Consider the following 72,089-nt stretch of genomic DNA (forward strand, 5'->3'; position numbering starts at 1 on the left):
TTGTTAAATGAGACTCCTGAATGCATGCAATGTCTGTGTCTAATCTAGCCAAGTGTGACAAAACCCTCTGGGCCAGATGTAGGAAATCTAATACCGGTCGGTAACGGACGAAAATTAACAAATTTCCGCCGTTACCAACCGGTATTAGGCTTTTCAACTGTAGGAGGCCACATTTCAGGATTTGGTAATTTACCAAATCGGTAATTTAAGAAATTGGTAAATTATAGAATTCTTAAAATACTGATTCGGTAAATTACCGAAACTGTAATGTAGGGAGCACTCAAGTGAGTGCTTCTTACATTTAAGGTTTCGTTATTTACCACCAATTATTAGTTGTTGGTAAATAACGAATTCCTTTTAAAAAGCAATTTTTTGCTTTTTATTCAGTGGCATGTGGCAGACATACATCCTTGTTAGTGTTGGTTTTGTTATTAATAGTCACTTTGAACAAGCAGGGGTGGAAATGACCATATCTTGCACCTATCGAGCGTATTTGCGGTCTCAAGGACAAGAACTCTTTACGCCGATCAGCAGTCGATTTAGCGTAGTCCTGAAGAACAAAGAGTTGCCTGACCATGTAATACGAGTCATTGCCCTAGCCGCTGACAGGATCTTTAATAAGTCGGTATATTCAAGGAAATACAAGATTACTTCCCTTGGTTTATGTGTCGATGAAGAGGTGGTTAGACGTGATGGTGGCCAGAGTCGATGTGCTCTTTGAATGTTCGAAGTAATGCCCTCAGGTAACTTAAGCAGATTTGGAAGAAATATTTTGAAGAAGATAGGTGGATCTGATCCTTCCGTTCCTTCAGGAAGACCATAAATACGAAGGTTATTTCTTCTATTTCTATTTTCCAAATTCTCAATCTGCTTGTGAAGTATGGAAACTTGTGAAGAAATAGATTCCACTTTGGAGGCTGAAAAGGAGAGGGAGTCAAAGTTCTGCTCTAGCACTGAAACTCGGTCTATGTGTGACCATTTGTCAGAAAGCATCTGAAGTGTGGACTTAGTTTCCTCCATAAATGGCCATAAGGCTCTAATCTCTTCAAGTAATAAGTCCATCGTTACGGAAGTAGATTGCTTAGGTGGAGAAGGAGGGTCCTTTTTCAGTCTCTTCGTGGTGACCGCAGAGCTGTATGTACTGTGAGATGCTGAGACATCTTTAGGTGCGGAAGTGTCTGAGTTCTCCATGTCTAAACAGTTATAGCGGGAGCTAGTATGTATCAGAAATCTGCAGTGCATAGGCTGAGGCAATGAGGAATCTTTAGATAGTCTTCCCAAAAACCTGAAATAGGTACCTCTTCAATGTATAATAGCAAAAATTACACAGCAAAAATTGATAAATCAGAGGAAGAAAAAAAACTACGAAATTTCACATCAAAGGCATAGAGAAACAGTGAGCCTAAGCATGTGAATAAAACACTACATTAGAAGGAGCAAGGACTCAGTGAGACAACAGCATGAGAATTTCATAAGAACCATGTCACGAGCAGCATATGCATATGTGAAAAGATTACGAAAATTAGTGAAATTCTCTACCTTAAACAAAGAGAGCACCATAACAAGGCATGAATAAAACAAGAGAAATGTATTTAGCTAAGTATCATATCCCTAGATCATAATATAATGTGAGAAAAATCCAGAGAGACCTAGGTTAACAATTTAAATGTTGAGGATATCAGCGTCAATTTTAAACTGGTACAACACAGTGACAAAAAGTTTCAGAAAAAAGAAGAAGGTCACCAGGTGATGTTGTCCAACAAAGGAAGTATGACTAAGTCTGAGTTCATGAAATATATGGGAGAGGTTGGAGATAAAAAGTTGAAGTCACCATGAAAATGAAAGACTTGTGGTGAGAGAGTCTCAAAATGGTGGACATAGTATGAGGGGAATCACACTAGAATGCAGGCATGACGAGAAGAAGACCGGCCAATAATAGAGCCTCATAAAGATACCTGCAGTAATGTTGAAGTGTCCACTGAGGGCTTTATTTGGTAAAGAGCAAGATGTGGCAGAAGAACGTCACTAGGAGAGCAACTCCGTTCGCGACTCGGAAGCAAACAAAATGGCAGCCGCAACTCGACGGAGCTGCACCACGATTATTAATGCCACAAACTTCTTGTTCCGGAAAGGAAAAGTCACCAAAGAGGCATCCAACGAGGCTACATGTCTTCCCACAGCGTGTCCATCCATTCAGGGATCATGTGCATTCAAATGAGCGGCTCTCGTTCCGTTCAGGTCCCCGCCACCGCCGGAGAGTCACGGAGGAGCAGCCATTGCCGTCGGGCGCAAACCACGCCCCCTGCATTTCATCCTTTGTTTCTGTGCTGGTATGTCAGCAGGAAGGAGTTTATTCTGTGGAATACGACTGCATGCAGAACCTCTGTGATCATCGGATAAAGACGCAGAGTGCTGAGACGTGCATGTTCCGATATTAAGGTGAAGCTACACTGGTGCTGTTGGGATGGCCTTGGTGTGCAGTCGCTCTCCTGACTTTTGGACAGTTAATGTTTTTCAGCCAATTTAGGTGAATACACTCATGGAAGGGATCCATGCATACCGTGTACAGGATGAGGGCATACAGATTTTTCTTAGTGGTATTTGAGTCAGAGGTTTTGAATTCATACATATTTCTTGTTGACAATCACGCATTTTGTCTTGAAGCCATTGTTGTATTTACTGTTTGCCATACTTATTGGCTGTGGTTTATGTTTGAATTGTTGCATGTGATTCTTTATTTGGATGTGTGCACAGTTTGCGTGTGTCTTATAAAGTATGGGGTGCATGTAGTTTCCTACGTGTGGGAGTCTCTAGGGTTGGAACCGATGTGAAACTCTTTTAATTAATTTACAGAGGGTGCAGTATTCAGTAATTGTGAAGTTATTTGATAGTCCTCTTTGTTTGTCTTTCTTGGGCATTTTTACGTGAGTCTTTGGTGACATTGAGTTTTATGTATCTTTCGTAATGAAGTGAGTGCACTGTGTAGTTTGTTTCCAGCATAGAGTGATCTGCACTCCGTACAGTGATGCGGTGTGCTGTAGTGGTTCTGCAGTGCAGCAGTGGTGAGGTGTGGAGGTTGCATCCTGCCTGAAACATATATGTTCCTTTGCTCAGCGAGATGTGGTGTGCTGTAGGGTTCTGCAGTGCGTACAGTGGTGGGGTGTGGATGTTGTATCCTGCCTTGAACATGTACGTTCCTTTGCTTTGCGATATGTGGTGTGCTGTAGGGTTCTGTAGTGCGTACAGTGGTGTGGTGTGGAGGATGCATCCTGCCTGGAACATGTGCTTTCCTTTGCTTAACGAGATGTGGTGTACCGTAGTGGCTCCTCAGTGCATACAGTTGGGGTGTGGAGGTTGCATCCTGCCTGGAGTATGTGTGTTCCTTTTCTTAATAAGATTGGGTGTGCTCTAGTGGTCTGCAGTGCGTACAGTGGTGGGGTGTGGAGGTTGCATCGTGCCTGGAAAACATGCATTCAAATCAAATCAAATCAAACAAACTTGTAGAGCGCGCTACTCACCCATTAGGGTCTCAAGGTGCTGGGAGGGGGGGGGGGTTAGTCGCTACTGCTTGAACAGCCAGGTCTTGAGTTGTTTCCTGAAGGAGAGATGGTCCTGGGTCAGCCGTAGGTGGGTGGGGAGGGAGTTCCATGTCTTGGCCGCCAGGTAGGAGAATGATCTTCCTCCGGCGGTGGCTTTGCAAATTCGTCGGACGGTGGCGAGGGCAAGGCTGGCGGATCGGAGCTGGCGGGTGGGTGTGTCGAATGTGAGGTGGCTGTTGAGGTATTTGGGGCCCATGTCGTGGAGAGCCTTGTGTGCATGGGTGAGGAGTCTGAACCTGATCCTCATGCTGACACGGAGCCAGTGCAGGTCTTTCAGATGGACGGAGATGTGGCTGTGACGGGGGATATCCAGTGTGAGTCCTGCCAAGGCGTTTTGTATGCGTTGGAGTCTTTTCTGGAGTTTGGCTGTGGTTCCAGCATAGAGGGTGTTCCCGTAGTCCAGACGGCTGGTGATGAGGGCCTGGGTGACCGTTTTCCTTGTTTCGGTGGGGATCCACCGGAAGATCTTACGGAGCATGCGCAGGGGGTTGAAACAGGATGACGAGATGGCGTTGACTTGCTTGGTCATCGTGAGGGAGGATTCCAGGATGAAGCCCAGGTTGCGTGCATGGTCCGTTGTCTTGGGTGCGTTGCCCAGGGCAGGGGGCCACCAGGAGTCGTCCCAGGCAGAAGGGGATGGTCGTAGGATGAGGACTTCCGTCTTGTCTGAGTTCAGTTCCAGACGGCTGAGCTTCTGGCGGTGGCGGGGTCGTTGGTGAGGGAGAGGATCAGCTGGGTGTCGTCGGCGTAGGAGATGATGTTAAGGTTGTGTTGGCGTGCGATGGCTGCGAGGGGGCTCATGTAGATGTTGAAGAGGGTGGGGCTGAGCGAGGATCCTTGCAGGACGCCTCAGATGACTTCGGTGGCCATGGATCGGAACGGTGGGAGGCGGACTCTCTGGGTTCTCCTGACGAGGAACAAGATGATCTACTCCAAGGCGGTTCCTTGGATACCGGTATTGCTGAGGCGCTGTATCAGGGTGCGGTATTTAACAACAAGGGGTGGTGATGGACAGAGTTTCTGAATTAAGCAGAATACTCTCACCCAGTCAAGAGATCAGGGCTAGATCCAACACCGTTTTTTAGCTCACTGCACCATCCCAGTTCAGAACCTGGCTATATGCAAATTAGTCTGTTCCTGTCCCAGTGCATGATGGGAACAGGGCAAACCAAACTACCAAGCCAATTCTTACACTGGGAAGGAAACAAGCTTCCGGGGACCAGTTTCTGGCATTTCAGCCGTCGTCGGCCCGGCTTGCTTGAATCCTGATGGTGCAATGAGCAAGGGACTCACATCTGAGTATACCCTTCCACGCTTAGGGTGGAAAAAATATTTAACAACAAGGGGTGGTGATGGACAGAGTTTCTGAATTAAGCAGAATACTCTCACCCAGTCAAGAGATCAGGGCTGGATCCGACACCGTTTTTTAGCTCACTGCACCATCCCAGTTCAGAACCTGGCTATATGCAAATTAGTCTGTTCCTGTCCCAGTGCATGATGGGAACAGGGCAAACCAAACTACCAAGCCAATTCTTACACTGGGAAGGAAACAAGCTTCCGGGGACCGGTTTCTGGCATTTCAGCCGTCGTCGGCCCGGCTTGCTTGAATCCTGATGGTGCAATGAGCAAGGGACTCACATCTGAGTATACCCTTCCACGGTTATGGTGGACAAAATATTTAACAACAAGGGGTGGTGATGGACAGAGTTTCTGAATTAAGCAGAATACTCTCACCCAGTCAAGAGATCAGGGCTAGATCCAACACAGTTTTTTAGCTCACTGCACCATCCCAGTTCAGAACCTGGCTATATGCAAATTAGTCTGTTCCTGTCCCAGTGCATGATGGGAACAGGGCAAACCAAACTACCAAGCCAATTCTTACACTGGGAAGGAAACAAGCTTCCGGGGACCGGTTTCTGGCATTTCAGCCGTCGTCGGCCCGGCTTGCTTGAATCCTGATGGTGCAATGAGCAAGGGACTCACATCTGAGTATACCCTTCCACGCTTATGGTGGACATCAGGGTGCGGTGGCATACGGTGTCAAAGGCTGCTGAGAGGTCCAGGAGGATGAGGGCAGCTGTTTCCCCATTGTCGAGGAGGGACCTGATGTCGTCGGTTGCTGCGATGAGGGCGGTCTTAGTGCTGTGGTTTGCTCGGAAACCGGACTGCGAGGGGTCGAGGGAGCCGTTTGTTTCGAGGAAGGCGGAGAGTTGTTTGTTGATGGTCTTCTCGATGACTTTGGCCGGAAAAGGGAGGAGGGAGATGGGGCGGAAGTTCTTGAGGTCCGTGGGGTCCACGGTGGGTTTCTTCAGGAGGGCGCTGAGCTCGGCATGTTTCCAGCTCTCCGGGAAAGTGGCAGATGCGAAGGAGCTGTTGATGATATCCCGGAGTTGGGGTGCGATGATGGAGTCGACTTTGTTAAAGATGTGGTGTGGGCATGGGACGGTAGGGGAGCCGGAGTGGATGGTGTTCATCGTGCGGGTGGTGTCTTCGGTGCTGACCGAGGTCCAGGTGCAGAGGGTAGTGGTTGGGTGTGCTGGTTCGGCGGTTGGGTGCGTGGTCTGTGCACTGAAGCTGTTGTGTATGTCGGCGATCTTGCGGTGAAAGAACGAGGCGAGTGAGTCGCAGAGGTCTTGTGAGGGTGTGATGTCGTTGTTGCAGGCGTTGGGGTTGGTGAGCTCTTTAACGATGCTGAAGAGTTCCTTGCTATTATGGGTGTTGTTGTCCAGTTGTTCTTTGAATGTTGTTCTTTTGGTGGTGCGGATCAGCTGGTGTTGGGCGCGGGTGGCGTTCTTGACGGCTGTCATGTTTTCTGTTGTTTGGTCGTGGCGCCAGACTTTCTCGAGGGTGCGTCAGGTTAAGCATTCCTTTGCCTAATGAGATGTGTTGTACTGTAGTTGTTCAGCCGTGCATGCAGTTGTGGGGTGTGGAGGTTGCATCCTGCTATATATGTATATCTGGTGTACTCTTGCAAGATTTATAGTATGTAATATTTATAGTGATCTATCTTTCCATTGATATTCCTTTACTAACTCCAGGAATGTAATGATGATTGCAGAGTGGGGTAATCTTATGCCAACTTTCCTGACAATTCTAGGAATGTAGTGACTTATGCAAAATGGTCTTATGTGATCTTATCCTCCAAGTGAAGGATTGTAATTATTCTCATATGTGATCAATGTGATTTTATCTTTCTAATAATCTAGGAGTAGAATTATTTATGTAATGTAATGTGATCTTTTCTTGTGATTTACGATTGGTTGCTTACATGTACAGGAGGAGTGAATGTGTATTTACCCTCACCTTGCTTACTGTCATTTTTAGGTCTCGTCCAACGCAACGCCCATGCATTGCATAGGAGGGGAAATAATGGCATCAGCAGAGGTTTTTCAGCACACGTTGCATTGCTTGCAATGCAACGTGTGCACATCTTGGCGATTTCCTTTTGGGAGTGCGCAGCGCCATATGGTGGCGCCATATGGTTGCACGCTCCCGAAAGGAAATCGCCCATGCCCCCTCCCCCTGCTGCCACATCCACTGACTCGCGGCTTTACTGCCGCGCAGCCAATGCTTGTTTTCATTGCCTCTCTCACGTCTCATTAGCCCCTTACTCACATTCCGTCCAATAGATTCCTACTGATTGGAGATTTTAAACATCATTTAGAGCTTACTTAAAATCCAGATTCTGCCAGCCTAGTGGCAGCAATGGAATCACTTGAACAATCACTAAAAGTCTTCAGCCCCACTGATAACGCAGGCCACACATTAGATGCAATCTTCTCCAAAATAGCGGAAATAACAGTTGATCCCCCTGAAATATTGAGTTGGACGGATCATATGGCACTCCGCTTTGCGCTGCGGCCAGTAATCTCAGTAGCCCGGCCACAAGGCAGGAAGGACTTCCGCAGACCATGGGCGAGAGTAACAGCTTCAGCCTTTGGCCAGGTTTATCAAGCCCCCTCGTTCAATTTGGACAAGGACTCCAACTCTGCCTGGGCCAGAATGGAAGGAGCGATCCAGGTAGTCCTGGATGTTATAGCTCCTCCTAAAAGGGTAACTGTCCAGGAAAGGACAGCCCCTGCCCCTTGATATTCAGACATCCTCAGAAAGTAGAAGGCCACATGTAGGGGCCTCGAGAGAAAGTGGAGGAAATCAAAAGTAGAACTAGATGAACATCTCTACCGAAGGGCACATAGAGCCTACCTGAACAGCTGCAACACAGCAAGAAGGAGCCATCTGGGTGGATGCATTGTAGAGGCTAAGAACTCCTCTTAGGAACTTTTTAAGATCTTGAAGGAATTCACAAACCCTAAGGTTAATTATGCATCACAACCCCCCACCCAGGAGTTATGCGACAATCTTGCCAAGTTCTTCACCCAGAAGAATGATGTTATCTATCAATCCTTTGACTTGGGAGGTTAAGATCGGGTGGAAGGACACTTCCCTAGAGACCCCCTCTATGAAAGGGCTTCCTCCCTGGGGTTGGATTCCTTCATGCATGTAACAGATGAGCAAGTGGTTTCCCTATTATGCCGTGTAAAATCTGGCTCCCCAGCAGATCCTGCACCACCGTCGGTCATGTCAACACTCAGTACTCTCCTAGCAGGTGCGCTCTCTAAGGTGTATAATATATCATTGGACACGGCCACATTTCCAAACAAGTGGAAGAACGCACAGGTTAAACCACTCTTAAAAAACCGCTAGCGGATGTGACTGAGTTGCAGAATTACAGACCGATCCCACTTCTCCCCTGCTGTTCCAAAGTTCTGGAGACACTGGTAAATCAACAGCTATCCCTCTACCTAGAACAGCACAACCTTCTGGACCCTTCCAAGTCCGGCTTCCGTGCATCTCATAGCACGGAGGTGGCACTGTTGGAGTTTACAGACACCATAAGGTTGACACTGGATTGAGGAACTCCAGTGATCCTAGTCCTCCTTGATCTGTCAGCTGCGTTCGATACCATCTCGCATAAGATCCTGCTTGACAGATTGAGGGGGATTGGGGTCAAAGGTAGGGCCATCAAGTGGATCCAAAGTTATATGTCAGAGCGCACCCAGAACATTCAGTTGGACTCCTTTGCATCACAGACCATAGTGGTGGACAGGGGTGTTCCTCAAGGATCAGTCCTGAGTCCCACCTTGTTTAACGTATACGTGACTCCCTTGGCAGATATTATCAGTGATCCAGGTAGTCTTGGATATTATAGCTCCTCCTAAAAGGGTAACTATCCAGGAAAGAACAGCGCCTGCCCCTTGGTATTCAGACACCATCAGAAAGGAGAAGGCCACATGTAGGGTCCTCGAGAGAAAGTGGAGGAAATCAAAAGTAGAACTAGATGAACAGCTCTACTGAAGGGCACATAGAGTCTACCTGAACAGCTGCAACACAGCAAGAAGGAGACATCTGGGTGGACGCATTGTAGAGGCTAAGAACTCCTCTAAGGAACTTTTTAAGATCTTGAAGGAATTCACAAACCCTAAGGTTAATAATGCGTCACAACTCCCCTGCCAGGAATTATGCGACAATCTTGCCAAGTTCTTCACCCAGAAGATTGATGTTATCTATCAATCCTTTGACTTGGGGGATGAAGATCGGGTGGAAGGACACTTCCCTAGAGACCCCCCTATGAAAGGGCTTCCTCCCTGGGGTTGGATTCCTTCATGCATGTAACAGATGAGCAAGTGGTTTCCCTATTAAGCCGTGTAAAATCTGGCTCCCCAGCAGACCCTGCACCACCGTCGGTAATGTCAACACTCAGTACTCTCCTAGCAGGTGCGCTCTCTAAGGTGTATAATATATCATTGGACACGGCCACATTTCCAAACAAGTGGAAGAACGCACAGGTTAAACCACTCTTAAAAGAAACGCTAGCGGATATGACTGAGTTGCAGAATTACAGACCGATCTTACTCCTCCCCTGCTGTTCCAAAGTTCTGGAGACACTGGTAAATCAACAGCTATCCCTCTACCTAGAACAGCACAACCTTCTGGACCCTTCCCAGTCCGGCTTCCGTGCATCTCATAGCACTGAGGCGGCACTGTTGGAGGTTACAGACACCATAAGGCTGACACTGGATAGAGGAACTCCAGTGATCCTAGTCCTCCTTGATCTGTCAGCTGCGTTCGATACCATCTCGCATAAGATCCTGCTTGGCAGATTGAGGGGGATTGGTGTCAAAGGTAGGGCCATCAAGTGGATCCAAAGTTATCTGTCAGAGCGCACCCAGAACATTCAGTTGGACTCCTTTGCATCACAGACCATAGAGGTGGATAGGGGAGTTCCTCAAGGATCAGTCGTGAGTCCCACCTTGTTTAACATATACGTGACTCCCTTGGCAGATATTATCAAACACCATGGCTTTGAGACCATCTCATATGCTAACGACACGCAGCTAATTGTCCCCTTCGATCAGGACATTATCTCAACTCGTTTAAAATTTCAAAGCTGCATGTCTAGCATTGCGAGTTGGATGAGGAGGAGCTTTCTACAACTGAACTCCTCAAAAACAGAAATCCTGCTGTTTTGGAAGGCTGAAGCAATTTGGTCTCCTGAGTGGTGGCCTGCCGAGCTGGAGGAAGCCCCAGCGCCCAAAAGCTGGGCTAAAAACTTAGGCATCAGGATAGATGATAAACTATCGATGGAGGAGCAGGTGAAGTCATTGGCTGGCACCTGCTTTGGTACGTTGAGGATGCTTAGGAAGATCTTTCCCTGGATCCCCCTTTCAGCGAGAAAAACCCTCATCCAGTCGCTCCTGGTGAGCAGACTGGAGTATGGTAACTCATTGCTGGTGGGAGTAAGGGAGGACCTCCTATCAAGGCTTCAGGTGGTACAGAACACAGCAGCCCATCTGGCCCTCAACAAGCCGGCTTGGACCCCTTCCGCCCCTCTATTGAACCAGCTTCACTGGCTACCAGTCAGAAAACGAGCTATTTTCAAGATGCTCTGTTTGGTCTTCAGAAGACTTCAGGGGAAAGGCCCCTCCTATCTTAGAAACAAACTCATATGGTATCAACCAGCCCGACAACTGGGATCAAGCAATGGTAACCTGTTGTGCACTCAGAGAATACACAAGACAAGGATGAGTGGGAGAGCTTTCTCTTATCTGGCTGCTACCCACTGGAATAACCTGCCACAGAACATTAGGGCATGTGGTGTACTATCCAGTTTTAAGAAACTTTTAAAGACATGGCTATTTTAGAGGTGCACACTCACCAGTACCTGCTGTCTCAAAGCGCCGAGAGATCCCCCTGGGGATGATTCGCCTGGCTCTTTAAATTAATAATAATAATAATAATTGCCCTGGCCCCCACCTTTAGCCCCACTCCTCTCATTCCACCTATTGCCCCCTCCACTCTGCAGCAGCTGCTCAGCCGGACTCCGCCTCACATTATCCCTTCAGTCGGTGACTGGACTCAGCATGAGAAACCCCTGAAAGCGTCAGATCCATCCATTCAAGCGCAGACTCAGATATTTCACGTACTTCCGATGAATGTACACAAATACACTGGGACTGCACAGAAGGCAGACATTTTACTTATAGGTTTTCAATTGAAAATAGAGTTACAACAGCACTAATATTTGAACAAGCATTTGCAATGAAATAGGTTTCGCTTATATGTAAGTTTAAGCTATTGTCATTGTAAATTACAATGCCTTTTATTTATGTTTTAATAACTAAAACAAAAATAAAAGGCATTGTTATTTGCAACGTTAATAGCTCAAAGTCGCTATTCTATCCTTTCACATGTAGCCTTCCCTATGTCCTTATCTGATGCTGCTGTGAATGATTCCATTGAAAATCGTTTTGGGCTCTTGGTCAAAAGTTGTCCTGGGACTCCTGGTGTTCGTTTCCCCCATTTTCTTTATTTTATTGATGAGACATAGTTACAGCTCACAGTGTCCTGACAACTTTGAAACAAGCATTTTTTGATTCATAGTTACCAAAATTCTCGGGTGCAGAAGTAACATTAGGCACCATATTACTCCTATCATCACGTAATTATAACATTGCCACCTTGCCTTTGCTTTAATCCATCACACAAAACCACACACATAACCACAGACACAACCACACACACAACCACACACACAACCACGCATTCAACCACACACACACACACACAACTACACACACACACAACCACAACCACTCATACAACCACACACACAACCACACACACAACCACAAGCACACATACAACCACACATACAACCACACACACAACCACACACACAACCACACACACACAACCACACACACAACCACACCGTCAGTGCACAATTTCACCAGGCACAGACACCATCAGTCGTCAGTGCACGCTTTCACCGGGCACAAATATCACCAGCCGTCAGTGCATGCTACCATAAGGCACACACCACCAGATGTCAGTGCACGCTTTCACCAGGTACACACACACCACCAGCCGTCAGTGCATGCTTTCACCAGGCACACACACACACACACCACCAGCCGTCAGTGCACGCTTTCACCAGGCACACACCAACAGCCGTCAGTGCATGCTTTTGCCAGGCACACACACCATCAGCCGTCATTGAACGCTTCCACCAGGCATACACTCCACCAGCCGGCAGTGCACACTTCCACCTGGCACACACCTCCAGCCATAAGTGCACACATCAATTGTTAACGCATCCACAATTAACTATTGTAGCAATCGCAGTATGGCGCACTTTACTTTTAAACATATTCATCTAAAGCACATCATGCCACCATTGCTAAGAAAATAAATACACATTTTTTTGGCCTACAATTTATAGACTTTTGTTGCAATTGGTTTTGCAATTTAGCAATGTCAATAGCTCAAACTTAATTAATGCGAGACCTATTGCATTGCAAATGCTTGTTATTGTTTCCTAATGGAAGGAGATGTGTTATATCCTGTGTCTCCTAGTTCCTTGCTGCTCAGCCTGTGTAAGTGTCATGTAATAGAATGTTCATGAATGCATGGTTTGGACGAGTGGTCAGTTGGAATGAGTGGGGCTAAGCAGCAGGATGCTGCTGCCTGTGGGGCCTTTACCATTTTACTTGTAACTGAATAAACTACATAATCTACACTACTGGCTACTGGAATAATTACCTACAAGGACCCTACTTCATTTACAAAAATTGTCTCTTTAGATAAGCCTGACTGCTCTGTGCCAAGCTATCAGAGGGTGAGCACAGGCTATCTTTTAGAGTATATCTAGCTTACCCTGACTAGAGTGGTGGTTCCTGTCTGGCCTGGGTACATACCGCAGCCAACCAGGAATCCCATTTCTAACACATACACCCTCAGGCTTACACTAAAATTTGTCGGGAGCCCTACACTCAATGTATCAGGAATCTGTGTCCATAAGTGTGTAGTGCCCTCAATCCTGCCGTTCAGTGACTCTTGATCAACTACATAGCTACCTCAGGATGATCAAAAATATGTCTCTTCCCCTGTAAGTCCACTTGCAGATGTGCCAGTGTCTGAAGTGCATAGGCCAGTTCACAATCCTTGAGTTTCCTCTTCACCTCCATGAACAACCTCCATCTATTTTGGGTTGCCACAGCGAAGTCCAGTTAAAAAGAGATCTGGTTCCCATTGAACTCCACATTGACCTGCTGTCACACCACTGCCAATTAGTCCATCTTATCTTTATATCATAACATCCAGCATATGCAGTGGTGTGCCAGGCTTGGATTAGCTACCCAGAGGTCCGTGGGCCCAATCCACAGGTAGATGCCCCTCAGCTTCCAAACCAGGCAGCACAGTGGTCAATCATAATCCAAGGAAATGTTCCACTGTGGTAGTCTCTATGCCCTCTGGAAGGCCTAGTATGTGCACATTATTGCGTTTAGATCTATTTTCCATGTCTGCCAGCTTGGCCTCCTGCGTGCGCAAACGCCTCTCTTGATCTGCCAGGTGACTTGTGTTTGTCCCACTTATCTCATCTGCCCCATCTGCTCTAGTGCCTAAGTCTTTCACGTGCTCACTCCATTCTCTATGTCTTGCCATAGCAATGCCACTGGAATGGCCACCCCATCAATCTTTTCTGTGATAGCCTTATTTACTTCCAGTGTCAGATTTTAAAGTGACGGTTTGATGGGGGTGCCGTCTCCTCTATAGTAGGTTCATCACTGAGTTGCACCCCGAGCCATCCTGACCAGCTCCTCCTCGATTGGGTGACATGCCTTAGATGCCGTGCCTGGGCCCCCTTTTGGGTTAGGTGAAATCCGTGGCAGGAGGCTTTGTACTATTAGTTCCTGGGGTTGGAGCAAGTCAAACTAGTTCCCTCAGCTCGTACTTACAGCAGATTGGCACAATGCATGGCACGCGGGAAGAACAGGCAGGTGGACCCCCAGACCGTCATATCAAATGCCTCCAGATCAGACACCAATGATACAAGGTGGACTCACCCCCATGCCCCTTCTGTGGTGAGCAGCTGAGGAGGTGAATGGGTCTCCAACAGGGGGCCATGTACACGCACCACCCCCAAATCCTCTGAATATTGTCCCCACAGGCAAAGTTCAATGTCAGCCCCCGTACTTGTGTGGGAATATCAGAATTAGAAAGCATTGTGGGGTGCATCGGTTCCTCCCCCCAAAGACATATGTATCCAGGCCTCACCACACAGGGCTCCTCCAGTAGCAAAGGTGGAGCCCCCACCTAGTGTACTGCGCCGTAGGGTGAGATTCTGGTAGGGATGGGGCGTCATTCAGTTACTGGGCTATTACCCTGGTGTCACTAGGCCACAATTTGAATCATCAATCAGCAGCGCGGTCCTCTCCTCGACCTAGGTTCAGCACTGCTTTCACTATCTACTCCAGCAGGAAAGGCCAGCCTGATTGGCACTCTGTTCCTTGCACCACAGTTGGGATTGTAGCACTGTGTAACAGGATGAAGGGCCATTGTTACTTCCTCCTCCCTCTGACCGTTGCCAAGCCTTTGGTCATCAGGTCCCATATGCGCCGGTGTCTCCAGTCTGCTGCGGTCTCCATGCTACGTCCATCACCTTTAGCAGTTCACAGGGCCGCTTCCGGGCCCCAGGTCAGCTTTGCTCCTCCACTCGATCTCACTGGCTAGGCCCACCGTCCCCCAGCAAGCTCGCCAATCGGCCCAAGACCAACTGGACTTGCTACAGTCCCTCTCCTGGGCCTTCCAGCCTTGGGTGCTAATTCTGGCTGTCGCGTATGCGCTCAGCGTAGGGACACTCCTGTGCAGTTCCTACCAGTGAGGAGACACAGCGCTGCTTCAATTCTTCTCCAGGGTAGAGGGTCGCACCCCCAGGCTCCAATTGCCCATGTAAGGTTGTGGATGGATCCGAGGGCATTTCAATCCTGTTTTTTAGTGGAGCAATTGAGAGGGCCATCAACTCAGGCTACATGGATCCTTCCCCTAGATGCGACAAATTGAAGTACCCTCAGATCTCAATGCCATAGGATGCTACTGATATGCACTTAGCTTTATACAATTTTTTTTTTTTAAACAGATTTTATTAGTTGCATGGTAGAAATACATCAAGTAATTCTCTGACCTCCAGAGACAATCACTAGAACAAATAATCAATGACTGCGTAGGCGATTAAGCAGTAGAATAATCAAACAAAGAAATGTCTTGTGCAAAACCCCCCCGCCCTTCCCCACCCACCCTCAACTCCCGCCTCCCTCCCATGCGTGCGGCTGCCTACTCCGTCTGTGTCGTGCTATGCGTGTTGCAATGTTCGCCATAACATAGGTTATCTGACTGTCAGATTAACTGTACGACCTCCTCCTCCGGTGGTGGGTCCAGGTCCAGGCCTTGATAGTCTGCCCACCGCTTCCAAATTCTATAATGCTTGAGAGGGCACCCCGTGCGACATATACAGGCTGTTCCAGGCCCATACAAAAGTCCATTACATTCTGCCAAGCTACGAAGGAAGGGGCGCGGGGCGCCTTCCAAGATCTCGCAATGTCCCTTTTGGCCAAGGTCAGCCCCAACAGTAGTAAATGACGCTTGTATCGGTTGCCCCCCACTCCAGCCAGCACATGAAGAAGAGCCAGTTTAGGGTCCCTCTGCTGCTCCTAGGCCAGTATCTCATTCAAACACCGAAACACTCTGTCCCAAAACCGCTGAAGAACCCCACAGCCCCACACTGTATGTAGCAGGGTACCCACCTCTGTGCAGCACCTAAGACAATTCGGGGATGCAATCAATCCCGCTCTCCACAAGGGCTGTCTAGTGTAGTATGCACGGTGAAGGTACCTGAATTGTATCAGTCGCAAGCGCGTGGAAATGGCCGCTCCCCTGGGCCCTTCCAGGGCCTCCACCCAATCCTGCTCGTCTAGCTCCCCAACATCCCGCTCCCACTGGGTCCTGAGATGGGCAAGGTCCGAGGCTCTGTGGCGCACAAGGGTTTGGTATATGCGGGAAATCTTTTTGTCAGGCAGTTCTCCCATGAAGACCTTGGCCTCAATAGGACTAAATTCCTGTATATCTTCCACTCCCTGGATATACGGGGTTAGAGCATGCCGGAATTGGAGGTACTTATAAAATTGGACGTGTGGCATTTCAAACTCCTCCCGCAACGTGGCAAAGGACTTGAGCACCTCCCCAGACATGACATCACCCAGGGTAGAGATGCCTATCGCGTCCCAATGTCGAAAGCTCACTAGGGCCGCTAGTTGAGGCAATCTTCCATTCTGCCACAATGGGGTCTCCAGGGTCAGGACATTCCACCAGCCCACCCTGCGCAGGGCCTGCCGCCAGATCTGAAAGACTACCCGCGTGACGGGCGGCAGAGATCTCCAAAGCGACGCCGAGTACAGTAGCGTGTGTAGGGAGGCAGAGCCCATGAGGGATCGCTCCACCGCATAAGCATGATCACCCCTGTCCACGTACCACCAGTCGTTCAGTACCAGTAGGTGGGATGCCTGATAATATGACAGTACGTCTGACGTGGCAAGGCCTCCTGTATATGTGGAGCGGAAGCAAGTCCGCAGCGCAACTCGTACCGCGCCCCTCCCACAAAAAGCCACTCAATGCCGCGTTCAGGCGTCGGAACCAAGTGTGTGGAACCAACGCCGGATGGTTCTGTAATTGATACAGTAGGGGTGGGAGCGCGACCATTTTAAAAATGGCAGATCTGCCCTGAATGGAAAGCGGCATCCTGGCCCATGCCTTGAGATCTTCTCGTGTACGTTCCCAGACCGGGGTAATATTACGCTCCAGGGCTACAGACGCATCTTCCGTGAGGTATACCCCAAGATATTTCACACCGTCTACAGTCACCTGAAGCCCGTCGGCCCACTCACCCAGTGGTTGCGGACCCCCTAGAGTCCAGAGTGTGGCTTTCCCAGGGTTCATATAAAGCCCCGACGTTTCTCCAAACATTTGCAGTATCCGCATAATGCGAGGCCCCGAGAGATCCAAGTTGGTGAGAAAAAATAACACGTCGTCAGCGTATAGGGCTATTCTATCCGCCACACCCGATGACCACTGAAAGCCCCTCAACTGGGCATCAATCCGCACCCACGCCGCGAGGGGTTCCATTGCGAGTGCAAAGAGGTACGGGGAGAGGGGGCACCACTGCCTAGTGCCCTGCTAGATACTGAAAGAACGGGAAACTCCACCGCCGACACGCACCGCTGCCGTCAGGTCCGTATATAGGAGTCGTACATATGCCATGAATCGGGGACCCAGATTTAGGCGGCCCAAGAGAGCAAACAAATACGTCCAGCTCAAAGAGTCGAACGCCCTATCCATATCCGCCAGCAGCAGCGCAGCCCACTCTCCCAGATCCCGCCAGGCCGAAATCGCAACTTGAGCTCGCCTAATGGTATGTCGAGTGGCCCGCTGGGGCATAAAGCTGGCCTGGTCCGGGTGGACCAAGTCCGTGATGTGGGGCTTGAGCCTGTTAGCGAGGGCCTTCGCCAAAATCTTGGCCTTGGTATTAAGCAGTGAAATAGGTCTGTAGGACTCGTGTCTCTCCGGGGGGCGCCCCGGCTTCAAAAAAACTACTACCTCCGTGTGGAAAGGTCACGGTCCCTACCTCAGCGGGGAAGCATCCTCGCGCGGGGTCCGGCTTGTCTAACCCAGATTGCACCTTGTTCCCTTTCCCCAGGAGTTCTTCTCTCTCTCATCCCCTGCAGGTACGACAGGACCCGATCACGGAAAACGAGAAACCGGAAGCAGTCCTCCCTGACCCCGGAAGTCCCACCCCCAGCTATGACCCGGAAGATAGAAAAGTCGACGGTCCACAAGGAAGGGGGTTCCAACCAGCGGACTCGTGGCAGGAGGCAGCAAGGAAGGAACCGGAGCGGAGAGCGAGGAGTCGGAGAGACGAGTCGAGGAAGAGGAGGAGGACGCTGACGGCGACGTGTGGTCTGAGGACTGGTGGAGTCCTCAGGAGGTGGCTGGAGAGCGGCCGCAACTCACCAGGGAGTTGCGGCGGCCACGTGAGTAACCGTCATCCTTCTCTGTGTGTCCCTTGTAAATATAGTTGTAAATACTGTAGAACGCCTCACAACCCTGAGCACTGTAGCACTGTATATTCCTGCTGTGCTGCTCGAAATTTGCGATCTGTTTCCCAGGGATGCAGTACTTCTTGTAGTGGATATGCACCAACGTACCCTCTTCTTTCCTTTTTTTTTTGGTTTTTTGATTTGACCGGTTTAGACGAGGAAAGACTCGAGGGTTGGTTTTGAGCAAACGGGGCTTCCTTCCACCATTTTTCAAGGGAGCATGTAGTGTCATGCAGAAGGAGGGGAAGACCACAATAGTCACTTCCCAGAATTGCTTGTTCTGGCAGGGTTGGTATCAGTCCCATGTTCAGCAAACTTCCTCGGTAGGTAGTATTCTGTACTTTCACTTGGGCGGTGGGGTAGCTTTTGGTGTCTCCATGCACACATTTGATGGCCACAGACCCGGTGATAGGGCCAACAGACTTCGGCAGGTCCTGGGGACGTAAGACGCTGTGTCTACACCCAGAGTCTGCTAGCGCCATCAGGGGATGATCGTTTATTTTTACCTGACATCTAAACGGTGGGGGTGATGCGTAGTCCCCTTCCACCCCTTGAACACCCTATTCACCCCTTCCCCCCCTATTGTCGGTCTCTTCCACCACCCCGTCCGCCCCTTCCTCACCTTTGCATTTTCCATACCCCCACATCCCGGTGTCTTTTGCAGTTTACGTTACTCCACGAGAGTCAAGGACTAACGGCCCTGTACTTTCTCTCTTCCCAAACCTCCGAGGCCCATCGGTGTAGTCCACGGTACCAGACGACCCAGCCCAGCAGAGAGAGAGAGAGAGAGCGCATCGCCCTGAAGACCTCAGCCCAGCAGCGGGAAGCGACCCACAGTACTTCCCTGTCCGACGTACTATACACTCCGGATACCATCAAGGATAAAAGTGGCCCCCTCCCAGAGACTGCTTATCACCTCCTGTACTTGGCAACAATAAATCCAGCTAACCATAGCGCACTATATCTGGCCTCCCCGCTTGTTATTCCGGACCGCCGAAGCCCACACCCCACAGGTGGTGTCAGAAGTGGGATCACCCACAGGCATGGAGGCCGCTGTCAAGAAACTGGCAGAATGCCAGGAACAACTCGGACAAATGATGGAACAGTTTATGAAAACTGCTGAGGATGACCGCGGCCAACTGCATGATGTTCTGAAGGGACAAGGCACGGCCCAAGACCAGGCACTTGGAAAACTCACGGAGGCCATGGGACAACAGAGACCCGTGGCTCCCCTACCGTCTGTGGTCCTGCAGAAATGTGTAACGGGAGAAGACCCCGACTTCTTTTTCACGAACTTTGAACGACTGGCACAGGCAGCAAATTGGCCTGTCGATCGCTGGGGACACTACTTGGCGCCTCTGTTGACTGGTGAATTACAGTCAGCCTACCAACAGGCCAACCTACAAGGGCAGACCCAGTACGCTGACATTAAGGCTTGCATCCTAGAGTGCTTAGGGATAGATGAGGACTCCTACAGGATGCGCCTAAGACAAGTCCGAGAGGGACCACAAGAAACCCCGCGGGCCCTATCCTACCGTATCCAGGACTTAACGACCCGGTGGTTGAAACCCGCTACGTCCACCAAAGAAGAAATAGTGGCTAAGATCAATCTCGAACAATTCCTCGCTTCCCTTCATCCGGCCACCCAAAAGTGGGTACGTCAACATGCTCACTTAACACTGGACAGGGCAGTAGAAATAGCCTGCGCCTACAGCAAAGCCCAAGAAGTGCAGAAAACAAACGACGAACACCTCCCGCGGGGGCCACATAGCAGTCACCTCCGCTCCCAAAGACCCCCTGTCCCCAGAAGGCCGGATCCAGTCCCTTTTGTACCCTACCCAGTAATGCCTAAACCAAACCCACCCGGACCTCAATTAATTAATTAATTAATTAATTGCAGGTTTATATAGCGCTAGGATCGACTCCCGGAGGAGTATCTCCGCGCTTCGACCGCTGCGAAACCCTTCCTGGCTTCCCTGAGAGATGGTCCCTTAATGGGTATCTCCAGGGTGAGACCAGGCATCCCCGGCGGTCTGGTGGGGCCGTTAGTGAAGATGAGGCAAGCTAATGCCCAGAGTTGCCGAGTGTGATCGCTGATCAGAGTGGGCACCGAGGCGAGAGAATTATCGAGTCCGCTGACCCTGGTCCAGAAACCTGCCGCGCCGGGAATCGAACCCTGGTCCCAGGCCGTCCTCTGCTCTCGGGTCTGCCGCCTCTAACCAGTGAGCCACACTACTTCAATGTTATCATTGTGGTGGTTTTGGACACATCGCTCATCATTGCCCTCAAGAAGAAGAACCTATGGAGGTGGGCGTATCCAGGAACTATGTGTGCCTCACGTCGGAAGCATCACCCCCACCGTTTAGATGTCCGATAAAAATAAACGATCATCCCCTGATGGCGCTAGCAGACACTGGGTGTAGACACAGCGTCTTACATCCCCAGGACCTCCTGGAGTCTGTTGGCCCTATCACCGGGTCTGTGGCCATCAAATGTGTGCATGGAGACACCAAAAGCTACCCCACCGCCCAAGTGAAAGTACAGAATACTACCGACCGAGGAAGTTTGCTGAACGTGGGACTGATACCAACCCTGCCAGAACAAGCAATTCTGGGAAGTGACTATTGTGGTCCTCCACTCCTTCTGCATGACACTACATGCTCCCTTGAAAAATTGTGGAAGGAAGCCCCGTTTGCTCAAAACCAACCCTCGAGTCTTTCCTCGTCTAAACCGGTCAAATCAAAAAACCAAAAGAAAAAGGAAAGAAGAGGGCACGTTGGAGCATATCCAGTACAAGAAGTAATGCATCCCTGGGAAACAGATCGCGAATTTCGAGCAGCACAGCAGGAAGATCCAGTGTTGCAGGATGCCTGGGGACAGGCCCAAGACAACGAAGACCCACTACATGTAGGTCCCTACTTCTTTCGTTCTAAGGGATTGTTATACCGGAAGGCCGGGCCACACCACAAACCCCAACTAATCATCCCAGGACCATTTCGGGACAAAGTATTATTCTTGGCCCATAGCCATCTCTTGGGCGGCCATTTCGGTGAAGAAAAGACAGGACAGGCAATCCTCGAGAAATTCTACTGGCCCGGAGTATATAGCCAAGTCAAACGGTACTGTAAAGAATGCTCCATCTGCCAAAATAACGGCTGCTACCGCCCCCTAAGGCACCCCTCCATCCTCTTCCCCTCATAGATGTCCCCTTCAGTCGAGTAGGGATGGACCTTATAGGTCCGATGTTGCCTTCTAGGAGCGGCTGTAGATACGCTCTAGTTGTGGTGGACTATGCTACGCGCTTCCCGGAGGCTGTCGCCCTAAAACACCCCACCACCCAAAACATAGCGAAAGCATTGGTGTCGATCTTTGCCCGGGTTGGGTTTCCCCGGGAGGTCTTAACGGATCAAGGGACCCCTTTTGTATCCGCCCTAAAGCGCCAGGTATGCTCCCAGCTAGGCATTAAGCAATTAAGAACCTCCAGGTACCACCCACATACCGATGGTTTAGTGGAACGCTACAACGCCACATTGAAAGCCACCCCTAAGAAATTGTTAGGTTTGGAAAGCAAAAGGTGGGAAGAGATGTTGCCTCTGGCTCTATTCACCATCCGGTGTAAAACCCAAAGTAGCACCGGTTACTCGCCATACGAATTGTTATATGGGAGGCCTCCACGGACATTGTTAGACATGGCTCGCGAGGCCTGGGAAGCAGAACCTGATCGTACCCGACCCTTGCCCGAGTATGTCGACAATCTGAAAACCCACCTAGCCCAAATCAGAGACATTGTACGACAGAACCTCAAACGCCCAAACGACACAAAAACAACAGTATGACAAGGGAGCCAAGAAGCGCTCCTTTGCAACCGGGGATTTGGTGTTGTTGCTCCTGCCATCCTCAGATCACAAACTCTTAGGTCAGTGGCAGGGTCCGTTTTCCGTCATCAGACAGGTGACTCCTGTTACCTATGAGATAGAGACCGAACCTACTCGAGGGGTCCGCCAGATATACCACATCAACCTCCTGAAAAAATGGGAAGGCCCCCTCCCCGTCCTATCCAGTGACCAAGCGGTTACCACTCTACCCTTTGAGGGTTGCCTAGACCCGGACCTGCCTCTCGTATTAAAACAGGATCTGAGACGAGTGTTGTCCCCTGTACAGAATGTCTTCTACTCCCTTCCCGGACACACAAACCTAGTGGAACACGCCATTAAGACTGATCCTGGGGTAACAGTAAGACAATGGACCTATCGTCTCCCGGAGGCCCGCCGAAACATTATAAAGAAAGAGACAGAGCAAATGCTACAAATGGGTATTATCGAGCCGTCGGTCAGTTGTTGGAACTCGCCGATAGTCTTGGTCCCCAAACCCGACGGCTCGGTTCGTTTCTGCATAGACTTTCGTGAAGTAAACAAAGTCTCTCGATTTGATGCCTATCCCCTCCCGCGGGTGGACGAGATGGTGGAACGGATAGGCTCAGCAAAGTACATAAGCACTCTCGATTTATGCAAGGGATACTGGCAAATACCCCTGAAGGAGGACGATAAAAGAAAAACAGCCTTCACTACACCTGATGGACTGTTTCAGTTCCGGGTGATGCCTTTTGGGCTCCACGGAGCCCCAGCAACATTTCAGAGGGCCATGAATCAGGTCCTGCAGCCCCACTCCAATTATGCGGGGGCATATTTAGATGACATTGTAATGCATATTGAGACATGGGAACAACATATGGGCCATCTCCGGGCGGTTGTGTCCTCTCTGGGACACAGCGGCTTCACCATTAACCCGGCCAAAACCACACTGGCCGCTCATAGCGTCAAATATCTGCGTTATCTCTTGGGCGAAGGCCTCATCCGTCCCCAAGACAACAAAATAGAGGCCATTCAATCCATCCCGTTCCCGAAAACCAAGAAAGAACTCAGGGCCTTCCTGGGGCTTCTGGGCTACTACAGACGGTTCATTCCTAACTTTTCACAAACTGCTGTTCCTCTGACTGACCTACTAAAGAAGACCACCAAAACAGAGGAGGAACTACGCCATCCCTCAGTTCCGTTGATACAAGCTTTTGAACACCTAAAACAGGCTCTGGTGTCCAGACCCGTCTTTGTTAGTCCAGACTATAGCCAACCTTTCATTCTACAAACGGATGCATCCGACCAAGGGTTGGGGGCCGTCTTGTCCCAGAAAGACCCACAAGGGAATAAAAGACCCATATTGTACCTCAGCAGAAAGCTCTATCCAAGGGAAATGAACTATGCCTGTGTCGAGAAAGAGGCCCTGGCGATAAAATGGGCAGTGGACAGCCTACGCTATTACCTCGAGGGACGAGAATTCATATTATACACGGACCATGCCCCCCTTGAATGGATGGCCCGCAATCGAGGCCACAATTATCGCGTCCTCAGATGGTTCCTTTCCCTTCAGCCATATAGGTTCAGAACCGAACATAGGAAAGGGGCGGAACAGGGTAACGCTGATTACCTCTCTCGATTCCCTTTCTCTGCTACCCCTAGAAGAAAGACAGCCAGGGAAAGGGGATGTGGAAAGGTCACGGTCCCTACCTCAGCAGGGAAGCATCCTCGCGCGGTGTCCAGCTTGTCTAACCCAGATTGCACCTTGTTCCCTTTCCCCAGGAGTTCTTCTCTCTCTCATCCCCTGCAGGTACGACAGGACCCGATCACGGAAAACGAGAAACCGGAAGCAGTCCTCCCTGACCCCGGAAGTCCCACCCCCAGCTACGACCCGGAAGATAGAAAAGTCGACGGTCCACAAGGAAGGGGGTTCCAACCAGCGGACTCGTGGCAGGAGGCAGCAAGGAAGGAACCGGAGCGGAGAGCGAGGAGTCGGAGAGACGAGTCGAGGAAGAGGAGGAGGACGCTGACGGCGACGTGTGGTCTGAGGACTGGTGGAGTCCTCAGGAGGTGGCTGGAGAGCGGCCGCAACTCACCAGGGAGTTGCAGCGGGCCACGTGAGTAACCGTCATCCTTCTCCGTGTGTCCCTTGTAAATATAGTTGTAAATATTGTAGAACGCCTCACAACCCTGAGCACTGTAGCACTGTATATAGATACATAGTCCCCTTCCACCCCTTGAACACCCTATCCACCCCTTCCCCCCCCTATTGTCGGTCTCTTCCACCACCCCGTCCGCCCCTTCCTCACCTTCGCATTTTCCGTACCCCCACATCCCGGTGTCGGTGGCAGTTTACGTTACTCCACGAGAGTCAAGGACTAACGGCCCTGTACTTTCTCTCTTCCCAAACCTCCGAGGCCCATCGGTGTAGTCCACGGGACCAGACGACCCAGCCCAGCAGAGAGAGAGAGAGAGTGCATCGCCCTGAAGACCTCAGCCCAGCAGCGGGAAGCGACCCACAGTACTTCCCTGTCCGACGTACTATACACTCCGGATACCATCAAGGATAAAAGTGGCCCCCTCCCAGAGACTGTTTATCACCTCCTGTACTTGGCAACAATAAATCCAGTTAACCATAGCGCACTATATCTGGCCTCCCCGCTTGTTATTCCGGACCGCCGAAGCCCACACCCCACACTCCGCATGTCTCCAGTCCGGAGGCAGCATACCCTTCTCACGTGCCTCCTCGATAACCGGCCAGAAGTGGGGTGTCAACTGGGTCGCATAGTATCTAAAAAATTCACACGGAAACCCATTCGGGCCCGGTGCCTTGCCCGGGTTTAGTTTACCCAGGGCCGAGGCTAGCTACTCATCCATCAGTGGCCGGTCTAGTGTATAGCGAACCTCATCCGAAACGGCCCTCAGCGGAAGATCATCTATGAATCGCTGCACCATTGCAGCATCTAGGCACTCCCGGGGCGCATACAGGGTCTCATAGTAGGAGGCAAAGCTACCCGCTATCGCTCCGGGCTCCAACAGTGGCTCCCCATCTGGGGCGACTATCTGGGGCAGTGGCTGTGCGTGCATAATGCCCTGACACAGGCGATGAAGCATTTTGCAAGACTTATCGCCCCATTGGTATATGCGGCTCTGTGTGACTAGCCAAGCCTGGCGGGCCTCATCCAGTAATATCGAGGTATATTGCTGTTGCGCCAATACTAGCTGACGCCTTACCCGTTCGCCATCTTCCCCCCGACCCCTGCGCTCCAGGTCCTCCAAGTCCGCCTCTCGCCGCACCAGGTCCCTACGCCTCTCCCTCCGCGCTGCTGAACACCACGAGATATCGACACCCCTCATGGTGGGTTTCATGGCCTCCCATAGTACTGCCGGGGATGCCACTGAGCCCACATTGGCGGACAGGAAGTGCACAAGTTCACAAGTAATGTGGGCACGATAGGAGGGCTGCGTTAACTGCCAGGGCAACAGGCACCACCTGAGTGATCAGAGAGTGCCCGTGGCAAGATGTCCGCTGACATGAGCCTGCTGGCCATTGCCCGCGGGAGGAAGATGTAGTCCAGGCGCGAGAACGAGTCTCGCGCAGAGGAGAAGTATGTGAAGTCCCTATGCGCCCCTCGCTTGTACCTCCAGGAGTCAATCCAGTTCAACCCCATGACCATTGCCTTCAGTCGAGACACCTGCCCCTCCCTCCCCGCCACTTCGCCTGCAGTGCCCCGCCATCTGTCCCATGAGACGTCCATAACGTCATTCCAGTCCCCCCCCCAAATCGATAAAACTGTTTGCATGTCAACCCATAGGGACATCAGTTTCTCCACTAGGGCCCATTGCAGTGGGGGCGGCGCATACACGCTACCAAGGTTAACCACCTCACCACCAATCTCGCCCTGTACGAACACATACCTGCCCTGCGCATCTAGCCATGTGCGTCTATGAGTAAAGGGGACTCTTCGATGGTTCAGAACAGCCACACCCCGCGACCCCCTCGTAAATCCTGCATGAAATGCCTGCGAGAAGCCATTACGCTGGAGGCAGAGCGCCTTAGTACCCAATAGATGGGTTTCCTGAAGTAGCAATATGTCAGTTCCCCTGCCTTTGGCCCATGTAAACTCAGCCCCTCTCTTCACCTTATCCAGCATTCCTCGCACATTCCAGCTCAGTATGCGTGTCCCACAGGGACCTAACCGAGAGCCCTCAGCATCAGATGACATTTATGTAAAGGCATATAACTCATACATGTCGTACCACAGGCAACAACAGCAGCACCCACCACGGATCGGAGGCAGCACATTACGCACAGACCCTTCCCCTGAACCAGAACAGCCCCAATCCCCAACAAACCCCCCCACCCCCACCCCGCACCTCCCAAACATGGAAGCACCTGTCGTGGTCTGGGAATGGGCCCGGCCCCAACGGGGAGCCAGGGAGCACCCCCTCCAATGGATCCCCTCAGCACAACCCATGTCGAACTAGGCTGTGGCCCCCTCCCAACCCTGGGTAAGTGTGGCTTCCAGCCAAGCTAAAGCGCCATGGTCAAAGGGAACTGTCAATCGGATGAGCAATTGTTCTTTCTTCCCCACAGTCAGGGCACATCTTCATTGGCTTCCTGCAATTCCTTGTCTTTGCGTGTGTTGGATCTCGATTTTGAGCTGCGATTCGATCGAGATCTGCCTTGGCACCTGCGCTGATCTTCAGGACCCCTACCCGAGGGGCCCCCGGTCGAGGAGTCAGGCTCACCGCCTTTTGCCATATTGACTCGCACCCTGACAGTCTCATCCGTCCACTAAAAGACGGCCTCCAGGGTATCGAAGAAGAGGGTACGGGACTGCAAGACAACCCACAGCCGAGCCGGGTATAGTAGGGCATAAGGCAGCTTCTGGCCCCGAAGGCGGGCCTTGGCCGCAGCAAAGGACTGTCTCTGCTGTTGCACCAATTTCGTGTAGTCCGGGAAGATAAGAATAGGAGAATTCTCAAACATGAGCTGGCCTTTCAATCTCGCCTGTTTCAGGATAGCGTCTCTGCCGGCATATTTCAGCAATTTGGCGATCATGGGACGAGGGCGTTCTCCCACCGGGGGCTTCTGAGTCAAGGCTTGATGGGCCCTCTGCACAACGAAGCAGCATGAGAGGGTATCAGCCGGCATCCACCCCTCCAGCCATTGTGTTAGGAAGCGCTCGGCATTGCCCTTTTCGCAATCCTCTGGAAACCCCAGGAAGCGAAGATTGCTGCATCTGGCGCGTCCCTCTGCCTCCTCCGCTCTCGCCACCAGTCCTTTCTGCGTCCTCTCAAGGGCCACAACCCTCTTCTTTAGGGTAGTCATGTCGTCCTCTACGGCTGAAATGCGCGTCTCCGCACCCGTTATGCGTTCCACGGCGTTTCGCAAGTCCTGCCGAAGGAGCATAACGTCGGAGCCCACTGCCCCAATCTTGGCATCTAGAACATCCCTGGACTGTGTGATCGCGGCCAAGAGTGCAGCATTATCCGGCACCGGAGGTTGCGTCCCTAATGCGCCCGCGGCCTCGGTAAACTTATCAATGGGGCTCTGTTTGACCTGGCTTCCACTGCCACCCCGTGTCATGGTGTTGTGGGAGAGCGGGTCCCCTCACCGGCCGGCCGCAGTTAAGGCCGCTCAACTGGCGACGCCCGTGACCAGATACCCTGTGACAAGGCGGCAGTCCCGGGAAGGATGCACTCACTGCAGTCTGTCAATAGTAGCTTCGCCCCCCCCAATATCTCCAGCAAGCAGTATAGGGTCACCAGGCTCTCGCCGGGGGGGGGGGTGGAGGGGGCCCACCACGCAGTCCACTCCGCGAATGTCTGGCTCTGGGGTCCGATCCGACCCCCGAAATGTGGCAGGGCCCTGCTGACCCCGGGAGCCCCACTGTCCGGCCACCCAAGACCCTCCGCAGTGACCAGTAAGCTCCGGTCCTGCCTTCCTCCTAGCTGGGCCTGGGTCTCTCGGGTAGCGCGGCAAACCGTCGTTCAGGGATATAGGCAGAGGTGAGCCCGGGACCCGACTCGACCCTCGAATGGTAGCGGGGCACTACAACCTCTCCTCCTGTCATCCCTCTGGGCCCCACTCTGACCTTGGTCTGCTGCAATCGCTCGCCAGGCCCCGGATAGGCATCGTTAGGGCAGCGCTGCTCTCCCAGCGCCGATGGCGGCCCTCTTCGCGGGCCGCCCCTCCTGGGGCCCGGGGCTGTCGCTACTCTGCAGTGTCGAAGCTCCGGCAGCACACGGCACAGGCTCCCCAGCAACTCTCGGCGCGGCCCCTCTCGCCTGGCGGGATGCCCTTGAAATCAAGGCCCCGGCTCCAAAGGCCGCACCAAGCAGCCCGGCTCGCGGTTTCCCTCCGGGACGTCTCACTGCCTGAAAGCACAGTGCGTGCGGCTCCGGCCGCGGAATTCAAGTGTCCCGGTGTTAGGGACTGTACCCAACTGCAGGGAGCTTAGAATTTTGACCAGGGTCAGGATTTTTACGGCAGGATGATGATCGGCTGGTCGGAGCTCCAGCTCTACATGACCGCCATGTTCGCTGTCCAAGCCACGCCCCCAGCTTTATACAATTTTAACATAGCAAGTGCACAACGAAGCCCTAGCTTGTAAGTAAATTTGAATACTATTGCAACGCTTATAACGAGTGCAAGACATCTGGTATTAACCAAAGTGGCTCAGCTAAGAGAGGAATCAATATCTGGGTCTCCAGTAAGGATGGAAAAATGCATTGATGCAGTCAATTCTTTTGTCATAAGCTTATTATTTCATCAAAATAGTTTCTGAGACATATCTTTGTAAAGAAATAATAGTCTGACTGACTTTGAAGAGTTATTCATATAGTTTTCGGTAAAATCAGGGAATAATTGCTATCAATTATGTATATATTGTTTACGTTTTTATAACTTTGTAAATTAAATTGTTTCTATTGGTATTGTGGATCCATTGTTCCAAGAAGAACCTCTGCCAATAAACTAATTAATGGGTCATTTGATTGAAAATGAGAAGAAATTCTGGTGCAAACCTGGGTTATGTCTATAGTGTGGTGATGCAGAATACACAGTTCATGCCTGTGCTAAATGTCCTCAAAAGAAGACAAGCGGAATTCAGTTTTCTCTAGAGAAGAAGATGGAGAATGCTAGCTCCATTACACTTTACAATTTATAACCAACACTGCAATTCATTATTTTGATTACTGACAAGACAGAAGAAAGATTGCCAACACTTCTGCTTTGATGGATAGGGGTACCTGATGTATATTTATTAATTAGAATTGGACTAAATGGTAAAATAATCCCTAAAAGGGACAAGAAGACTTTTGAACTAATGTGTCCTGTTGATGGTTCACCATTCCATTCGGATTCAGAACAGGAGGCCTCATTCCATTGCAAGTCGCTTTCGAAGAGCATCCTTTGTCTCTCGAATTTCACAATCATTTTGAAATTCTGTGGTTGCAGGGATGCAATTCTAATGTCAATTGATTACCCTAAATATTTTGTTTATTACCACAGTTTTGGCACAATTGTTATGCTTCTGAAAGATATAGATCTCCAAGTAATGAGATGAAGGACTATGCATGTTATTTCGTAATGGCTAATATAACATTAGTGATAAAATTGAAGGAGGACCCCGCACAGACTTATAGGGGACTGGGGGGAAGAAAGTATTTTGAAAAACGTGAAAGCGTCCCCACTAGAGATGGACAGGTCAAAGATGTCCAATTGCAAGGAGTAATTACTCAGTTGGGACTAATTATCTGGAAAACAGCATGCCCTCAATTGGGCGGGAAAGGCAAAGGTACAAAGGTATACCATAAGTTTCTCATAAGAGGTTAAGAGTTAAACTAGACACTCACAACAGATTGTATTCACAGTTCTTGCTATAGAATGACACTAAATTCAAACGTGAAATTTTTAAGAAACCAAAATTAAAAACCTATTGAAAAAAGCCATACATAAGTTCAAAAAAGAGAGATGTTTTCCACACTATACGTTTGGTAAAAAACTCTGTTACACTTTATTCTATTACAATAGTTTCTCATTATCACAATAATCTTAAAAACACGTGTTATACATTTTAATATAAAAAAGTTTTTTAAAAATGCTGGCCCAGGGCCATTTACCTCGAATAGCGAGGTGAAGAGAGGGTGGGGAGGTTATACTCAAACCCTTGGAACTCGGTTTTGAAAAGATAAGGGGAGAGTTAAATCGCTACGTAGATGACTAACGATAAGAAAAAATACCAATCATGCGTATTTTTCTTCTTCTTTTACCACTTAACACAGTACGGACCGAATGTAAAACGGACCAGTTTTTTGAAACCATACTCGACACCCTAATTAAACAGGGAAAGAGACGGCAACCAGAAACCATAGAACGGTGGCTCCTCCTGGTGGTTAAATATACTGCAAATTCATGCGACATAACCAGGTATATAAATAGATCAAATGTGAAAGATATCGAGTAGTAAGCGAATTGAAAGCCACACAAATGAATTTTATGTATTTTGCCTCACACAACAGAAAGAAACTTGATGGGTAGAAGAATGAACAAATAGACCCGACAACCCAATGAAATATTGAAAATATCCCTTCAACTAATAAGGTATACCGACTAGATCACAAATATTTTAGGGAGTAAGTAAAAGCGTCTATATAATTGCGAATAAGCAACTATATCAATAAATATTTATTCCATACAGTGACATCGCAACTTGAATAAGCCGTGACCGGTCCATTATTCCGAAGCCCATAGTTTGCACATGGGAAGAGAACTTTATTCCTAACTGGAGATATAACATCTACCATTAATAAGGTACATAATAAAATAAGAACCTTACACATATGCTCGAATTATGCGCCAGAGAAGTGATTAACAGCAGTGGACAAGAAGTCCAAGGGAAAGGTAAACTTTATTAGTTCTGTAACAAGTGTAGGAATGTGGGGGCAGAGTGACTAATAGGTTTTATTAATTTCATGTTTAAAAGATACTAGAAAAAGTAGACACATAATGTATAGTATCAATATGACACAAAACAAAAGATAATAACATAGAATGAAATGTGATGTAAGAGAGGATGCTACGCTTTAGACAGAAGAGAGATGTATGTTGAATCTGTACCAAAAAAAGAATGGTAACTCTGTGTTTTTAAATTCATTTAGAATCAGTCCTGAAGAAGGTCTACTATCAAAGATACCGAAATGCCGCGTCGACTGTTTTGATTCTTTGTTGTGTTTTTTTAAAAACTTTTTTATATTAAAATGTATAACATGTGTTTTTAAGATTATTGTGATAATGAGAAACTATTGTAATAGAATAAATTGTAACAGAGTTTTTTACCAAACGTATAGTGTGGAAAACATCTCTCTTTTTTGAACTTATGTATGGCTTTTTTCAATAGGTTTTTAATTTTGGTTTCTTAAAAATTTCACGTTTGAATTTAGTGTCATACTATAGCAAGAACTGTGAATACAATTTGTTGTGGGTGTCTAGTTTAACTCTTAACCTCTTATGAGAAACTTATGGTATACCTTTGTACCTTTGCCTTTCCCGCCCAATTGAGGGCATGCTGTTTTCCAGATAATTAGTCCCAACTGAGTAATTACTCCTTGCAATTGGACATCTTTGACCTGTCCATCTCTAGTGGGGACGCTTTCACGTTTTTCATAATATAACATCAGTGCCACTGCAGAATCATGCCTTTTCATCAGTTTCTGGCAAGGACAAAGGATTTCTCCCTTCCTGATTATAGCAAATATGATTGTGGAATACGGATATATGACAGTACAACACGATCATTTTGATCGCTGTACTTTACATCTCGGTTTTTCCAATGCAAGTCGTTAAAATGACTTGCGTTGGAGGGTGCTGGATTGAGGATTAATATGATTTTCTATTCTAACTCCAGCCCAGGTAACAGTAGGGAAGGTGATGGAATAGATAATCACACTGTTCCTTAACCTAGAGCGCCATCCAGCGCAAGTCATTGTTATGCTGCGTTGTAAACGATGTTTCCCGTGCTATACGAATGGTCCTGTTGGTATTTTTAGGTGGATGTATTTATTAACTGAGAAAGAGAGGGAAATACTGAACAAAATCGTTTGATAGTTTCTTCTTCCATCTTTAACTATCACCTACTTGGGCCTCTTTGTTTTTTAACTTGAGGAAAGATCCCAATTTTTAACCTTGTATTCATTATAGGGACTTGAATCAGGAAAAAAATAAAGATTATTCATCTCTTGTACTGAAGTCAGTTGAAGAAGCACCAGTCTTTACAAATCTTGATTTACAAGGAGCATAAAATTTACTCTGCACAATAGAAGGGGAAAAGTGGAAAACAATTATCCGCAACATTTTTGGATACTCTAAAAACCTTGTAATTCCATTTGGGTTGAGCATTGTTCCTTCTGTTTTCTGGGCTTTATGGATTCCCTCTTTCCTGATGTTTGAAATCAGTTTGCGTGTTTCATTATATATCCTTCTGTTTCCAGAAACTCCTGCAGTACATCAAGAACATGTGAATCTTATTTTTTCAAACTTACAACATCATGTAACATGTACGGGAGCATCGCGTCACGATATTCCATGCCATACTGGAATTTGAGGTTTAGAGTGATGGACAACGCGATTTAATATACTCAGATTCCGCACTCTACAGTTATTCCCTCCCGTGGATCCATACCGTGACGATATTGAGTTAGTGCTTGTTACTGCAAGCCTACGTTTTGGACACTCTTCCCTATATGTTCATTAGATGTTTTCTAGGTTACTGTTTGAGATGAATAAAAATCAGTGCCTTCCTTGAGCACCATTAAGGCGTCGACCACTGCGGGGCTGGACTTAAAGGATCCTTTGGATAACCACTGGCTTTGATTCCACCGACTACGCAACCTAGGACTGTATTAGCAATTTCATTCTATGTACTCTTTTTGAAAAACTGACTGATTGTGGATATATTTTTGTGGATCCTTTGGATAATGAGCCTAGGACTGTAATCGCAATTTCAACTTACGTATTCTCCCTTTTTTTGGTGAAACTGATTGAATGCGGATATATTTTTGTGCCCTGAGGAAGCTCTCATTGTGGGAGCGAAATGCGTTGGCTGATATTCTGATTCAACTGGTTTTAAAATTTGAAATACTTTGATCTAATAAAGAAGTGAATTTTCTCATATACCTCTGGTCCACTGGACTTTTTAAGTTGTGCACCTCCATCATTGTTCAAACATCATGTAACTTGTAGGCCTGAAAAGTGTGAGCTTGACAAAAAAGTAGTTCAACTGCTGGAATTCAGGTTGAATCCTTCAAGTCTGGTTCCCAAAAAGATGTCTGTTCTTTTAAACTGGCACTGACATATATGAATGTTTAGGAAACTCAACTTTTTACTTCCTGGGATTCACATGTTTCTCAGAAAGGAGAAACAGTTAGAAACCATACGAAAATCTGCACCTGGTTAAAAAACACTGCTCAAGTGCAATCCTGCATATAAAATTAATAGTTTAATTGACATGGTAATATATGAGACATATGTATCAATAAATAGTCCATTTAGAATGGCATTTAAATTGAGAAGAATAGTTCCAGCCCAACTCAGTAACAGTCACAGCCATCAGAAGGACAATCTCCATAGGAACATGTTGATAGTAGTCAAAAATAGCATGGAAACTGCCAAGGATCCCTCCTCACCGCATACCTGTCCACTTCCCCTACTCCAAATAACTCACATTTTCATTTGTTGACACCATTGTGCCCAATCAACTAGCACCAGTATTGTGTCTAATAGGCTGATTTAGAGGTCAGACTACCCATCCCATGAATCTAGAGACGTTTGCCTCACCAGCGCAAATCATTTATATTGTCAGGAACCACAGTCACTGCAAAGTCTATTAATGCATTGAAAGTTAAATGAATGACTCGATCAATATGACAGAGCCATATGGCAAAATGTCAATGTTTGTTTATTTTCAAAAACAGATTCCACAGGTCGCAGGACCAAGGACAAAGTAGCCTCTGCCTCCAACATACTGAAAGTTCACCGCCTCTAAATGATGCAGATGACCTTCAGTGTGAGAGAGAGGGTATCTATCACATTTACATTGAGCACCATCTCTGTCAAAATCTAAATCAATCTCTAAGAGTCTACTAAAAAACCGTATGAAAAGAAAATGATTGTGGATTTTTGTGAAGATAGGCAACTAATAATATTTCTTATAAATAAGCCATTTATGGTCAGCCATTTCAATGAAACACTCATTTCTTACAGGTAGCATCACAGACTTCCATTGCCTTAGAATATCCAGCTTGACCACCACCAATGCCATTGCAGACCACTAGCTGGAACCTGTCCCTCTTGGTGGAACACCCAAGCCAAAGGTATGCATATGAGGTAATCTCAGACCATCTAATGTGGATGTAGCACAGACTGCTGCTATTTGGAGTCTTGGTTTTACCCGTTTCAAATGATTTTCTTGATGATAGACTCTTTTTCCTTCAGTAGGGCTCTAGGAATCACCATAACCAGCATTCCAAAAACATAATTAGATCAGGGTGCCACATTTATTTTTATCACTTACACGTTCCACCATAAAATTAGGATAAGAGAGGACTGTCTTGAATGTCAAGTGTCAATGGTCACCGTCTTAGGAGTTTATTTGATATTGTACCAAGCCATATCCTGCAAACTTCTACTGGTGACAATTTTAAGGTACTTAAGATTCCCTGAGACCCATCTGAATGTGTTCTGGATGGATAGTCAGAAACATAATGTTAACATGAGGTGGGTCTCTTGCATCCACTTATTGAGATGCTTCAGTTTGCACAAGTTTTTTAAAGATCTCATCTCTTTGGTGGTCACTGAGCACTCTCCTCCCTCAGAAGCACTTCACCTTGCCTCTGGAGCCTCACAAAGCAAGATACACTTCCAACTCCTGGATTTAACATTTTTATCATCAGTTCATTAAGACTTTAACAAATGTGACCAGGTGTAGCAAGCATGTCTTAAAAATAATATGAAGAGAGTATTTTGTTTGGATGATCAATCTGAAAAAGGTTTTAATATGCTCCAACATATGTTTACCCAATTATCATTCTTGCATCATTCTGATATTTCAAGGAAATTCATTGTAGAATCAGATAACTCAGAAAAATCAGCTAGGATATTTCTGTTACAAAAGAAAGAAGATAATTGGTAAGAGCATTCTATATTTTATTTGTCCCATGTTTTGTCAAACTCTGAACCTGTTTTCTTGAAAGAGAACTTTAAGCCATGAAGACTGCTTGTACTCAATGGAGACATCGGTTGATGGGCACTATACAGCCATTTGAAATTCAAACAGATTATCAGAATTTATAGTGTTTAAAAACTCTTTAATGTAAGAAGAGTTATCAAGTTATATGAGCATTTCTATTTGCACTGTTTGATATTACTGTCTAGTACATTCTTGGGTCAAAGAATATTTTCTATCCTGCACTATGCAGAGTCCCCACTCATGTGTGACAAACATGCGATTCCTGCTGAGCTTACAGTTGGAATTCAGCAATTATTTTCAGACCACAAGATGATTCAAGAATAGACAGATCCAAGACAGTTAGAAGAACTTCCTTTAATAACTTCTCTGGTTTATCAAAATAAACTATAATTTATACTTTAGTTGATAAACAATCCTTGTTTCTACAAAACAATTACAAATGGCTGTAATGATGATGTAATATGATACATCAATTTTGACATAGAGTACTTCAGCATATACTGCACTAAGAGGCTCATTATGATGGTGGTCGGTGGCCCAACTGCGGAGCCGGCGGTGGCGGAAAATGTCATTTTCTGCACGCCAGCACGGTCCTCATCTCCGCCATATTACAATGGGCAAACAGCCCATTTCCCAGCCACTGCGGTGCGACATGAACTGCCATAAAAATGCGCCTGCCACCGCGGAAGTGGGAACCATTATAGACCCACCGCTGTGCGGAATGACATCCTGACCGCCGTACAAATCAGGATATCCCAAACAGGAAGTCACACCGCAGCAGAGAAACTAACCAACCAGAGACAGCAGAGGCATGACAGCGGAGCGCCAAACCAGACTCCCAGTCCCCTCCACCCGGTCCTGACCACAATGGATCCAGCTTTCCACGCCTTTCTGGTGCTGTACCTGATACACTACCAGCAAGTAATGCACCGTCGCGGACAACGACGCAGGTACTCAATTATACAATCCGGCACACAACCACAACACACAACTTCAGAATTGACAGATGGTTTCTGTCCACACCAGACACTCTGATGGGGACAGGAACACATCCCCAAGTGTACCAACACATGTCCTACCTGTCTCAAAATCACTCCCCCGCATCCAGGTCACCCATCAACCGCAAAATCTATGCAATCTCCCGGTCATGTCACCACAGCGGTGCAGACGTGGGAAAACATGTGAACAATGTAGTAGGCAGGGCCAGCGCCAGGCATGGGCATTCCACAAGGAGTAACAGGGCCCCACCTCTACCATTCACACACTACGTCCCCCACACCCATTAGGGGACATGCTGTGTGCCTCTTCTGTGCTCCCCCTGCACAACTAACCAGCCAGGTGAACCCAGACCCTGCACCACACACACCAAACAACCAGGGAGCCAGTCTCAGTAGCTTGGGCTGCAGAGGAACACACAGCACAGAAGCTAAAGGCCAAGGCAACCATCCTCCCCATGCCCACACTCCATTCATGTCAAGCAAACTGAGTCCAATCACAAAATGAACAATCACACTGAAATGACAATCACCTAACTGTACACACTGCCTGTCAAGTCACCCAGACACACCCCACACTGACACACAGCCACATACACATGCCAGATGTCAGCAGCAATGGAGGACAAGATATGGGCAAGACAAAAGTGAGGTGGACAGTGATCGGAAGACAAGGAGCTAGCCACAAAGCATGTGTACATCACATGCAAGAGAAGGACCATATCACAACACTCTTAGGCTAACAAATCACACATTGCTGGCATGGTAAGTAAAATTAAATTGCAGTGACCTCTGTGCCACAACTCAAGGAGACAGCAAGGGAAGCCATGCATAGGCACAGGGATGACAGGAAGTGTCTAAAGTCAAACAGTGATCAGCCACAAATGCATATCCTTACCTGACATGTGAATGTCATCAGCACGACACACAGGGCCCATTGACACACTCCATGACTGTCAAACACAAGTTGGATCCTTTACATATACCCCTCCTCCACCCACCTCACACCTGAAACACTCAACACCAGTGTTAAACAAATAGAATGGTGCAAATATTGTCTTGGTAGTACACTAACAAACAACCACACTCCTTGGGGGCCATCCACAAACATCACACACACACACACACACTCAGGGATGCATGAACCAATGCTGGCACTAAAAAAAGAGCCAACCACAAAACTCACAAACAACATACACAGAAGTCCAACAAGCCCAGACATGTGCAGCCAAACAGTGGAAAGGCAATGGGAGCCCAGACAGAACAGGAGTACACAAGATCATCACTCAGGACCAATGCACAGACACCATATCCCAACACAAAAATGAAGTGTATCATCACAAAAATATCATGAACACAAACTGGGAGCAATGGGACAATAAGAAAACACCGACAGACATACCACACCACCCATCAAGTCAACATGGTGCAATAGTGTCCCACATGCATGCACATGCACAATCCTGGCAAGTGACAGGTCAAATATAAGAGGAGAAACCACCAAGATGCACTCAAAACAAGCTTAGGAACAAGAATACTCATAAATGCAAGTGACAGGCACACAAGTAATTCACACTACACTTGCAACACACATCTGAATGTATCACAATGCACAAACAACTCACACACAATGACATGCAAAGAGAACATGGCACACAGAGCATCTGTCAGCTGTAAGAGACAACACAGGCCAAACACTGCACACGTCCACATTAAACACACAACACATGCACCTACCAAGCCATCACATTGAAAACACAGCTGTACATTGGGGGATGCACACCAGGCAATTACAAGGCAACATACACTCACAGCACTGCATGCACAACAAGCAGTGTGTGCACACCAACCACACCAGTTGCACACATGTCTGAGTGCCACAACATGAACCCCCACAATACAAATCACCACAGCACACAGACAACATCACACTCAGGAAGGGTAGCAGTACCTCAGCAAACACACATACAGCTCACCCGTCACTCACAGATTCACAACACGTGGACACCCAGGTGCAAACAACTTGACCAGAGGACTGCAGAGCAAACAGATGCACTGCATATGAGCAACCCTGACTGCAAACGAGTACAAGAAGATCACACATAACCAATTTGAAACTGGCCTGAGTGGCACATTGCTCCTGTGCACAGATCACAACACAAAGCATAGGGTAAAAAATTAAGTGGTGGGGAGGCACACACACTGGCATCCCAGAGGGTTAGCTGACATGACAGTGAAGTGGTGTGTACTTCAGTAGTGGACATGTCAGGAGTGCACCATACACAAATAGATGGAGTGCTCACTCACAATGGGTAGGCATCAGAAGCACAGATAAGGGATGTAATCACTCCACTTCCCACATGCCATACTGGAGCCAAAAAAGCCTCAAGTGACAACAATGCATGTGAACACACACCCTCAATGTCAGTGTGGCTGAGCAGGTCTGCACAGTGACCACAAACAGTATCAAGACACATGGCCGATCAACAAAACACAACACTGACCTACCAGTCACACACTCTGCGTACTCACAATTGGCAACAACAACAAGTAGGTGTCCCACAGAAGTGCAAAGACACACCAACACACTGCACAGTGAACAACCCACAATTCCCACATGTGCACACAATCACAAGTACAGGGCTGATTAATCAAACTAACAGGCACTCAACTCCTGGGTGACACATGTGTGCAGTTGCCATTGCAGGGGCACATACACATCAACACTACAGACAAAGTCACCCCCTTCACCCTGCACACTTCATGACCCCCCAAGTGCACACATTGGAATGTACCCATGTGACTAGGATGACTGGCCATCATAGGATGACAATACACCAACACTGCTGTTCCCACGTCAAGAAAGATCGCACTGACATGATGGACCCTGGCCAGTCTGCCTGCAATCCTGTGGATCGAATCCCAATCTGTGCTGGCAGTGCATCCAAACATGACATGTGTACAATCTGGCTAACCTGACCATATAATGATTAGGATAACAGTAGTACATCACAAACAACCATCATTGCACCCCCAAACCTCAGAATCAAGAAGAACTGTAGTGCCTGTCACCTCTGCAAAACCCTGAAAAAGTGAAGCAAGCCATTAGTAATGTTAAAGTGGCATACAGAGCATGTGCCACATTAAACCATACCCACACAGAAAACCCTTTATTTAGAAAGGACACTGACAAAGCAGACAACAGGAGTAACTGCCTTTATTACATAATACACAGTTAGGCATCAACAGTAGACAAGAGCAAAACCAGTGGCCAGTCGAAAGTGCAGAAAAGTTACATGAGGGGCTGCACAGGGAATGGGCAAACACAGTTTTGAACAGCAAGGCCAGTGGCCAGTCCAAAGTGCAGAGTAGGTACATGAGAGGCTGCACAGGAAATGGGCAAACACAGTATTGAACAGCAAGACCAGTGGTCAGTCCAAAGTGCAGAGTAGGTACATGAGAGGCTGCACAGGAAATGGGCAAATACAGTATTGAACAGCAAGGCCAGTGGTCAGTCCAAAGTGCAGAGTAGACATATGAGAGGCTGCACAGGGAATGGGCAAACACAGTATTGAACAGCAAGGCCAGTGGCCAGTCCAAAGTGCAGAGTAGGCACATGTGTGCATGAGAGGCTGCACAGGGAATGGGCAAACACAGTATTGAACAGCAAGGCCAGTCCAAAGTGCAGAGTAGGTACATGAGAGGCTGCACAGGGAATGGGCAAACACAGTATTGAACAGCAACGCCAGTGGCCAGGCCAAAGTGCAGAATAGGCACATGAGAGGCTGCACAGGGAATGGGCAAACACTGTATTGCACAGCAAGGCCAGTGGCCAGTCCAAAGTGCAGAGTAGGCACATGTGTGCATCAGAGGCTGCACAGGGAATGGGTGAGACTGTACACTGCCATGCTCAGCAACACAGTTAGGCGGATAACAAGGGGCAGTCCAGGCACCGCTGTGGGAGAGAGAGGTGTGTGAGGGCAACTTTGACACAGACTTGGCTGTCAGTCAGACTGGGAGGTGGCTGAGTGTCGGGCCAGTTGGAGGACAGGACCTGGTAGTGAGAGAACCAGCTGAGGTAGAGGCATCAGTGGCTTTGGGAGCCGGAGGACTGTTTGGACCGGGTGGTGCGGTGGCACATGGAGGTGGAGTCATGCTACAATGAGACACAGTGTGTGTGGGAGATTGTGGAGGGGTGCCTTTCCACTTCTTGGGGAGTCGATGGGGAATGATTGTCTTGGGAGGAGAGGGAAGTGGGCAGCCACAACAGGCACTCTCTCCACCAAGGCTGCATCAGGTGCAGCCAGTGGGCCTCCCTCTGGGGATTTGCTGGATCCAGCGGTACTCTTTGTCTGGCCTTGATTTTTCCACTCCATCACCTGTTGAGTAGGTGAACCCACTACAGTGACCTCCTTCACCTGCTTCACAGGGGTCTGGATCGGAGTTGAGGTTGTGGATGAATCTGACTTAGAGGACTTTTTCTATGGACTCTTAGCAGGCACCAGCTTCACAGCAGGCATGGGAACTGACTGCTTATCTCTGCGAGACGCTTTTGGGACAGAAGTGTCCTTGCCTGGGAATGCCTTTGAGGCATGTGACCCAGAGGTCTGCTTCTTGGCCTAATGCCCCTGAGTGTCATCTGAAGGGCTTTTCCCTTTGCGCTCTGGGTGGCTTTTGATTGTTTGGGGGATGGTGTCTATCTCTATGCTCTGGCCTGCCCGCTCCCTGACCCTGCACATGTTCAGGAAGGACCTCAAGTCCTGGCTCTTTGACTGATCTGGATCCGCCCGTGCCTTGAGACCCTCATGAGTGAGTAGCGCGCTTTATTAACCCCTGATTGATTGATTGGGATGCTGCTGTTGTGTGCTGAGAGTGTTGTATCTAGCCTGAGGTTTGTGGTGTGTGGTCACTCTCATCAGAATTAGCCACAGGCAGGAGGGTGGCTAAAGGGACAGGAGCTGGACTTTGAGCCTGTGACAGCTGAATAGCTGCCGTTACTGTAGTGGACAAAGACTGGACAGTCCTGTGTAACCCACCCACATCTGAATATATCTCCTCCATGAAGGCAACCACTTGTGCCAACTTCTTGTCATGGTCGAAGAAGGCATTGAGGAGAGTTGTCTGACCCACACACAGCTGGTGCAAAAGGTCCACAGCCTTCACACTGAGGGCAGCAGGGGAGATAGGGGCAGGGGCAGCGATGCCTGGGGTGAAGGACTCTTTTCCCTTCTTACTGATGTGAGCACGTGCAGCACTAGTGGAAGTAGCTGGGAGTTTGGGCACTGGACGCTGTGTGGGGGAAGAGGAGGCAGAGTTCCAGCTCCCTGTGCCCGCCAATATAGATGAGTCACTGCTGGCATCAGATCATGTTGAGGTTGGTGTCTCTGGCTCTGATTCCTCAAGCAGACTCCTGTCTCCCTCAGAGGCGCTGGACACATCAGTGTCAGTGTGCTTGTGTGTAGCAGTTGTGCATGATGCTTCACCACCGGTGTCCGTCCCATGTCCTTCTGTGCCCATGGTAGATGCTGCAAGAGACAGAGACTTAGGTTCAGTTTAGTGCCATTCACACAATCATCATATGCAAGCAAAGCACAAAACAAGTTGATGATACCCCTATGTTGTACACCACCCTGTGCAGTAACATTGTGCAACCTCAATTGAAAAATCACAAACTGCATGTTATCATGCAAACTTGGCATAACTGACCCATGTGATGCCCACACAGCAGAGTAGCCTGCCCGTGTCTCCGTGTAACCTGACATACAGATCCCTCTGAGCATACCTAGGGCTCTGAGGGAGGAAAAGATGTATGTCCCAACATGTTGTCACAGTCAAATCTGGAGTCAGCATAAGGGGACAACACAGATACAGATTCCTACATATCAGTTCAAAATGGCCATGAGCTCATGCCATCCACCATGTCGCAGTTTGGGACACAACTACAGTTGCACATTGTTGTCAGATGTGTAGTTCCTAATATTTTGAGGTCAGGCACTGCACACATTGATGAAACCACACTCAGATGAGACAGACTTCTGTTCACTTCCATGAGATGTCCCTGACTCCCCTAATGCAGCCGATGCCATAAGGCCACAACTCAGAATGCATTTTCAAGGGCCATCATGTCAAAGACATGAGAAAGTACAGGTAGGAAAATGCATGACAGCTGCACCCAACACAGAGGCTACTTACAAGCTGTTGCATCACACTAGCAACATCACAGAACTCAGCACTGGCTCAGGCTTGGAATACATGCAGCCACTCACAACCAAAGTCATCCTTCCTAGAATACTCACCCCCAGCTTGCTGCTGATGGTCCTTCAAATGTGCATCCAGCTCAGGCTGTGTCACAGCTAAGATACATGCCATTAGTGGTGTCATGCTCCTGCGTGCCAATCTGCCAGTCCAAAGGAACAGCCCCAGCATCATCTCTGCCATGTTTTTGCTCATCCGGCAGATGACATCCCACCTCTTGTGACAGTGTGTGTGTCATCGGTTGGAGACACCCAGAGCCTGCACCTTGTGTGCAATGGCCCTCCACACTGCCTTACACTGGTGGACTTTGAGCTGCAGGCATGGGAGACAAGAGAGGGAAATTTCAGTGACACTGGGTTATGTACCACTATCTCTCAGTACAGGAGCATGATACTAACTCAGCACTGCTTCACAGATATGTTGAGCAGAGACAATACAGCATGATACGTAGTACATAAGCATGGGATAATATACCAAAAAGCATGCAGGTATGAGGGTGGACACAGTACCTGCCCATCTCATACACATGCAGGATGCCAGCACAGAAAGCTATGTGTGGGAGGCCAACATCTGCTATCCAGTTTGTGGGTGAGCCAGGCATACATTACATTGTAAATGATGTGTCGGGGCAGAATCACTGTGTCCAACACTGCACAGCCCTCAATATCCTTGCCCTGTGAATGGCTCACTGTGTCAAGGAGGTCACATTTAGGAACATGATCTTACAATCCCACACCCTTATCAAAATGTCTGTTGTGTGCAATATACTGGGCTGAAATAGCTCTTTGATGGATAGGGTAGCAGACAACCAATAAGTCTCGCTCTGTACATTCAGTGATGTGCGCTTGTCAAATTGGGCAGTGACTGTGCAAGCCAGGGGAGCTCACACTGAGATTCAACATTGGGCATCAGGAATGCAACTTGCAGGGACATAATGAAAGGGTAAACAGTGCCTACACATGCGAGTGAGTACACATGATAATGAAGATGGAAGGGGGTCAGTTCAAAAGTACAACAATCTGCTGTGTCAGAGGTGAATTTCCACCAAGAGAGTCAGCCTCTGGCATTTCATTCTTATGCTTAACGCTGACCTAAACATGGTGGCAATATTAATTCAGACACACTTCCATCAGTACCCTCTGACGGAATTTTACAGATGAGCCAGGGAAGAACATCATGAACCCACAAATCCATTCACACAGGCAGTTTCTGTCCTGACTCCAGCTTAACAAACTTGCTGTGTCACTGTATGGCTGCTAAAACAATGCATGTCCCTCCCATCCTGATGTGCAGGCAGGGACATGGCCAAAATAAGCTACAGCCCCCTTTCCCCTGGAGTCAGCATGCTAGGCAGTGTAATACGCAAACCCATACTCTCAGGCACATAGTGCAGCTTATCAACTTCATATGTACACTCCCTGCACTCTCATTCCCACTCTGACAGCCTCAACCTCAATATCCCATGCGGCCTGAAGGGAAAGCTTCCGTGGCAGAAATCCTTGAACAATTGGAATATCAAGGAGTGATTGAAACTTGTGTGTCTCCAATGAATAACCCACTTTTTACTGTAACCAAGCCTGCTGGTTCGTACCGTTTGGTATTGGATTACCAGCATTTAAACTTGCATTGCCATACCTGTGCAGTACAGAATACCCACGGCTCTGCTTTAGTGGATGGTCTTGTGCTTAAAAGGTGTAAAACCACACTTGGCATTTCCAATGTTTTTTTACCCACAACTTGTCTGGTCTAAGTTCCCAATGGACCAGTTTTACCAGTGGCGGTAGACAATGCCAATTTAAATGCCTGGCCGTGGGTTATAAGAATAGTCCAGGCGTGTTTGCTGCCCCTTGTCTCTCTTTTGGAGGGAGTTGACCCAGATGCTTGTTTCTATGTGGATGATATTTATCTCACAGACAACGAAATATGGGCGCATCTGTGTCGCGTTGACTGCATACTTTGTTGTTTTGCGGACTTCGGTTACAAATTCAACTTTGCGAAGCCTCACATTGCAGAGTACACAGTGTTGTTCCTGGGCTATGAGCTCCACAATGAAGGTAGAGGATTGGCTCCTCACTTCTTGGAGAAGTGCGCACAACTGCGCGCTCCTACAACACTGATAAATTGCAATCCTTGCTGGGATTATTGAATTTCGGGCATACATATATTCCTGAATATGCCCAGCGTATCAAGCCATTGTATGCTTTGATACAACCAACTTTTACCAAATCGTGCTGGCTGCCTGAACATTCAGCCATTTCGCAATCATTGCAGGCTGATCTGTTAGAATCTAAATTCTTACTGACTCGTGAAAACCACACCAACCTGGTGATAAGAATCATACCTGGGGAGGTGAGTTTCACATACCATACTTTTAACGAAGGTGACACAGTACCTATCGCTTACAAGTCACACTTGTACACTTCAGCTGAAATGCGGTTTTCCACTGTGGGAAAACTTTTGACAGCAGTGCAAATGGTGATTCTAAAGGAACGTGCACTATTGCAGGGAAAATGCATGTTGTTTGTTACTCCGTATCCTGCCTTAGAGGCAGTGACGAATGCCAGTGTACCAATTCTAAAGCTTTGCAACCACGGTGGATACAATGAGCATCATCATTGACGTCTCTGGATGTCACATTAATTTTTGACACCTCCTTACAGTCGCAGGAGTTTTTGTAGTATGAGTTTGTTCATCCTGCCCCGTTGACTATGCGGCCTTTGGAAGATTTCCATTGTATTATTTACACTGATGGTTCAGTGCAAGTTGCGCATGGATCTAAGCACGCATATGTCTCAGCTTGTGCCATTGTGTTTGGTACCATGGCGAATGATTAATTCAATAAGCATGGGCAGAATTTGCAAATTCGGGATACGCGAATTCGTAATTGCGTTTCGCAAAAATCCGCCAAATTATGCAAGCTTGCAAATTTTTTTTTTGCGAGTTCGCAAGATTTTTTTACCAGTTCGGGAACTACAACTTGCGAATGTGGTCGAAATGGTCTCGAACATGTTGTTTCCACTTAACCAGCCTGCTCGCGATGCTTATTTCCTGTTTTGGGTCGCAATGACGTGCTCACAATTTCCTGTTTTGGGTCGCAATGACGTGTTTGCGTTCGCAATTTCCTGTTTCGGGTCGCAATGACGTGTTCGCAATCGCAGCGTCGCTCGGCCACCTACCAAAATCTCGCAACACACGCAAACAGGGAGGAAAACTAATCAGCAAACGCAGAATCATGTTAAGTCGATGCCGCGCGCGTGAGATTGTATTTTTGAACACGAACAAGAAATAAAATAGACAACTTTCAAATTGGGGATTTTGGGGCAATTTCGCGTGATTCGCAGATCGGGAAATTGCCAAAAATTCGCAAATTCCGCGAGCGGAACTAATTTTCCGCCCATACTTAGAATTCAAGTCCGATGTCGTACATACGCAGACATTAGAGGACTGTACCGTCCAATTGGCAGAGCTCTGTGCTCTGATGCTTGCATTGGAGTACGCTGATCCTGGTGTGACTACTCTTATTGTGAGTTACTCTTATTACTGTGTACAGTCTTACAATGAAAACCTGTTCTTTTGGACTCAGAATGAATTTCGTGATTCCAAGGGTAGCACAATAAAATATAAAATGATCTGGGTTCGAATGGCTGAACTTAAAGAGCAACTGCCACTCGTGTATGTCATTCATACTCGCGGTCATCAGCGTGTGGGAGTTCAGACTGGTGGCAATAGTTTGGCCGATGAGGCCGCAAAGTCAGCAGCTACGACATACATGGTTGCAGCCGTTACACGTTCCAAAAGTAAGATTGATGATGACATCTTGGCAGCAATTGCCGCTACTGTATCTCAGTTACAACAACGTCTCATGCAGCGGGGACTGTACAAACAGATGCGTGATTATGTCCTTCAATGTGACATTTGTCAGCAGATTAAGCCTTCAACTGCTGCGCGTCCACCTCAGACACAGTTGTAAATTTCTAATAGACCACTTGGTTGTGTTTATTTAGATCACTGTGGTCCTTTTTCCTCTGATACTGCGTATAAGTACTTCTAAGTTGCAGTTGATTCATGCACAGGCTTTGTTTGGGTCTGGCCGCACCACAGCGCTGATTCGTGAACTGTCATAAGAGACTTGCGTGTCTTTGTGGGAATTTTTGCCTGTGGCACCTTCCATTCAGACCAGGGTCCAGCGTTCGCCTCTAAGGCGTACAAGGATGCCATGAGTTTGTTGGGGGTCCAAGTCAAGTTTTCGTCTCCATACAGACCGAGGGTAATAGTGTTGTGGAACGAATGAACCGAGATTTAAAGCAGCCTTTGACAGCCAGAGTTATAGGTAATGGCAGAAACTGGCTAGCCCATCTCAATAGCGTACAGCGTGCGCTTAATAATCTCCCTAGAAGGTCCCTGGGTGGGCGGACCCCATATGAGATGCTCTTTGGTATCAAAGTGTTCGTTTCGGACCTTGAAGGTCTAGACCAGGCGGCTGCTGCTGCCCCCTTTGACGTGGATGAACATTGTCATGTTTTACAGAATCTACAAGAGACGAGAGACAGTCTTGCAAAGGAACACTTGCCCTCCATATCAGATGCTGCGTTGCAAATTTCGGTAGTTGGCTGGCTACCCGAGTTGGAGACCTGGTTCGAGAGAAGATCGAAAACAAGAAAGAATTTGGTCCCTCATATCGATCTCCAATTCCTGTACTTGGCATGCAGGGCACAAGAACAGTCATTTTAGCTCCACTTCCAGGTCTTAAGGAAAAAAGGTGCATCTCCATTGACAATGTGAAATTACACAGAGTGGCCGATACTTCTTAGTATGACACCTGCGGTCTCTTGTCCGTCTATACTGAGACATTCTGTTTTGGCTCCGGCTCCTAACACCAGGCCTGACATTTCCATCGAGATGCCTGCTGTTTCAAGTCCTTTATTGAGTACCCCCGCCTGATGATCATCTTAATGATAATGAGTATACTTACCCCACAGACTTATCGATGCCTGATCTACAAACACGTTTGGCAACTGAGTCCAGATTTTCTTTTGATACTAGCTCTACCACATCAAAGTCCCCTTCAAAAATCTCTGTTTTTGCTACATGGTTCAAAAAACATTTTTTGATTCCTCCTTGGACATACATTTGGTTGGGGCTTTTTTCAATTTTTTTGTTCATGTCAATTGGATTTGTGGTGTATTTTTTCCATCTTGTAAACGGACACTACGTTGAAGAGAGAACGTCTATTCGACACGTTAATGGAACATTGGCACCCCATTCCTCATCACACAGATTGAAGAGGGATCTGACATTTGTAAATATTACTGCTTGGCCGTCTTAGATGGGATTGTATGGGATGCTAATCGATTTCAGATCCATGGTCCCACAGAGGTTATAAATGTCCCGAATGTCCTAAGAATTCGATGGGGGATGTTATTAAACAAAATATTCGCTCTGATGATTCGGATGTTCAAGCCGTAGAGGCTTTGTTTTCAGATTTGAAATATTATGCTGCTTTTGATGCTGAGGATTTATATTTCGATTCAGCAAATTATGGTGATTTGTTTTGTTATCAACACTTTGGCAATCATTACCTGCATAAGGCAAACGCCAGGAGGAATATGGTTAATTATACACAATGGGAACATTGCCCCGCTCCTCTTCAAGTGTAAACAAAAACAATTCCCACCAGGTATCATGTAAGGGCAGTTTAAGCAATGTATGCAGTTTGCATTACAAAAATAAGGAACAAGGAGTCACTAGAAGTTTTTGAAAAAAGGCGGTATTATTCACCAATAGAAACAGGGAAAGGTCTTTCACATGGCAATACAGTTAAACAGCACTGTACAGAACAGATCATGTGACAACCCAGTGGCACTTGGTGCGTGGTGCTATATACAGTTGGTGATTGTGAAGGTGCAGGTGCTAAAGTGAACAGCGTGATCGGCGCATAAACACAAGTTGTACATCAATAATGGCTCCACAAGATCAAGTTGTAATCACTTAAAACCAGATTGCATAAATTTAAACAGGAGCACAAAACGTAATATGCTCATGTAGTTATGCTGTGGAGTCGACGGCGTTTCGATCCCCGTTAGTCGGGATCGTCATCAGGACAGGGTTGTCGATGGAGTCAGTGCTGTGGGGGAAAGAAGGACAATTGAGAAGAGGACCGGGGACGGAAACGCGGGGAGGGGGTGGGGTGGACGGGTAGAAGGGGGCGTCTAAGGATAATCAGAGTTAGTGAGGCATGAGTTGGAACTAGTGCAGTAAGTAACTGGGTGTGGATGAGACGTGATTGGAGGGGACGCGGAATGGAGAATAGGGGGTGACTAGGGTGTGTGCCATTAGCAAGAATTGTGGTTAGGCAATAGGGAGATAACCCACGGCAATTGAAACACTGTGATTGAATGAGCCGTGAGTGGCTGAGTGGCTTGTGCAAGACAGACATTGAGTCGTGAGGGGGTGATGATATTAATAAAGATGCGGCGGTGAAGGAGCGCGGGGGAATAGGTAACTTACAGTGAATGAGTGACTGGTGCAAAACAGGCATTAAGTCGTGAGGGGGTAGTAGTAGTAGTAAAAAACAAAGTTTATTTAGACAATAGTCTATAAACCAAACACAAGGCCATGGATCCACTTAGCAATAGAAAATGTTACATCATAGTTCTTTTTAACATTCTATACACATTTAAAACCATTAAAACATTAAAATAACATTTTCCATATTTTACATCTTAATATCTTAAAATTTCTCAACTTCCTTGGATGCCTCCGTAACAGCTTCTCTTGTTGCTTTTAAAAATTTCCCCAAAGCAATTGTGATATCTAAAAACGACATTTCTGTAAGGAGAACCACAGCCTCCGATCGTGTGTTCACCTTATACTTTAAAAATATTGGACGTAAAAACATTTTTCGCACTGTTAAAATCAATATACAGTCCAGTAGTATATGTAAAATATCATTCTTTACACCTAGGCCACATTTACAAGTACCATCAGGTTGGATCAGGGCTACTTTTAGTTTACTATCAGTCTTCCATGGGTTTAATCCTACCCGAACCTTCATGATTTCGTACCTTAACCATTTATTGGGTAGTACATCTAAATATGGAAACCGGACCTCCTTTTCCCATTCATTCCTTACCCAGTTCACTGATTTTTTAGACTTCAGGTACTCTAGGTCTTGTGATCTGGAGCGTTCGTGCCCTCGGTCACTAAGCATTTTCTTTGTAAAGACTAAATCAAATGAAGGTTGTTCGAGGGTCAGCTTTAATTGGGTAGCTATTAGCTGAAGGGTTTTCCTCACTTCCCGTGCCCAATGTAAGCTGCTTGCTTGTATTTCCTTTCTACACCAAATTGACACCTTCTGTTCACCTCCGGGCATCTGGCGGTTCCAAAATCTTAGTAAAGATATTTGTGCCTTTACCTCCCATGCCATCAAGCCTACCTCCAATCTAATGGCTTGCAACATGGAACCGTTAGGTAGGGACAACAACATTTTAATTATCTTTCCTTCCTCCCAGTCCCACCCCCTTTTACCACTCAGATAGAGCACTTCAGCACCGTAGAGAACTTGTGGGGGTATCATAGCTTCAAAAGCCTTTAGTAACGGTCTATGAGACATGTCACCATAGTCCTTATTAAATTTTTTCAGTCCACAAACCGATGAGGACGCCTTTGAAGTTTGTGCCGCCACGTGAGTTTTCCATTTTAATGTACTATCAAACCAAAGGCCTAGGTATTTATATTCACTTACTACCTCTAATTTATCTGAACCTAAAAACCATGTAAAATTTTTTACCCTCTTCCCAAAACATAGGATCTTGGTTTTCTCCATATTCACCGTTAGAAACTTTTTATCACAATATGTTTTAAAAGCGTTTAATTTCCTTTGGAGGCCCATTTCGGTTTGGTCCACGATCACTAGGTCATCAGCATATAAAAGGCATGCAACTTTATTACTATTCATGCGTGGGCTCGCACTCTTATCAACTTCTAAAATCACGGGAAGATCAGCTAAGAAGATTGAAAAGAGCAAGGGTGCCAAGACGCACCCTTGTCTCAAGCCATTCTTTACCGGGATTTTCTGCGTTAATGAGCCCTTTGAGTCTCTAATGACCTGGGCCCAATTGTCACTATGTAATTCTTTTAGAATATTTAGTATACCCTCCGGCAATGCATAGTTTTCTAGCACTTCCCAAAGGCTGCTTCTATCTACTGAATCAAAGGCCGCTCGGAAATCCACGAAACAGCAGCATAATTTGCCGTTCTGTTCAATGAGGGGGTGAAGATAATTAATAATCGCGGGGGTAAATGGTAACTTACAGTGACACCCAAGCGGAGACGCGTGGGTGGCTGAGGTCCATGCGGTCGCTCAAGAATCGCTGGCTGCAGGGAGGTAAAAGAGCGGGGTTTTAATTAAGGGCGCCGAGCGGAATGAAGGAAGCGTCTCAGGTTCAGAGATATTACCTGATCGTGGATTGAATCTGATCAGCGGGCGGGACGTGCGGTGCCTATGAGGATGGAAAAGTAGCGGGGGTAAGAGAAAGCCAGTAGCGTGAGAGACCATTAAATTACATGGTAAGGAGATCGCACAGGGTGTGCGTGTCCTGGGCGTACCTGTATGAATCAGGGCGGCGGAAGGCAATTGAGGTAGTCTCTTCAATGCAGCTCCAGTTCTCTTTTAAAGAGGTTCACCTATTTTACTGATTTAAATCAGTCAAATCCCAATGCATTTTATTTTAAGATGACTGAAAAGTCCACTTCCAAAGTTAGACTTACCCACACAAAATTGTTATATTCCAAGTCCTTTCTTGACCAATTGGCTATTGGGGGCTATGAACTGTGGAAAGATACTATTGATCTTAAATCTGTTTGGGGTTCTATAAGGTGGCAAGTGCAAGGCACTGAGGCTTTGCATCATGCATGTCTCATCCCAAACCATATGTTGTTTTTGAATTCTACTATTTCACAAACCACCTGCTTTGGATTGGCTACGACTAAAAAATTAAATGCTCCTTCTTTTCCAGAATTGGAAGAATACCCCGGTTGGGATAAAAATACCAGTTTTTCTATCAGAGAATTACAGACTCTATTGCTGAATTCTACTTTTAACATATCCAGTTTGGATCCTAATGGTTGGTTGTTGTGGAACAAAAGTGCAGATTCCTGGCAACATCGTTTCTGGGTTTAGCACCTGGCTACACACAGGTTAGGGTGGATCCCCGTTTTGAGAGTGACCATTTTGTGACTACCTATTCTGTGGGCAAGTTATGTCAGAATTGGCTCAAACACTCCACTTTAGCGTCAGTTAAGCTTCATTTGTCTAAATTGACTGACAATGTTTATCTGAATGATTTTGTCAAGGGCCCTGCTTCCCGCAGATCCAAAAGGTGAGTATATGCTATTTACAACAAAGTTTGGAAACTGTTCCAGATTGAGGCTGTTTCCCGTTTAAGAGCTATAGATCAAGCACATTTAGAAAAGGTGCTGGCAGTTGTAGACAACACCATTAGCACGCTTTCGTCCCGCATTTACACTTTAGATAATATTGTTTCATCTGTTGCTGATATTGTGCAAGAATATGTCTCTCTTTTTTACCATGCTCAAAATCAATTGCGTTCTATTATGCAATTTGCATGGACTTTGCAAACGTTAAAGGCAGGAAAGGTTCCTTGGCACTACATGAACACGTCATCTTTGTTTGCTCCTTTTAACTTGACTGACAAGCAACATTTTATCATGTCTATGAAAGATGCAACTTTTTCTATGTTACATATTGAAAAGTTGCCATTTTCTGTGGCTGAAACAAATTCCGTTGTGTGGCTCGTCCCCAGGTTAATAACATTACCTTTCCCTCTGTTCAAGTTCGAAAGTTGTATGAAGTACTACGCAGATATGAACCTCTGGGCACCGCTTATCTCCATGAAGCTTGGTCATTACCTTTTATCTATAGATGACTGAAGGAGGGAAAAGAGGTTTATTTGAATGGTGAGGATTCCTCAACAACACCAGATCACTCATTAGTGTGTAGGAATATCCAATTGCATGGCTCATGCAACCAGAACACGCCTAATTTAGCATGTATTTTGAAAGGTACACCTACACCTGCTATCATACCCACATTCACATTACTAACAAACTGTAGTTATTTACTTTTAAATAATAACGATTGTTGTGAGATGGTAGCTGTAATTCCTTATGTTGTTACGGTCTCTGAACGTGTGGTTTAATGTAAAAACGTAATGTTTCCTCCTCCACATGGGAAGCTAGATGTTTCCATCTGGCAGTCGATTCCAACCTTGAAAGCAGAGTTCAGCAAGATAAGTCGCATAAGAGCTCTTTTGTCTCAGAAAGAAGTCGCCCTCACATCTGCTCATGAAACATTTGTCCTTTACGTGGCAAACACCCGCACAGAGGTGTATGCTTTATTAAATACGGATTTGCCCTTGCATTTTCGGGAATTAATTCACACTATCTTCAATGCTTCCTCCACCACGGGGCTGGCTCACTTTTTTAAAGTTGTTAGTAGTGGCCATGTGACTTCTTTTCAAACTATATTTGTTGTGTTCCCAGCATTTTTTCATTTGATTTTTTCCAGCCTGTTGAATTCCCTTAATGCTCGCTCTGGTTGGAGGAGTGCTTCTATTGCTTTGTTTATTTCAAAATGGAAGCACGTCCTGTGTTACAAGACGATCAGCCCCGGCTGTTGCTGCTCCGCAACCGAATGCTTGATTATTATGGAGCGCTGCCTCTTGCTATATTGAGTGCAGTTTATGGATTATTGTTTCGATTTTCCTTTTTCACATGCGTCTAGCCTGTCTCTCATTGCCTGAGCTGCGATTTCGACTGGGCTCTGGATTTGTGTCTCTGCAATACGGTGTCTCCCAACGTGGATTATGATCAACTGATAAGCTCCTTAGTTGCTCATGAATTGCTTTGTTCTGGCGACGGGATTATGGCCTTTGCAGCGATGCATGGAGTCCTTGGACGTTGGAATGTTTTTGCAGCGGTGCATGACTTCTTGGCACGCAGTTATATTGAAGAGAACCCGAGTTGTCCTCTGATGGTACCAGAGGCTCCGGTTATTGAGGAACATGTATGTTCCTTTCCATTACTGAATTGGATGGCTGAACTGTTTTCGGATGAGAATAATGACTTCCTGTTGGAGGCCGTTGCAACGTACTGTGCATATACACTGTTGGAATGAGATGCGTTTCCTCCTCTCCCCCTTTCGTGGCTGACATCACATGTTGGACATCAGATTTATTTTAAAAAAAATTGTCTTCATTATTTTTCAAGGCCCATTGACTTCACTGTGCCCGTTAAAATGATTCTTGATTTGAAGTGTTTTTAACATTTGGAGTTTGCTCCCGTTTTTCCACTGTTGCAATTTGAACTTGATTCAGAATCTTGAACTTGAACTCTGCGTTCCAAATTTGACCCTTTCTTATCCGTGCTCAGATCAAGGGAGGGTGTCGTGGGGCTGAGGCTTGCATTCACACAGTGTTAAGTTGACATGAGCTTGTTAGAAGTTTAAATGCCATTTTTCCTTTCTGCTGCCTTTTGCACACGGCACACACTTTATTAATTGTTTAGAGTTTAAAAGAGTGTTTTGCTTCACACGAGAATAATATGTTTTTCTACATTAGTATCCTTGTTTGGTAAGCTTAGTCTGAACAGTGAGTGCCAAGGCCTTCAAGGTTATTTCAACAATGGTTGTTGTTCGGACTGATCAGCTCACGTTCTAGACTTAACACATATGCAGCTGTGGCCACCTCTGATATTGGCGCGTTTAATAATGCACTGCGTAGGCATGATCACACACACTTGGAGAACATTTGTATGCTCAGAGCTTGTGCATAATTTGATGTGATCCACTTCTGCTAAATATCAGAGGTATGGGGCCGCCTATGTAATCCCAAAGAGACCTTCTTTAGTTATAAAATAACCTACTAGCAAGAGAGGGTGAAATATAGGCTATATTGAACCTGTTTCCATTTAGCGTTATAAAATGATTTCTCCCTTTGTATTTTATGGAATAGTAACTATGCTGACAATCTTGTTTCTAATAATATGTCTGCTTGTCTTAGCTAAGGTGCTGCGCATGAGAAGACGGCGTTAGAAATAAATATTTCAAACTTGCTCGTGTCTCTTTTTACTCACTTTTTTGGACTGGTATGAGAGTATAACGAAAGAGTGTTCTTGTTTTCCACATTGCCTGAGGTAACCTAAGTTGCATTTTCTGGGTTGTGTAATCATTGGTTTCTTTGCTATAGGACTAAGAGCTAATGTGACACTGATGCTAGTCTGGTAGGTGATTCTGGGTACTAAGGTGAGTTTGGCACACCCTAATTCACTAAGGTCCTACGTCTCTGTGCACAGTTCTTTGTAGGAGAAGAATCCCTACAACAGGATTAAACCCAGATCCGTTTACTGGGGGTGAGTGTTTGATTTGCTCAAATGCTCAGTCCATCATCCCCCTTTGATACCCATGGAACCAGCAACACGCCAATGATTGGTTATGTTCAGGAAGGTGTCCCTTCCTGCACTTAAACAATCATTTAAAAAATGGCGTTTTGCAAATTCTATCTGTGCTGCATTGTGCAGCACACATAGAAGTTTCAAAACACCATTTAAAGATTGTTTATTTGCAGGAAGGGACACATTCCTGCACATAAGCAATTTTTCCCCTGCAACTCAGACACTCTTGCACTATAGTTCAAGCGTGCCTGCGTTGGAGCTAGACAGCTAAATTTAGTACCAGCGCAGGGGGAAACTCAGGGCTGCACCATATTCTTGTAAATAAGGTGCAGCCCTGCATTTCTAAAGTGAAGGAGTGTGTTGTTAGCCTTCTTGACTTAACAACATGCTTTGCCAATTCACTAGTAAATATGCCCCAAAGTTTGCGTGTCATAGAAAATATTATGGTTTGTGAGTCCCATCCCCTGGCAATGGGCCTACGTGTTTTATGCCTTTAGGACCATTCTAAAGCCTCCTTGCTTGTAGTAGCCTTAACATGTCACTAATTATTATCCTAATTACACTACTTGCACTACTAACATGCCCTACATTTGTGAAAACCATAATTCACTAATTACTGTGAACGTTTTGTAATTTTTCTTTTCTGTTTTAGTTTTCTAATTACCTATCATTGTTTGTTTCCCTTCCTTATAGATTTCTGCTACAGAATACTTTTCCCAGCATCCTTTCCTCTGATCTATATTTCTGCTCCTTAACAATGTCTTCGAGACAACTGATGATTTGCACCTGAAGGGCTTGTGGATTGTGCTCACATATGATTAAATGACAGGTACAGCTCATGCAGGGCGAATTCGTGATTTATTGCCGGAGTCCTAAAAATAGAAAGGGGCTTATTTACAAGCTCCTTGCACTGCTGGTGCGTTACTTTCTATAGGTATTGTATATGCTCTATTTCAATAACTTGTGTCATACAAGCTTCAAGAAACCTTTAAGAAGAGGTAAAAAAAAGTGCAAACTGACATATAATGCAACAAGATAGTCCAAAAAGATGTACATGGACAGTCCATAAAAGTGCACCATTACATCCAGTAAATACTACAGTTGTCGAAAGGTAAACAATAAAAACTATTAAAAAATTCATTAATAAAAACATAAGTGGTTTACAATAACAAACAGTTAAAAAAGTGTGAGCAAAACAATCCTTCCTGGCATGGTCTTAATACCTACAGAGCGGAGCCCACAATACATGCCCAATAAAAAACAAGTTAAGCCCACTTTCAAATGACAGAAGAGATAATCTAATAAAAAGTGTCAGTGCATAAAATGAGGTCCCAATTATTATTATTATTATTATTATTATTATTATTATTGCATTTATTGAGCGCACAGCTACCCGGAGGTTTCCCGGCGCTTGCCTTAGGAACCCGTCCTGGCTTTTCCCTGTGAGATAGCCCCTTCAGGGCATCCCCAGGGTGAAAGCCAGGCATCCCGCCGCAGGGGGGCCGTTGTGGAAATTAAGCAAGCTTAATGCCCAGAGTTGCAGAGTGAGAACCCATGATTAGAGCAGGCACCGAAGCGAGAATTATCGAGTCCGTGGACATTTGAGCTCAAGAGCCTGCCGCGTCGGGAATTGAACCCTGGTCCCGGGTCTGACCTCAGCTTCCGGGTCTGCCTGCTCTACACTGTGAGCCACACAGATTAAACGGCCATCAAGCACTAGGATCATTTATACGCTACTTCTGGGGTGCACTGTTAGGCCACACCTGGCAGGGCTTTTCGTCTAATTAGCCAGGCATAGCTGAGGAACTTGGCCACACCACACACAAAGAGAGCTCTTGTGTCAGACCTAAGGATGCGCAGAGCAATCCTATGATCCTCCGTGCCCAGTTGTCGGCAGATTGGTTTTAGCCATTTGGACCTTGGTGCACTATACACCGGGCAAGCAAACATAACATGGGCAACACACTCCAACGAGTTTCTGCAGCAGAGACAATCTTCTGATGTCTGTTTCGGTGGATGCCATTTTGCAGTTAATGCATGGACAGGGAGCGTGCCGAACCTAAAATGAATATACAGCGTCCTGTCCCTCGGGACCTGAATTCTATCTAAATAGGGTTCTAGGCATCTAGTCTGCTTATGAAGATAGAATTCTCCCGTCAATTTGCCCACATTGGGTTTGCAGATTCACTGGCTGTCCACCCGCTCCCAATACATCAGTTTGCGCTCCTCTTTACTTGGTGGATCTTTCCTGTTACAATGTCCTTGAAAGCCCAGAGCTGTCAGTGTTTTCCTGGTATTTGAAATCCATTTAATTCTGTGGCCAACATCTATATGTATGACCTCAGTAAGTGCTTCGGCGTATTTGGAGAGTTTGGGGGTCTGCCTCATCAAGCCCAGAAGAGCAATGTTCGCAACTTTGCTATGTCGCTGATCAACCGCCTGCCCATGTCGAGCATTAAAGGTGTTAATGGGATGTTAAGGAGAAGCATCACCAGGTCCCTCAAGAACTTATGTCAGACCTACAAATGTCCTCGACATTATCATTCCCCCATAGCTCGTCTCCATAGAGATCTGTGCTCACTGCTTTGGTGTCATAAACTGTGAGGGCCGGTGCAACTGGACTACTCTTTGAGGAGCTATGTTCTTTGCCTAGTGTTCGGGCCACACGTTTATGACCCATGAACATCTTAGGTAGGTGGGGACTCCATGACATTTTTATCAGAGAGTCGGACACCCAAGTAGTCGTAGGTACCGACTCTCTCCATTTGTGGGAGTTAAATGTCATGAACTTGGTTTTTGAGGTGTTGATAACAATTCCCCGGGAGTCACAGAAAAGTTGGAATATGTTAAGTAATCTTTGTAAGCCTGCTGGGGTCTTAGACACCAGCAGGGTATCGTCAGCAAACAGGAGGGTCGGTACCTTGTTGCCCGCCAGGGTTGGTGCATCAGCTGGATCTTCATGCAAAAAAGTAACCACCCCTTTCATATATGAGGAGAACAGGGTGGGTACCATGACATAACCCTGGTGGACTCCCCTGTTAATTGGGATCCGCTCCGTCAGCTGGCTGTTCCCCATCTCAACTGGGCATAATTGCCCTCATGAAGCCGGACTTGCAGGCTAAGAATAAAATATGGAATACCCATGTCTCCGAATGTATGCCACAGTTTATTCCTGAGTATCAGGTCAAAAGCAGTCTTTAAATTGATAAATGTGAGGTAAAGACTGCCCTTGCCAATTACCACTATTTTCCATTATATAAGGAGTAGCCTAAAAACCTGGTCGATCATTCCAGTGCTGGCCCTGAAGCTGGCTTGATATTGAGAGAGGATAGCTCTGTCTTCTGCCCATAGTTGGATACTCTGTAACAGGACTCTACTGAAGAGCTTCTGCATTGTGTCTATTATACTAATTGGTCTTCTCTAGCACCCTTATTGTAAATCGGAACAACCTCGGTGCCCTTCCAGGACCCTGGTACTGGGTTGCCGCTAGCTATGGCATTAGCAAGGAGAAGGATGTAGCGTGACCAGTTTATGATATCTGTGAGAAATAAATCACCAGGCAGACCATTGAGCCCAGCTGCTTTAGCAGGGACTATTTTTCTTAATGCGGCCTCAATCTCAGCCAGAACAAAGGACTCAACATCACTATCAGCATTAGAAAAGCCATAAGAGTCACATGGCTCCTTGGTTCCTCGGATGGCATGGCCTCTAGTGCTGAATAGAGCTTCCTGAAATGGTCATGCCATTCATGACTTGGGATGTGATTATGGAGTGAGCATACATCTTTCTTATTATCCTGAGTGACTAGGGTCCAAAATAAATTTGTATCCTTGGCTAGGCTTGCTTTCTTCAATTTCTGCCAGTGTGATTCGTCCCATTTAATCTTTACTTGGTACAAAGCTGTTCTGTAGTTTTGCCTTGCAACTTTGATCAGGGGCAGTTCTTGTCTCTGATTGCTATGGCTAGAAGCTGTATTTTGTGCCTGTAGTCCTTCATGTACCATGAGTAAATCCCTTTAGAGGAAACACTGGGCTTACTGCTCTTACCGGGGGCTAAGAAGTATGCACTCAGTTGTTCCACTGTACGAGAATGGACAGTGAGAACGTCTGCCAGCCCACATGGGTCAGAGACCACAGCCTGAAGCTCGAGGTGCTCAGGGCCAAGACTTGCTGTATACCAGCAATTTTAGATTCTTGCAGTGCAACCTTGCGCCATTTTAGGAATCTTTTACAGTTAGATGGAACAATCTCGCTGCTGATATTTAAAGTTGGGGTGCTCTCAAGATGGCAAGGGACAGACCATGAAGACTTTATAGTAGCGCAAAGGGGGTTATGGTCGCTGTTGCTGGTGTTGCCCACATGCAAATCTACCAGATCTCCCCAGAGCCTTACATCTAGTAGAATGTAATCGATGCGTGACGGGCAGCTAGCTCTATTGTAGGTTTTTGCGCCCTGACTATCCGATGGAGTTCTTCCATTCACTGTCCTCAAACTGAACTCCGTCGTGAGGGCATTAAGTTGGAGAGCAAACTGTGTTCATCTTTTAATGGGGGTATATTTAGTTAGGGGATGGCCCATTTGTTATCTTATCGTCATCCTTAACCTCCAGCAAATCCTACGTATCCAGGGGCTAGAAAGTGCGATTGAAATTTCCTGCCTCCACGACTCTCGAGTTGGGCAAGAAACTAGCTAAGCTTCTTCCAAAGCTGTGATGATAGGTGAGGGCCTGTCCCCTTTGGTCCCCCTTACGTAGACGTGATACTGAGTCACAAAATATCAGGGCTGAAACTTAGTTGTAAAATAATATGACAGCCCAGGGCAATGTTATGACAGATGATCAAACACCCTGACGGACGCCCCCTCCCCAACGTTATTGCTGGCGAATAAAAACAAGCATTGCCTGAATTATGCATGGGAGCCTGTCACGATCGCGGGGTTTGCGAACTACATTTCCCGGGATGCTCTGGGATAGAACTACCATTCCCGAGATCCTCAGCGACGGGCTGCATTCTCACGATGAACTTCTTTAAAGAGAATGGCGGGCGGGGATCGGTGTCGGGTATTCCAGTCCTTGATCAGTTCCTGAATTTGATATCGTCGGTCCTGGTGCGGTAAGGGTGCTTGCACCACAGTCCTTCGCAGCAGAACGCTGGTTGCTGCATTTTGGTTTCTGTTTGCTTTGGGGGCTCAACGATAACGGCTGTTATCATGTTACTGGGTCTATGATTTGGGTGTTCTTTGGAAATTTCTCGGTTGGCATTTTCGGCCAACGGTGGTGATTCTGTTTGGTGCTATCAGACATTGGATAGCATCAATTGCTGTACTGGTTGCTTTACTGTGATTCGGATTACGCCTTGTACCCAGCTAAGAAGTATTAGTTGGGTGTTGTGAACTTTCAGGAGTTCCAGTGGAGCTTTGTGTGTGGCATCTGAACTGTGTTTAAAGGCTATTTGCTTAACTTTTCTTTAGGTGTTAACTGAGTATTTACCTCTTCTATTTAACAGGGGTTCTGGAGGTGTAGGCTACACTCTTCCCCTGTGAGGTCTAGTGGAGTCAATACTTAAGTATGTTCATATGTCATGTATAGCTGGATGTGTATATGAACGCTGGATCTTCTTTCCCGAAGTATATCACATGTTTTCTTGTATTTTGTGCATTACTTTAGTTACACCTTATCAACCCCTACGTTGCCTCTACACATCTACAAGGCTTTACTCTTCTTTTACAGGTATAGCTCTTTATAGTACTTTCAGGAGCATTGTGATGTTTGAAGCATAGGAGTCTAGTCTTATGTGTATGTTCTGTTTGTCTTTCAGATCTCCCTCCCTGCTGTCCCCTTCCTTTCCTTCCCTGATCTTTTCTATTATCCCCTCACTTAATCCTGTCAATGCTCTGTGCCATTACGGCAATTCAGGCATTGGCTCAATTTAGAGGTGGGCTTACCAATCAACAAACCGATCCTGAGGACTAAAATATAACAGAATACCCCACCCACGTATCATTGTCCTCTCGGTCGGGTTGTGCTGGTATGGCCACTTTGGAGGATGTGATAGAGGCTCTGGGTGCGTTACAGTTAGAGGTAGCAGCATCTCGGCTAGAGACTGTGGACTTGAGGGCACGTGTGGATGTCGTCCAACGCAATCCTTTTGATGCGGGGGCACGCCTCAGCCTGTGGTGGTGGAGATGCCAGTGTCCGTTCCATTAGCGTCACCTGAGCGTTTTTCTGGGGATTCAGATAAAGTTCAGGTGTTCCTCACCCAGATAGCGTTACATTATTCTTGTGAACCTAGATCATTCCCCACTAATAAGGCTAAGGTGGCCTTTCTGATATCTAACCTGGCGGGCAATGCTGCACAGTGGGCGGTTCCTTTAGTAAATCGCAACGATCCTTTGTTACATGATTAGGAAGCATTTAAAACAGAATTCCTTAGAGTGTTTGACAGAAGGGCCGATTCCTATACAGCTGATAGGGAACTGTTGGAATTACGGCAAGGAAAAAAGGATCTGGTTACATATTTGAATGCTTTCAGACGTCTCGTGACGGAAACCACGTGGCCTGAAAATAAACAAGCATCTTTGTTTCATCCAGGATTAAATGATGAACTTAAGGACGTAATAGCACAAATTGACCCTCAGCCCACCACATGTGAAGGTCTGATTAATTTGGCCCGACGTTTAGACCATCGTCTGGGTGAGAGGAAAGGGGACAATCGGAGGAAACCAGGGGTTGAGACACATGTCGCCAAGGAGGGGAATCCAACTTCCTCGTCTGAACCTATGGAGATAGGGGCAGTGAGATCAGCTTTGACACCAGCCGAAAGAGAATCGAGGCGCAAACAGGGCCTTTGTTTATATTGTGGAAAAAAGGGCCACTATGTGAGGGAATGCCCTGTGAAACCTAAAACAAACCGTTTCCGGAGTAACCGAGTGGCCGCTGCGGATGCAGAAAAGGTGTCGGAAAACTAATTGACTCTGGGAAACAGGAAGGGGTTTCTTGGAGTCCAAAATATGTCCCTTCATTGAGTAGCAGAGCAAAACAGGGGACAAATCATCTGTTTGTGTCCATAGTATTAATGCTGGCTGGGGAAGCAGTAGTAACATCAGCTATGGTGGATTCAGGGGCAACGGGCATGTTCATTGACTTACAAGAGGCCCGACGCATGGGAATAGCTCTGGTGCAAAAAGAGAGGCCCGAAAAAGTTTATGCCGTGGATGGGAGGAAGCTGAGCATGGGTCCCATTAGCTATGAAACAGAAGAAATTAAGGTGATATTAGAGGACACACACTCTGAGTTTCTTACTTTTGGTGTTATCAGGGCTCCTCAATATGGTATCATTTTTGGTTTGCCTTGGTTAGAGAAACATAAACCTAGTATAAATTGGGACACCAGAACCGTGCATATGGGTTCAGAGTATTGTCTGCATCATTGTTTTCAGGGAGCTATGAAACCTGCTCAAGCCTTATCTGGTGGGTCTTGTAACGCTACAGCCGCAGAAAAATGCGTTCAACTCCCTGCTGAGTATCAGTCCTTTGGCAAAGTGTTCAATGAAAAACAAGCTGAGGGGCTACCTCCGCATAGACAGTACGACTGCCAAATTGATCTGGTCCCGGGTGCGACAATCCCGTGTGGGCGGATTTATGCTGTAACGGAACCAGAGAACCAGCACCTACGAGAGTATCTGGACAAATTGTTAGATTTAGGCTTTATACGCCCATCCAAATCCCCAGCCGCCTCGTCTCTATTTTTTATTCCAAGAGCGAATGGAGAGCTGCGCTCGTGTGTTGACTTTCGAGCATTAAATGCCATTACTGTTAAGAACAGGTACCCTTTGCCCTTGATTAGTGTTTTACTAGAGCAGGTGAAAAAGGCTACTATATTCACAAAACTTGATTTGAAGGGGGCATATCATCTGGTCCGCATGCGTAGTGGGGATGAATGGAAGACGGCATTCAAGACCAGATACGGACTCTTTGAATACAGAGTAATGCCCTTCGGTCTCTGTAATGCCCCTGCGGCCTTTCAATTTTTCCTAAATGACGTGTTCCGTGACATCTTGGACCGATATGTGGTTGTCTATATAGACAATATTTTGGTTTATTCGGAATCGGAAGATCTGCACTGTCAACATGTAGCCAATGTGCTTACTATTTTACAGGCTAACCATCTGTACTGTAAAATCAGTAAGTGTGATTTTCATGTTCGTGTTGTGGAGTTTTTGGGGGTAATGCTGAGTCCGGAGGGTCAAGAGATGGCGGAACGGAAGGTGGCGGCGGTAAGGAATTGGCCTGTTCCAAACAATGTTCGTGACGTACAGTGTTTCATAGGCTTCGCCAATTTCTATAGGCGTTTCATCAATCAGTTCTCTCGGTTGGTAGCGCCTATCACTCAGCTGCTGAGGAAAGGGAAGGGATTCATGTGGTCTGAGGAAGCGCAATCTGCTTTCACGGCCCTCAAGGAAGCGTTTGTATCGGCTCCTGTGTTGTCCCATCCTGACCCGGACAAGCCCTATATCGTGGAGGCGGATGCCTCGGAGGTGGCGATTGGGGCTATCTTATCTCAACGCCATTCAGAAACGGGTCAGTTACACCCAGTGGCGTATATGTCTCGTAAGCTGAATCCAGCATAACTGAACTATCACATCGCTGAAAAGGAGTTGCTGGCCATACGTGACTCTTTTTTCAGGAATGGCGGCACTTCCTCATGGGTGCTCGGCATGTGGTCACTGTTTATTCCGACCACAGAGATTTACAATTCATGTCTGCTGCGCGTCATCTGTCACCTAGACAGCTCAGGTGGATGATGTTTTTCTCTGGGTTCAATTTCATCATTACGTTCCGCCCTGGGGCTGACAATAGGAAGGCTGATGCTCTCACCCGCCAGTCTACAAGTACCCCTTGTGTGGAGAAGGCTGAGGCTAGCATCGTGGCTCCGGAGAGAGTGGTGTGTGTGTTGCAGCCTGATACCTTCTTGAGGGATGTCAGGAAAGGGGTGGACTCCTTTGTCTGGAAGACCTGGCTTGGTTGTCATCAGGAATGGAGGTTGCATGGGGGCCTGCCAATATTTCGTAACAGGTTACCGATGCCTACATGGGCCTTGAGGAAGCAGGTCTACGTATGGTGCCATGAGTCGCCTAGTGCAGGTCATCTTGGTGTTGCCAAGACTCTGGAGCGTGTACTGCGACAGTTCTGGTGGCCCTCCATGAGACCTGATGTTGGGCGATGGGTATCCGCCTGTGCTCAATGTGTGAGGATGAAATCCGACCACGCACGCCCGTAGGGGTTGTTGCAGCCTCTCCCTACTCCGACGATCCCCTGGGATCGGATATCGGTGGATTTCATCGTGGGTCTTCCAACTGACCGGGGTTGTACGGCTATTATGGTGGCGGTCGATTATCTGTCCAAAATGGGGCATTTTGTGGTATGCAAACAAGTGCCTTCGGCGGGTCAGCTGGCTGTACTACTTATGGTCAACGTAGTTAGGTTACATGGTCTGCCAAGTATCATTGTATCCGACAGAGGGTCACAGTTTACTGCCCAATTCTGGAAGAAATGGTGTTCCTCGTTGCATATTGACTCCGCCCTTTCCACCAGTTTTCACCCGCAAACCGATGGCCAGACTGAACGGTTAAACCAGACTCTTAAGCAGTATTTAAGATGCTATGTGGATAATGATAAGGAGAACTGGGTAGACTACTTGCGGCTGGCAGAGGTGGCTTACAACAATGCCACGCACGGTTCCACCAAGAACACTCCATTCTATTGTTTGTATGGCAGACACCCTCGATTTCTTCGAAAAAACACAGGAGGTACTCTAAGTCTGAGTGAGAAAAATGGACCCAAGTGGTATCCAAAGATGCATGCAGACCACACAGTTGATCTTAATAGAGGACACTATTATGTCAGAGAGATGAAAGATGAAAAGGAGAAGATACAAAGTCTTTGAGACTAGAAAACAGTACCCATCAGCCCACTCAAAAGCGGAGTCTCGTCATCTGGGTAGTGGGAGAGAAGGTGTCCTATAGGCTTATCCTCAGCCGAAGTCTAAGGTTGCCTGATCATGGACCCTTAGGTCGAAGCATCCAACCCACAGAAGACAGGATGTGAGCAGACAGGGCAAAAGAAAAGTTGCAGTGCAGAAAATAAAGGAAAAGTGCTCCTAGTGATTAAAAATGCCTAGTTTGATGACATAAGGTAACTTTATTGGATTTGACCATCAAATTGGCATCATTAAAAGCAGTATGCTGATAGCATGGAAGAAATTGCTATCTATCATGCGTGTTATTTGGTCGATGAGCTACCGCAACACATACTTATCGTGAATAACGACTCACGGCTCAGTCTACGGACCCGAGGCAACGACGGAGAGTGCGTGGCCTCCTTCTTACCTGAGCAGTTGCCAGGCGAGGTGAGGTTTTCTCTCCCTACATTTAGGGAGAAGATACACCTTTTTCCTTTGAATCCATGGGACATTGGTCGTTATTCACGATAAGTATGTGTTGCGGTAGCTCATCGACCAAATAACACGCATGATAGATAGCAATTTCTTCCATGCTATCAGCATACTGCTTTTAATGATGCCAATTTGATGGTCAAATCCAATAAAGTTACCTTATGTCATCAAACTAGGCATTTTTAATCACTAGGAGCACTTTTCCTTTATTTTCTGCACTGCAACTTTTCTTTTGCCCTGTCTGCTCACATCCTGTCTTCTGTGGGTTGGATGCTTCGACCTAAGGGTCCATGATCAGGCAACCTTAGACTTCGGCTGAGGATAAGCCTATAGGACACCTTCTCTCCCACTACCCAGATGACGAGACTCCGCTTTTGAGTGGGCTGATGGGTACTGTTTTCTAGTCTCAAAGACTTTGTATCTTCTCCTTTTCATCTTTCATCTCTCTGACATAATAGTGTCCTCTATTAAGATCAACTGTGTGGTCTGCATGCATCTTTGGATACCACTTGGGTCCATTTTTCTCACTCAGACTTAGAGTACCTCCTGTGTTTTTTCGCTATTCAAGTTGGGGGACTAGGTACCTATTTTGTCTATAAACTGTTTTTCCCCTCGGACCCTCCAAATACTCTGTATATTGTTGACCCTCGATTTCTTCCCTTTGTGCAACCGAAACCGGACTCACTACTTCCGGGGGTGGCACATAGGGTGGCCCATATTAAGGAGACTCTGGTTAAAGCGCAGGAACAGCTGCAGGCTGTGAAACTCAAGTACAAGGCTGCTGCTGATAAACACCGGAGGCAAGGTCCACTGTACTGTTCGGGGGAAGAGGTGTGGTTGTCCACTAGGAATATGCGATTCAGAAAACACAGCGTGTTCAACCCTAGATACATTGGGCCATATAAGGTGCTGAAACGTGTGTACCCGGTGGCAGTGAAACTAAAGCTCCCTTCACATCTCCGCATCCATCCGGTGTTTCATGTCTCTTTGTTGAAACCTTCATTGTCCAAGGGCCAACATCGTCCTCCCCCTTGCTGGTGCAGGGTGAGATAGAGTATGTGGTTCGTCGGATTCTGGACTCCAAATATCGGAGGAGTAAATTGTGGTATCTGGTGTCATGGAAGGGGTATGGGCCGGAGGAGAACTCGTGGGAACCTGCTCTGGGTGTTCATGCCCCCAGGTTAGTGTCTGCCTTTCATCGGAGATGTCCCGCGAAGCCTGGCCCATGACCCCTCTATTGAGAGAGGGATGTACTGTCACGATCGCGGGGTTCGTGAACTACATTTCCCGGCATGCTCTAGGATAGAACTACCATTCCCGAGATCCTCCGCGACGCGCTGCATTCTTGCGATGAACTTCTTTAACCCTTTCGATGCTGATGACGAGCTGGGCTCGTCATGGTGCACGGTGGTCGTGTGCTGATGACGAGCCCAGCTCGTCATGAGCCCCACCCTCGGGGGAAGCGCTGGCGCTCCCCCAGAGGTTCTCTGATCTTCGTTGTTTTGCTCGGGGCGGCAGCGGAAGAGCTTCCGCTGCCGCCCCCGCCCCTCCCCCCTGGGAATCCCTGATGACGTCAGCGCGCACAGCGCGCGCTGACATCATCAGGGATTCCCTGCGCTCGGGAAGCCATTTGCTTCCTGCGCGTCTGGACAGAAGGTGAGTTTCTCGTGTCCGGCGGGGGTTTGGGGCCGCAAAGAGGCATCAGGGGAGAGGAAAGAGATTTTCCTTTCCCCTGAAGTCTCTTTGCAGGGCATTTCTGCCTCACGATCGCGCACAGCGTCGCGATCGTGCGGCGGAAATGCCCCCACTAGCACCAGGGATTGTAAATTTAGCTTTTCGGAAGCGACCCCTTGGGCAAGGGTCGCTTCCAGGTGGGCAGACATTTTCTTGACGATTTTCTGCCCCCCCTGGGGGCAAATCGGCCTGTTATTTCGGCCGTTTTGCCCCCGGGGGGGCAGAAATAAACCACTGGCACCAGGGATTATTTGTTTTGGCAATGTTTGTTTTTGGAAGCGACCCCTTGGGTAAGGGTCGCTTCCTGGGGGCCTTTATTTTGTCGTTTATTTTCTGTCCCCCCTGGGGGCAAATCGGCCCGTTTTTTTTGCCGTTTTGCCCCCGGGGGGGTCCGAAAATGCCCACTAGCACCAGGGATCGTGAAATTAGCTTTTAGGAAGCGACCCCTTGGGCAAGGGTCGCTTCCAGGTGGGCAGCCGTTTTATTTTCGATTTTCTGCTGACCCTGGGGGCAAATCGGGCCGTTATTTCGGCCGTTTTGCCCCCGGGGGGGCAGAAATAAACCACTGGCACCAGGGATTTTTTATTAGTGCATGTTTGTTTTGGGAAGCGACCCCTTGGGTAAGGGTCGCCTCCAGGGGGCCTTGATTTTGTTATTTATTTTCTGTCCCCCCCCCCCCTTGGGGCAAATAGGGCCTTTTTTTGCCGTTTTGCCCCCGGGGGGGGGCAGAAAATGCCCACTAGCACCAGGGATCTTGAAATTAGCTTTTAGGAAGCGACCCCTTGGGCAAGGGTCGCTTCCAGGTGGGCTGTGATAATATTTTTGTTTTTCTGCCCCCCCCCGGGGGGCAAATCAGCCCGTTTTTTTAGTTGCTTTGCCCCCAGGTGGGGGCAGAAATTCCCCACTGGCACCAGGGATCTGTTTTGAGGCAATGTATATGTTTTGGAGGCGACCCCTTGGGCAAGGGTCTCTTCCTGGTGGCAAGTAATTGTTTTTGAATTTCTGCCCCCCCTTGGGGCAAATCGGAGTGGTGTTTGCCTGGCGGTGTGTGTAGTGGTGCTTGGCTGGATGGTGTGCGTGGAGTGGTACTTGGCTGTATGTGCATGGAGTGCTGCTTGGCTGGCGGTGTGTGTGGAGTGGCGCATGGCTGGATAGTGTGCGTGGAGCGGTACTTGGCTGTCTGTGCACGGAGTGGTGCTTTGCTTGCGGTGTGCGTGGAGTGGCGCTTTGCTTGCGGTGTGCGTGGAGTGGTGCTTGGCTGGCAGTGTGCGTGGAGTGGCGCTTGCGGTGTGCGTGGAGTGGTGCTTGGCTGGTGGTGTGCGTGGAGTGGTACTTGGCTGTCTGTGCGTGGAGTGGTGCTTGGCTGGCGGTGTGTGTGGACTGGTGCTTGGCTGGCGGTGTGCGTGGAGTGGTGCTTGGCTTGCGGTGTGGTGCTTGGCTGGCGGTGTGTGTGGAGTGGCGCTTGGCTGGATGGTGTGCGTGGAGTGGCGCTTGGCTGGATGGTGTGCGTGGAGTGGCGCTTGGCTGGATGGTGTGCGTGGAGTGGTGCTTGGCTTGCGGTGTGCGTGGAGTGGTGCTTGGCTTGCGGTGTGCGTGGAGTGGCGCTTGGCTTGCGGTGTGCGTGGAGTGGTGCTTGGCTTGCGGTGTGCATGGAGTGGTGCTTGGCTTGCCGGGTGCATGGAGTGGCGCTTGGCTTGCGGTGTGCGTGGAGTGGCGCTTGGCTGGCGGTCTGGTGCTTGGCTGGCGGTGTGGTGCTTGGCTGGCGGTGTGTGTGGAGTGGCACATGGCTGGATGGTGTGCATGGAGTAGTACTTGGCTGTCTGTGCACGGAGTGGTGCTTGGCTGGTGGTGTGTGTGGAGTGGCGCTTGGCTGGATGGTGTGCGTGGAGTGGCGCTTGGCTGGATGGTGTGCGTGGAGTGGCGCTTGGCTGGATGGTGTGCGTGGAGTGGTGCTTGGCTTGCGGTGTGCGTGGAGTGGTGCTTGGCTTGCGGTGTGCGTGGAGGGGCGCTTGGCTTGCGGTGTGCGTGGAGTGGTGCTTGGCTTGCGGTGTGCGTGGAGTGGTGCTTGGCTTGCGGTGTGCATGGAGTGGCGCTTGGCTTGCGGTGTGCGTGGAGTGGCGCTTGGCTGGCGGTGTGGTGCTTGGCTGGCGGTGTGGTGCTTGGCTGGCGGTGTGTGTGGAGTGGCGCATGGCTGGATGGTGTGCGTGGAGTAGTACTTGGCTGTCTGTGCACGGAGTGGTGCTTGGCTGGTGGTGTGTGTGGAGTGGCGCTTGGCTGGATGGTGTGCGTGGAGTGGCGCTTGGCTGGATGGTGTGCGTGGAGTGGCGCTTGGCTGGATGGTGTGCGTGGAGTGGTGCTTGGCTTGCGGTGTGCGTGGAGTGGTGCTTGGCTTGCGGTGTGCGTGGAGTGGCGCTTGGCTTGCGGTGTGCGTGGAGTGGTGCTTGGCTTGCGGTGTGCGTGGAGTGGTGCTTGGCTTGCGGTGTGCATGGAGTGGCACTTGGCTTGCGGTGTGCGTGGAGTGGCGCTTGGCTTGCGGTGTGGTGCTTGGCTGGCGGTGTGGTGCTTGGCTGGCGGTGTGTGTGGAGTGGCGCATGGCTGGATGGTGTGCGTGGAGTAGTACTTGTCTGTCTGTGCACAGAGTGGTGCTTGGCTGGTGGTGTGCGTGGAGTGGCGCTTGGCTGGATGGTGTGCGTGGAGTGGCGCTTGGCTGGATGGTGTGCGTGGAGTGGCGCTTGGCTGGATGCTGTGCGTGGAGTGGTGCTTGGCTTGCGGTGTGCGTGGAGTGGTGCTTGGCTTGCGGTGTGCGTGGAGTGGCGCTTGGCTTGCGGTGTGCGTGGAGTGGTGCTTGGCTTGCGGTGTGCGTGGAGTGGTGCTTGGCTTGCGGTGTGCATGGAGTGGCGCTTGGCTTGCGGTGTGCGTGGAGTGGCGCTTGGCTGGCGGTGTGGTGCTTGGCTGGCGGTGTGGTGCTTGGCTGGCGGTGTGTGTGGAGTGGCGCATGGCTGGATGGTGTGCGTGGAGTAGTACTTGGCTGTCTGTGCACGGAGTGGTGCTTGGCTGGTGGTGTGTGTGGAGTGGCGCTTGGCTGGATGGTGTGCGTGGAGTGGCGCTTGGCTGGATGGTGTGCGTGGAGTGGCGCTTGGCTGGATGGTGTGCGTGGAGTGGTGCTTGGCTTGCGGTGTGCGTGGAGTGGCGCTTGGCTTGCGGTGTGCGTGGAGTGGCGCTGTGCTTGCGGTGTGCGTGGAGTGGTGCTTGGCTTGCGGTGTGCGTGGAGTGGTGCTTGGCTTGCGGTGTGCGTGGAGTGGTGCTTGGCTTGCGGTGTGCATGGAGTGGCGCTTGGCTTGCGGTGTGCGTGGAGTGGCGCTTGGCTAGCGGTGTGGTGCTTGGCTGGCGGTGTGTGTGGAGTGGCGCATGGCTGGATGGTGTGCGTGGAGTAGTACTTGGCTGTCTGTGCACGGAGTGGTGCTTGGCTGGCAGTGTGTGTGGAGTGGCGCTTGGCTGGATGGTGTGCGTGGAGTGGCGCTGGGCTGGATGGTGTGCTTGGAGTGGTGCTTGCCTTGCGGTGTGCGTGGAGTGGCGCTTGGCTTGCGGTGTGCGTGGAGTGGTGCTTGGCTTGCGGTGTGCGTGGAGTGGTGCTTGGCTTGCGGTGTGCGTGGAGTGGCGCTTGGCTTGCGGTGTGCGTGGAGTGGCGCTTGGCTTGCGGTGTTCGTGGAGTGGCACTTGGCTTGCGGTGTGTGTGGAGTGGCGCTTGGCTGGATGGTGTGCGTGGAGTGGTACTTGGCTGTCTGTGCATGGAGTGGTACTTGGCTGTCTGTGCATGGAGTGGTGTTTGGCTGGCGGTGTGTGTGGAGTGGCGCTTGGCTGGATGGTGTGCGTGGAGTGGTTCGTGGCTGTCTGTGCACGGAGTGCTGCTTGTCTGGCGGTGTGTGTGGAGTGGTGCTTGGCTGGCGGTGTGCGTGGAGTGGCGCTTGGCTTGCGGTGTGGTGCTTGGCTGGCGGTGTGTGTGGAGTGGCGCATGGCTGGATGGTGTGCGTGGAGTAGTACTTGGCTGTCTGTGCACGGAGTGGTGCTTGGCTGGTGGTGTGTGTGGAGTGGCGCTTGGCTGGATGGTGTGCGTGGAGTGGTGCTTGGCTTGCGGTGTGCGTGAAGTGGCGCTTGGCTTGCGGTGTGCGTGGAGTGGCGCTTGGCTTGCGGTGTGCATGGAGTGGCGCTTGGCTTGCGGTGTGGTGCTTGGCTGGCGGTGTGTGTGGAGTGGCGCATGGCTGGATGGTGTGCGTGGAGTAGTACTTGGCTGTCTGTGCACGGAGTGGTGCTTGGCTGGATGGTGTGCGTGGAGTGGCGCTTGGCTGGATGGTGTGCGTGGAGTGGCGCTTGGCTGGATGGTGTACGTGGAGTGGCGCTTGGCTTGCGGTGTGCGTGGAGTGGCGCTTTGCTTGCGGTGTGCGTGGAGTGGTGCTTGGCTTGCGGTGTTCGTGGAGTGGTGTTTGGCTGGCAGTGTGCATGGTCTGTCGCTTGGATGGTGGTGTGGGTGGACTGGCGCTCGGCTGGCGGTGTGTGAGTACCTACTTTCTGTTGGTCACTACACACACTGCTAGTTGAGTGACACTCTACTCAGTCCATCATTTTGTGTAGTTGCTGTGGCAGATATTTGGGTGTGTGAAAGTGATGGGCCCTTGAATGGCGCTGTCTGCTGGTGTGAGTGTTGTAATGTGATGGGTCTGCGGCTGGTGGTGTGAATGTTTTGTATGTGTCACACGTACGAAAGGTGTATGAATGTCCTTACTGCCCCCGTGTGATGGGGGTACTGGTAGGAGCCGAAGACCGACTGGCACCAAAGGGGTTAGGCAGTAAAATAAATTCAAAAAATTAACCAGTGTCTTGATGTTAAACCTCATCTAATCCCAATTGGTCTTTGCCCTATTTGATGGCCCCTCTGTGCAAATGTAAATTTGGGGGGCAAATTTGTGTGTGTTTTTTTTCAATTGTTATATTGTTT

This window comes from Lissotriton vulgaris, chromosome 8 (assembly GCF_964263255.1).
Source record: "Lissotriton vulgaris chromosome 8, aLisVul1.2, whole genome shotgun sequence".
In the NCBI taxonomy this organism is placed as follows: Eukaryota; Metazoa; Chordata; class Amphibia; order Caudata; family Salamandridae; genus Lissotriton; species Lissotriton vulgaris.